The following is a 60,948-nucleotide window of genomic DNA, read 5'->3' on the forward strand; positions in this document are numbered from 1 at the left end:
GCCGTTTCTGGGACGGGCGAGAGAGTCGCAGAGATTCTGGGGCGGCGCCATCTTCAGCTCCAGACAACCAGCCACCTTCCCGTCAAGAGCCACAGAGCTTCTGAGGCGGCGCCAACCTCAGCTCCAGACGGCCGGCCTCCCTCCGGACAAGAGCCACAGAGCTTATGAGGCGGCGACATCTTCGACTCCAGACAACTGGCCACCTTCCTGGCCAAAGCAACACAGCTTCTGGGAAAGATCCTGTTTTGGGCCTTCACCTTCAGCCAGGAGGAGGTCCAAACACCAGATAACTGTACATCTTCCCTGAGAGAGGAGAGCTTGCCTACAGAGACTGCTCTGACCACTGAAACTCAGAGAAGAGAGCTTGTCTCCCACGCCTGCTGATAGAGGGTAACAAAATCAACAGAGGAACAATCTCTTAACAAAGACAACTATAACAACTAACTCCAGAGATTGCCAGATGGCGAAAGGTAAACGTAAGAATCCTACTAACAGAAGCCAGGACCACTCACCATCATCAGAACCCAGAACGCCCACTTCGCCCAATCCAGGACACCCTAACACACCTGAAAAGGTAGACCTGGATTTAAAAGCATATCTCATGATGATGGTAGAGGACATAAAGAAGGAATTCAATAACTCACTTAAAGAAATACAGGAGAACACTGCTAAAGAGTTACAAGTCCTTAAAGAAAAACAGGAAAACACTGCTAAAGAGTTACAAGTCCTTAAAGAAAAACAGGAAAACACAACCAAACAGGTAGAAGTCCTTATAGAAAAACAGGAAAACACATCCAAACAGGTGATGGAAATGAACAAAACCATACTAGACCTAAAAAGGGAAGTAGACACAATAAAGAAAACCCAAAGTGAGGCGACGCTGGAGATAGAAACCCTAGGAAAGAAATCTGGAACCATAGATGCCAGCATCAGCAACAGAATACAAGAGATGGAAGAGAGAATCTCAGGTGCAGAAGACTCCATAGAGAACATCGGCACAACAATCAAAGAAAATGGAAAATGCAAAAAGATCCTAACTCAAAACATCCAGGAAATCCAGGACACAATGAGAAGACCAAACCTACGGATAATAGGAGTGGATGAGAATGAAGATTTTCAACTCAAAGGACCAGCAAACATCTTCAACAAAATTATTGAAGAAAACTTCCCAAATCTAAAGAAAGAGATGCCCATGAACATACAAGAAGCCTACAGAACTCCAAATAGACTGGACCAGAAAAGAAATTCCTCCCGACACATAATAATCAGAACACCAAATGCACTAAATAAAGATAGAATACTAAAAGCAGTAAGGGAAAAAGGTCAAGTAACATATAAAGGCAAGCCTATCAGAATTACACCAGATTTTTCACCAGAGACTATGAAAGCCAGAAGAGCCTGGACAGATGTTATACAGACACTAAGAGAACACAAATGCCAGCCCAGGCTACTATACCCAGCCAAACTCTCAATTACCATAGATGGAGAAACCAAAGTATTCCACGACAAAACTAAATTCACCCATTATCTCTCCACGAATCCAGCCCTTCAAAGGATAATAACAGAAAAAAACCAATACAAGGACGGGAACCACGCCCTAGAAAAAACAAGAAGATAATCCCTCAACAAACCTAAAAGAAGACAACCACAAAACAGAATGCCAACTTTAACAACAAAAATAACAGGAAGCAACAATTACCTTTCCTTAATATCTCTTAATATCAATGGACTCAATTCCCCAATAAAAAGACATAGACTAACAGACTGGCTACACAAACAGGACCCAACATTCTGCTGCTTACAGGAAACCCATCTCAGGGAAAAAGACAGACACTACCTCAGAGTGAAAGGCTGGAAAACAATTTTCCAAGCAAATGGTCTGAAGAAACAGGCTGGAGTAGCCATTCTAATATCGGATAAAATCGACTTCCAACCCAAAGTCATCAAAAAAGACAAGGAGGGACACTTCATACTCATCAAAGGTAAAATCCTCCAAGAGGAACTCTCAATTCTGAATATCTACGCTCCAAATGCAAGGGCAGCCACATTCATTAAAGACACTTTAGTAAAGCTCAAAGCACACATTGCACCTCACACAATAATAGTGGGAGACCTCAACACACCACTTTCATCAATGGACAGATCGTGGAAACAGAAACTAAACAGGGACACAGTGAAACTAACAGAAGTTATGAAACAAATGGACCTGACAGATATCTACAGAATATTTAATCCTAAAACAAAAGGATATACCTTCTTCTCAGCACCTCACGGGACCTTCTCCAAAATTGACCATATAATTGGTCACAAAATAAGCCTCAACAGATACAAAAATATTGAAATTGTCCCATGTATCCTATCAGACCACCATGGCCTAAGACTGATCTTCAATAACAACATTAAGAATGGAAAGCCAACATTCACGTGGAAACTGAACAACACTCTTCTCAATGATACCTTGGTCAAGGAAGGAATAAAGAAAGAAATTAAAGACTTTTTAGAGTTTAATGAAAATGAAGCCACAACGTACCCAAACCTTTGGGACACAATGAAAGCATTTCTAAGAGGGAAACTCATAGCTCTGAGTACCTCCAAGAAGAAACGGGAGAGAGCACATACTAGCAGCTTGACAACACATCTAAAAGCTCTAGAAAAAAAGGAAGCAAATTCACCCAAGAGGAGTAGACGGCAGGAAATAATCAAACTCAGGGGTGAAATCAACCAAGTGGAAACAAGAAGAACTATTCAAAGAATTAACCAAACGAGGAGTTGGTTCTTTGAGAAAATCAACAAGATAGATAAACCCTTAGCTAGACTCAATAGAGGGCAAAGGGACAAAATCCTAATCAACAAAATCAGAAATGAAAAGGGAGACATAACAACAGATCCTGAAGAAATCCAAAACACCATCAGATCCTTCTACAAAAGCTTATACTCAACAAAACTGGAAAACCTGGACGAAATGGACAAATTTCTGGACAGATACCAGGTACCAAAGTTGAATCAGGATCAAGCTGACCTTCTAAACAGTCCCATATCCCCTAAAGAAATAGAAGCAGTTATTAATAGTCTCCCAGCCAAAAAAAGCCCAGGACCAGATGGGTTTAGTGCAGAGTTCTATCAGACCTTCAAAGAAGATCTAATTCCAGTTCTGCACAAACTATTTCACAAGATAGAAGTAGAAGGTACTCTACCCAACTCATTTTATGAAGCCACTATTACTCTGATACCTAAACCACAGAAAGATCCAACAAAGATAGAGAACTTCAGACCAATTTCTCTTATGAATATCGATGCAAAAATCCTTAATAAAATTCTCGCTAACCGAATCCAAGAACACATTAAAGAAATCATCCATCCTGACCAAGTAGGTTTTATTCCAGGGATGCAGGGATGGTTTAATATACGAAAATCCATCAATGTAATCCATTATATAAACAAACTCAAAGACAAAAACCACATGATCATCTCGTTAGATGCAGAAAAAGCATTTGACAAGATCCAACACCCATTCATGATAAAAGTTTTGGAAAGATCAGGAATTCAAGGCCCATACCTAAACATAATAAAAGCAATCTACAGCAAACCAGTAGCCAACATCAAAGTAAATGGAGAGAAGCTGGAAGCAATCCCACTAAAATCAGGGACTAGACAAGGCTGCCCACTTTCTCCCTACCTTTTCAACATAGTACTTGAAGTATTAGCCAGAGCAATTCGACAACAAAAGGAGATCAAGGGGATACAAATTGGAAAAGAGGAAGTCAAAATATCACTTTTTGCAGATGATATGATAGTATATATAAGTGACCCTAAAAATTCCACCAGAGAATTCCTAAACCTGATAAACAGCTTTGGTGAAGTAGCTGGATATAAAATTAACTCAAACAAGTCAATGGCCTTTCTCTACACAAAGAATAAACAGGCTGAGAAAGAAATTAGGGAAACAACACCCTTCTCAATAGTCACAAATAATATAAAATATCTCGGCGTGACTCTAACTAAGGAAGTAAAAGATCTGTATGATAAAAACTTCAAGTCTCTGAAGAAAGAAATTAAAGAAGATCTCAGAAGATGGAAAGATCTCCCATGCTCATGGATTGGCAGGATCAACATTGTAAAAATGGCTATCTTGCCAAAAGCAATCTACAGATTCAATGCAATCCCCATCAAAATTCCAACTCAATTCTTCAACGAATTAGAAGGAGCAATTTGCAAATTCATCTGGAATAACAAAAAACCTAGGATAGCAAAAACTCTTCTCAAGGATAAAAGAACCTCTGGTGGAATCACCATGCCTGACCTAAAGCTTTACTACAGGGCAATTGTGATAAAAACTGCATGGTACTGGTATAGAGACAGACAAGTAGACCAATGGAATAGAATTGAAGACCCAGAAATGAACCCACACACCTATGGTCACTTGATCTTCGACAAGGGAGCTAAAACCATCCAGTGGAAGAAAGACAGCATTTTCAACAATTGGTGCTGGCACAACTGGTTGTTATCATGTAGAAGAATGCGAATCGATCCATACTTATCTCCTTGTACTAAGGTCAAATCTAAGTGGATCAAGGAACTTCACATAAAACCAGAGACACTGAAACTTATAGAGGAGAAAGTGGGGAAAAGCCTTGAAGATATGGGTACAGGGGAAAGATTCCTGAACAGAACAGCAATGGCTTGCTCTGTAAGATCGAGAATTGACAAATGGGACCTAATGAAACTCCAAAGTTTCTGCAAGGCAAACGACACCGTCAATAGGACAAAAAGACCACCAACAGATTGGGAAAGGATCTTTACCTATCCTAAATCAGATAGGGGACTAATATCCAACATATATAAAGAACTCAAGAAGGTGGACTTCAGAAAATCAAATAACCCCATTAAAAAATGGGGCTCAGAGCTGAACAAAGAATTCTCACCTGAGGAATACCGAATGGCAGAGAAGCACCTGAAAAAATGCTCAACATCCTTAATCATCAGGGAAATGCAAATCAAAACAACCCTGAGATTCCACCTCACACCAGTCAGAATGGCTAAGATCAAAAATTCAGGTGACAGCAGATGCTGGCGTGGATGTGGAGAAAGAGGAACACTCCTCCATTGTTGGTGGGATTGCAGGCTTGTACAACCACTCTGGAGATCAGTCTGGCGGTTCCTCAGAAAACTGGATATAGTACTACCGGAGGATCCAGCAATACCTCTCCTGGGCATATATCCAGAAGATGCCCCAACTGGTAAGAAGGACACATGCTCCACTATGTTCATAGCAGCCTTATTCATAATAGCCAGAAGCTGGAAGGAACCCAGATGCCCCTCAACAGAGGAATGGATACAGAAGATGTGGTACATCTACACAATGGAGTACTACTCAGCTATTAAAAAGAATGAATTTATGAAATTCCTGGCCAAATGGATGGACCTGGAGGGCATCATCCTGAGTGAGGTAACACATTCACAAAGGAACTCACACAATATGTACTCACTGATAAGTGGATATTAGCCCAAAACCTAAGATACCCAAGATATAAGATACAATTTCCTAAACACATGAAACTCAAGAAAAATGAAGACTGAAGTGTGAACACTATGCCCCTCCTTAGAAGTGGGAACAAAACACCCTTGGAAGGAGTTACAGAGACAAAGTTTGGAGCTGAGATAAAAGGATGGACCATGTAGACACTACCATATCCGGGGATCCATCCCATAATCAGCTTCCAAATGCTGACACCATTGCATACACTAGCAAGATTATGCTGAAAGGACCCTGTTATAGCTGTCTCTTGTCAGAGTATGCCTGGGCCTAGCAAACATAGAAGTGGATGCTCACAGTCGGCTATTGGATGGATCACATGGCCCCCAATGAAGGAGCTAGAGAAAGTACCAAAGAAGCTAAAGGGATCTGCAACCCTATAGGTGGAACAACATTATGAACTAACCAGTACCCCGGAGCTCTTGACTCTAGCTGCATATGCATCAAAAGATGCCTAGTCGGCCATCACTGGAAAGAGAGGCCCATTGGACACGCAAACTTTATATGCCCCAGTACAGGGGAACGCCAGGGCCATAAAAGGGGAGTGGGTGGGTAGGGGAGAGGGGGTGGGTGGCTATGGGGGACTTTTGGTTATAGCATTGCAAATGTAAATGAGCGAAATACCTAATAAAAAATGGAAAAAAAAACAGATTAATTTTTAAAAGAAGCAAAGGACTAAGCCTGCCCCTTTGCACTTCTCTCAGATCATAAGACGATTAAAAGGGAAAGATGAAAAGGACTCTCATCTACTTATTCTCAATTATTTTTGGTTGTTTGATGATCCCTGACTGAGATGTGTGTTCTTCTTAATTAGCTGGGAATGCCACTGAACCACCATGGATGTTCTCCATGATGTCACGAGGTGGTGGCCACTAGCAGCTGCAGCCTGACAACACTGGACAGGGTGCCCCAGGATCTCTTCAGCAGCTTCAGGAAGCTCTCGGCTAAGATCAGTTCTCGCATGTTAGCAATTTGTGTTACATATGTGCTCAGCTCTCTCTCTCTCTCTCTCTCTCTCTCTCTCTCTCTCTCTCTCTCTCTCTCTCTCTCTCTCTCATTGTTTGAGTCCCCTTGATTAGGCAGGACACCTATTTTAATTTTTGAAAATAATATAAAATATTAAAATCACCCCTCCTAATTAACAAAAAACTAGCATTGGACGGAATCAAATGAACAAATATTCTAACCACTGAGTGCTTTTATGAGTGTTTGCAGAACTCTGTACAAGCTGCAGCCCTGAGCTGATTCTGGAGCTCAATTGGTAAAGTGCCTAGTGTGCTGAAAGCACAGGTTAGACCCCAGCCCTGAATAAACAGGACATGGTGGCAATCACCTGTAATTCCACAAGTTGAAAAGTATTCTCCACTACACAGTGAACTTGAGGCCGGCCTAGTATACAGGAGATCCAGTCTCAAAGAAAAAAAAAATTCAGGCTCATGTAAACAAACTCTGTCATGATAATCTTAACACTGTAAGAGGCAGTTTAAGCTGGGCAGTGGTGGTGCATGCCTTTAATCCCAGCACTTGGGAGGCAGAGGCAGGCAGATTTCTGAGTTCGAGGCCAGCTGGGTTTACAAAGTGAGTTCCAGGACAGCCAGGGCTACACACAGAAACCTGGTCTCGGGGGGAAAAAAAAGAAGAAAAGAAAAGAAAACACAGAATAAAATTGCCCCTCACTCCCATAGGGTTTCTCTGTGTTTTCTATAGCCATGACTCGCGGGAGGGCCTTTTTTTGGCATAAGTAAAAATCAATATACATGAAGTTGCCACCCATTATGTTATTTGTTCATTTATTCAACTTTTTTATTTGAATCATGGGGTCTTAGAACTAAATCAAACACATCTTTCCAGAAAAAAACCCTTCAGATGTTTGCTGACTGCTAACATATTGTTTTCTAGCGTTTTCTCTGGATATTCTAGCTGAGCTAAATACTTCTTTCCTTCTCCAGCGAGGATGGTCTTCAATGTATGGTTTCCAGAATAAGCTCAGAGTCTAGTAATGTGCTTCTGATGTTGGTTTTGAATTGAAGCCCATGCTCTGCATACAGCCGAGTAAGTTCAGAGTGTGAATGTCTGCATCCTCTTCCAGTTTCTACACACTTCGGTTAGGGGACCCTTAGACCAGATTAGCCTTTTGGGGGTCAACTGCATCAGCTCTGAATATTTTTTTTATAATATTCTATCTAGTTGACTTCTAACTTAACATTAGAAGTCATCTATCCTTGCATTTGACTATGAATATTGCTGGATTTTCCAATAATTTTTTGTAATGACTAATAACTCACGTCTTTCTTTAAACATGTCTGTTGTGTCCTGGCAGGATTTCCCAGTGGTTAAAGATGTTTGTCTGATGACGTGAGTTGGAGTCATGGAACCCACCTAAAGATGAAGAGAGAAAACTGACAGCAAAGTTGTCCTTTGACCACCATTATCGTACGTGTGCCTATACACACACTCATACACACACCATAATAATAAATGAAGTTTAAAGGTTTCTCTTGAATAAACATAGAATTAATTCAATGACTGTTTTAAAGGTGTCACTAGCTAGCAAATACCACACTATACTATACAACATATGAAAATTCCAATATCAAAGTCCTACATTGGGGCTGGAGAGATGTCTCAGTCAGTAAGTGCCTATTGTAAAATCATGAGGTCCTGAGTTCAGATCTCCAGCACCCATGTAACAGCTGGGTGTAGTCTTGTAGTCTTCAACCCCCCACACTATTGACGGGAGACAAGTGCATCTTTGAAGCTCACCAACAAGTGAATCTAGTTGAATACATGAACTCCAGGTTTGATAAGAGCCATGCTATGATGGTTGTCTTAGTTATCAACTTCACTACACCTGAAATAAACTGAAAACCAAGCAGCTAGGCAGAGCTATGTGGGATATTTATTGATTAAATTTTTGAGGTGGTGAGACACCTCCTGCCGCTTAAATCTAGACAGCACCTTCTGGTAGCAGCCTACATAAAAGGACACTGAAAAAGGAAACTCTTGGGTTTTGCCTGCTGGCCCTCACACTCCTGGCAAGTTCACCTGTCCATTCCTGAGGTACTTCTTCCGGGTTCTGTAGACTGAAGCCTGGCAGCTCTCTAGGACTTCCCTGGGACTCCAGCACTAGATTGGGACAGTTTAGACATCCAGACTTGTGGACTGAACAACTACTAGGTCTTTGGCCTTTCCATCAGAAGACAGCCATGGTTAGACTATTTGGACTCCAGCCTATAAGCCATTCTCATAAATCATATATACAGTATATACCTATAAAATTCATATGTGTGTATATTTCTATCAGTTCTGTTCTTTTAGAGAACTCTAATGCAGATGCTGTCTCCAAATATAAGGTTTAAATTGATCAAGGAAGACATCCAATGTTGACCTCTGGCCCTTACACATGCACACACACACACGGACACAAACATAAACCTCCCCACATACATACTAAGCCCGCGGAGATTAGTTTCTCCTTCTCTAGCATCTGCTATGTTTAAACCATCCAGCTGGAGGAGTGAAGTCTATCAACCATCAGAAGAAGGGATTACTAGACCCACAAACTCAGCTCACATGATAGCTCCATTCACCTCCCGCCAAACCGTTGGAAATGTTGCGCAAGAGCAGGGATGGGCTACCACGCAAAGTCAGCACCACCTCAGCAAAGCAGAGAGCTTTAGAAGACGGTGGCCACGCACAAGCCTGGTCCAAAGGAAACCTGACACTGGAAACAGTCAAGGAATTCTGCTGCCCTGGCAGTTACACCCCATCCAGCAGCCTGGAACAAGAACACTTATTTAAGGAACAAGCATGCCTTTCAGGAGAGTGTAGTGAGCCCGACCTTAAAGTAGGGGCCTCGAAGATTATGCTCCTATTTTTGTTGCTTGTGTTTGAGATGTGCTTCAGAGCCTTCCTTAATTGGTCTTTGGTTACTCTGTCTTCTTTCCTAACAGCAACAATGTTGAGTGCACAAAGGAACTGTAGCTGGGGAGTTTCATTCACCTTGATTTTTGCACAGTTGATATTCAACTTCCAGCTCAGCCTTAACATCTAAACTTCCAAGAAAATGTCACAGTGAGTCCTTCTGACAAAGAGGTCCTGGTTACTAGGTAACATGGAGCACCTGAAATATGAACATCTTTTCAAGTCAGTATGTGATTTTCCAGGTCATCCAATTATAGCTCCTCTTCCCCTCTTCCACCTCTTCTTCCTCTTCCTCCTCCTGCCTCTTGTTTTTTTTTTTCTGTTTCTTTTCTTTTCTTTGTACTCCTGCCTCTTCTTTTTTTTTTTTTTTTAAGATTTATTTATTATTATACATGAGTACACTGTAGCTGTCTTCCAGTAGAGGGCGTCATATCTCATTATGGGTGGTTGTGAGCCACCATGTGGTTGCTGGGATTTGAACTCTGGACCTTTGGAAGAGCAGTCAGTGTTCTTACCGGCTGAGCCATCTCTCCAGCCCCTCCTGCCTCCTCTTATTGTAGACTGAGTCACACTATGTTGCTACACTTGACCTCCTTGTCCTCCTACCCCACTCCCTCCATGCTGGAATTATTGGTGTGCGTGCCAGGTTATTCATGGATCTTTTCCTTTCTGTCAACAATTCTAATGGAGGACTGGGGAAGTAGAGTTAGGGAGATTAAAGGTAGTCAGGTGTGGTGATGTATAGCTGTAATCCCAGCCCTGGGGAGACAACATCAGGAGGATGAGGAGTTCAAGGTCTGCCTGGGCTACCTGAGGTCTTGTCCCAAACAAACAAAAAGAACAAAGCTGATACTTCGTCTTTAGAGAACATTTCCACTACTAAATAAGGAATGGCGCTCTAACTCTGCTTTGTGAGCACCTGAAAAGATACAGGAGATAATTCACCTTCTGAGGTTAAACCTCTGACCATGATTTTTCCAGAGAGAAAGTTAAGTGGCTAAGCTTGGCTCCCCAGCCTCCACGGTGAATAGGGTGACACAGAGCACCACCACCAAGAGGGACACTTGTGTGACAGAGGGGGAGTTCGGGTTGGGGAGAAGGACATACGCCAAGGTCATGGGAGCCCAAGGGCATCTTCCAGCACGACTTTGTTGTTGTTTGTTTGTTTGTTTGTTTGTTTGTTTTGAGACAGGGTGTCTCAGAATAACCCTGGCTGTCCTGGAACTCACTTTGTAGACCACGCTGGCCTCAAACTCAGAAATCTGCCTGCCTCTGCCTCCCAAGTGCTGGGATTAAAGGCACGCGCCACCACTGCATGGCGTCCAGCACTACTATGAAATTAAGGACGAAAGGAAGGAGAAGACTCTTGAACCTACACACTTGAATTAGCTCCATGGGGGGATAATACGGCATCCTTTGCAATTCTAGCTTTGCCGGGGCAAGGCTATTTGGCATTCAAGTCCAGCCCTGGAGGAGTGGGAGGAGGCCTGCAGCCGCCAGCTGGTGGACTGTCTCACTCCTGGAGCCCCGGACTGTGCTGCAGGAAGCACACAGATGGCAGCTGGCTCTGCAGACAGTGAACCCAGTGTCTTCCTACTACAGTGACTCTACAGAGCTCGCAGCCCGCCCCGTGGAGGGCCTCTTGTTTGGCACCCACTTTGCCCAACGTAAACACCACTGCAGGCAAACGTTTACAAGTGTGTCTTCACATCCTGCCTGCCCCTGCTTAAACTTATTTTGGGTCAGCTACTTCTTAAAGCCCTCTCCTCGCAGGGAGGAAAATTCTGACATCTCCTCTCGGCTACTTCTGGAAACTTGAAACTTTCACTTGGTTTTTGTTTTTGTTTTGAGACAAGAGTCTTGCCCTGTACCTCATGCTGGCCTCAAATTCAAGGCAATCCTCCTGCCTCAGCCCCCCTGAGTGTTGGAACTACAAGCATGTGGTTACCGTGCCTGGCTGGGAAAAAAAGCAACATTTTTTTTTTTAAATCTTTTTTTTTTTTTTAAAGATTTATTTATTTATTATATGTAAGTACACTGTAGCATAGCTGTCTTCAGACACTCCAGAAGAGGGAGTCAGATCTTGATCTTGTTACAGATGGTTGTGAGCCACCATGTGGTTGCTGGGATTTGAACTCCGGACCTTTGGAAGAGCAGTCGGTGCTCTTTCCCACTGAGCCATCTCACCAGCCCGCAACATTTTTTCCCCAGTAAAATACACAAATATTTATTTGAAAATATTAGTATTTTTAAATGCTCTCTGAGTCACAAAGGTGATGGGACACTGGTGACCTTAGTATTGAGGACTCAGTGTTTTGGCAGGTTTTATTTATGAATCTAGGAAAACAGTAACTAGAAATGGCCAAATAGATAGATAGACTGTTGTACACTTTACAAAAAGAAGCTCTCTCTCTCTCTCTCTCTCTCTCTCTCTCTCTCTCTCTCTCTCTCTCTCTCTCTCTTCTTAAATTTCAGGCCAGAATGCAGCATGGAAAAGTTAGGCTCTAAGCAGACCCCTTCGGGAAGTTTTGGATGACGGTAAAAAATGGGGTGTTGTCCTAACTTGAGCCTGATGAATATTTTCCTATGAAGACTGGAGTGTTCACTGAGCTTGAAGGATTAGCCTTTTATTAAATTATGAAACAGTTGGCACACACGCCCTCTTGGCAAGTACTCTACTCCAGGCTTGCTGACTGAAGGAAGGGTTTGGGACGCACTCACCAGCTGCCTGAGCATCTTGCTGTGGGTAACTAATACTCAAAAGCTGACGAAGCACTTGGGCTATACCTGATAGCCGTCTGCAAGCTGAAGTCCCTACTGCATTGCTCCCTCATATGATCCAAGGTATTCATGGGGTCATTTGCCACTATCCGATTCATTGGGGGTTGCCCTTAAACGGGAAAACAAAAAACTACTCAACTTTTCTGATTTAGAAACGACACCAAGTCTCTTAATACCTTATGGTGAGAAGATTTAAAGATTTAAAATGGCTTTTATTGTTCTAGTTATAAGAACAATATAATAATTCACTCTTGTGAATAATTCATTTTAATTTGGCATTGATTCATTCTGCACGATTATTGCCTACATAAAAGCATTTTTTGCTTTGGACAAAGGGATGATAAAAAGGCTTATATAATAATAATATAAGTTATGATTTCTGTCTCATGAAACAAAGCAAGTCAGGCCTAAACTTGATATTAAAAAACAAAAACAAAAACAAAAACCCTAGCCTTGGAGTCCACCCCACCACCTCTTCTTGAGTTCTTCCTTCCTCATGTAGCTCACTTCCACCCTGTGACTCAGACACAGAGAGCAGAGAACAGAGAGATGCTTTTTGAACTTCAATTTCAAAAGAACCATGTTTTTAAAAGCTCTTAATCATATCCACCAAATTCCTTTCTTATTGTGAGTTTTCCAAATTATCTTTTTTCCCCTGTTTCTACTGGTCTCTGAGTCAACATGGAACTCTTGTGAATAATTCATTTTAATTTGGCATTGATTCATTCTGCACGATTATTGCCTACATAAAAGCCTTTTTTGCTTTGGACAAAGGGATGATAAAAAGAGGTTGTTTTGTTTTGTTTTTTTGGGGGGCTTTGTATGAGTGAAAAACATAAGGTTATAAGTATTTCAAACCTCAAGCCCTAGAAGAGGGCAAAAGTCAAGGGGGAATCTAGATTGTCCACCAGTGAACCACTGGATAGTGTTTCAAATGTAACTTTATTTTTTAAAAAAAGATTATTTATTTATTTAATGTATGTGAGTACGCTGTAGTTGTCTTCAGACACAACAGAAGAGGGCGTCAGATCACATTGCAGATGCTGGGAATTGAACTCAGGACCTTTGGAAGAGCAGTGAGTGCTCTTAACCACTGAGCCATCTGTCTAGCTCCCCAAATGTAACTTTCTTATAACTAGAACAATAAAAGCCATTTTAAATCTTTTTTTTTAAATGATAAAAAGGCCAGTATTTGCTATTAAGAACCTTCTCCGAGGTCTATGTGGTCCCTAGGAATCTCAATTACTAGATCATCAGAAAGGGACAGGGGAAGCTTTGTAACTAGCTGTCTGTCTGAGATTTCACTTTACAATCCAAGAGCTCTGTGTTCAACATCTCTCAACTAAAAGGAGACACCATAGGTACAACAAAGGGGTAAGTAGGAGAGATGACACAGTTAGCCAGCTTGAAAGGCTCCCAAATTACCTGGTGTCCCAAAGCATTAGGATGTGTGTGGCAAGTCCTGTGGGCTCGCTCCTCTAGGGAAGGAGCCACAGCCAAAACACAGCAGCACACTAGTCCCAACAAAGGGTATCTGTTTAGCATGCTAAAGAAAAAGAAATCACCCCTAAATACAAACAGTCTGTGAAAGGCTGTCTGTCATCTTCCAATGAAATTTAAAAAATAATCAAGTTCTTCTATGATCCACTCCTGGCCCAGGTCCAGTCACTGTGTGACCTCGGAGGAATCTCTTTTGAAGTTTTCTGTATCTGTAAAACCTGGATAATAACACTATTCGTCCCAGGTGGCTGGAAATGTGTGAATTCATTAGTTCAAGCTGGAAAGGTCTTTGATAATGCTAAGTGTTGAATATTACTGTCATAGGTGCAGGTGGAAGCAATGTTATAGAACACTGCTATAATTAGAAAGACCTAGAAACTGGTGCCAAACCCCTCCGAGTTACATTTTGGAAGGGGATCCTCTGTGCCATTTTCTCCCTGGGACTCAGTCAGCTTTTTTGTTATGACTGAATACTTAATTCCCTCTTTTATCTCCCTTGAAAGGTTGGAGCTTGTCTTGGACTTGCCTCTGGTGGAGTGTAGTTTTTTACTGGGTGGATGTGCTTTTCCAGCCAAGGTTTAAAATGAAGAGCCGGCATGCATCAGAACACAGAGTACACGTAGCCTTAGGTTTGCAATGACGGTTAATTGATATGAGTCATGAGAGTATGAAATCCCGGTGCCCAGATGCCAGATATCTCAAAAAAAGCAGATAAGTTCTTGATGTGTAAGATAGAGTAGCTTCTTTCAGAGATAAGGGCTTTGTGTTGTCCCTCAAACAAAACGCAAAAGGTCGTGTGAAACCAAAGTACATAAAAGAGATTAAAAATGGAGCCGTGGTTTAAGAGAGGAGCTGTGATGAAAGGGAGTTTTTCTGATCCCTGAACGGACCCTGATGCATGTGGCCTGAGCCCAAGGCTCCTTGACCACTGTTACCAGATAATCCCTAAAGCGCATTTTGTCATCAAACCATCAAGTATTTTAGATGTCAGTGACATTAAAGACCCAGGCTGCCTCAGGGCTCCTGTCAATAGTGTTTACCCAGACTCGGTTTCATTTTATATGCTCTCTTCCATCCTCTGTCTTCTGACATTTCAAGTCATGGCAAGGGCCACATAGCACGTTGTTACACTATTTCCTCTGTCCGCACCGTCTCCATTGCAGATCCCATCATCACAGCAGTATTTCCGGAGTGCCTACAGGATGCACGTGCCGTGTTACATCATTGCAGCCTCGAAATGCTAAAATGCATAAAAACAAATCTCATTATGTTTTCCAATGAAAACCACTAGGCAGAGACATGTAAAGAAACTCTGTATACTTCCCTCCACCCCAAATATGGCAGACAGCAAACCCAAAACATCCTGACTGTAATCTTGGCTAGCAAATAAACCTGACGCTGCGTGCTGTATTTCTTGGGATAGCTTGTGTGTTTACTTGTCTCCCTGTATCGACGTGTCAGTTCTTCAAGGGCAGGAGCTCTGCTAATGTCTATGACTCATTTCTATAACTTTGCATATGGACTGACACACAGTAGGTGTTTAATGACTGGCATGTGAGCAAAACAGCAGCATGCTTTCGCAAAAGGATGAAACGACTCCCCATATATTTATTCAGAAGAGTAAGATAGTAGATGCATTAGAATGAAGGTCAAATAAAGTTTAATGTGGTGTAAATGTACTGCAATTGCCAGTGGAAAATACTAACCTTTAGCCTTCAGGATGAAGCTATTCCTATGGTCAAAGCTAAATTTCAGTGAGAAAGAGGGCTTTGGAAAGAGAATGCAGCAATTCTGCTTCTGCCAGTTATCTTAGGAAATAATTCAAAAGCAAAATGAACAAACAAAACCTTTGTGTGCAAATGTCACAACACTGTGTACTGCAACAGACTGGAAACAGCCTAAATATTCTGAAAATAGGTTGGTTAAAAACTATGGGACTGGGGGTTGGTGAGTTGGCTCAGCGGTTAAGAGCACTGACTGCTCCTGAGTTCAAATCCCAGCAACCACATGGTGGATCACATCCATCTGTAATGAGATCTGACTCCCTCTTTTGGAGTGTCTGAAGACAGCTACAGCGTACACACATAAAATAAATGAATAAATAAATAAATAAATAAATAAATCTTTAAAGAAAAACAACAACCAAAAAACCCTATGGGATTAAAATTAGCTGATGTTTTTATACTACTTTCAAATTTTTGTGTGAAGACATTTTAACAACATGAGGATGTACTTAGAATACAATATTAAGCAAAGGAAACAAAACAAAACAAAACAAAACAAAACACAGTTCTCATCTACCAAGATTTCTAAGCCGTTGGTAACAAAATAGGAGAAAAACAAGGCCAAGGAATTTATGGTTAATGAGTAGTATTAGTGCGTGTGTGTGTGTGTGTGTGTGTGTGTGTGTGTGTGTGTGTGTGTGTGTGCACTCTCCCTCCCCCTCCCTCTTGTCCATCACTGTCTCCTTCTGATGCTAGATATCAAAGCAGGGTCTTACTTGGAAGCAGGAAAGCACTGAGCTAACCTCCAATCTACTCTTTCCCTATTTCCCCTGAACAGCTCTGCATTAATTTTTTTTTAACTACTGAATTATTTTCTTATCAAATAAAAAAGTAAACAATTTTATGGGAATTTCTTTCAGCTTTATTTCTTATGAGCTCACAAAGAATAAAATTTTATTATGGCATTTTTCAAGCAAACTTGTTTTTGTTTTTTCTCTCCCTACCCCCATAAAAATAAACTTTTTTTTTTAAATAAAACTATTATTTAAGGACAACCATCTGAAGCCATAAAGCAGCTAGATTAAATATTAAGTTGAGGAAACTTCAAAGGTGAAGATTCTGAGCTTGCTTCTTTCATCATTGATTGTTGTTGCAGAAGTATGCTGGGCCACACACAAAACCTTTCTTACAGCAGGGCAGTGGAGGCACACGCCTTTAATCCCAACACTCTGGAGGCAGAGGCAGGTGGGTTTCTGAGTTCAAGGCCAGCCTGGTCTACAGAGCAAATTTTAGGACATCTAGGACTACACAGAGAAAGCCTGTCTCAGAAAAACCAAACCAAACCAAACCAAACTCTTCTTTCATGTGCCAGGAGTTGGGGCAATGTATGTATTCAAACAAAAGTATATGTTATATCTGTGTGGCCCTTGCTTTGTCTTACAGTGGTCTGTCCTAATATTGACTATGGTAAGTTTAGATGGCGAGATAGGTATGTGGGCTCATGAACATATTATCAACATATCTTATTGCTTACATTTTTATTTTGTTGTTGAAGTTAGACTCTACATATCTTATCCCACACATTTTTACTAAGTCTTACCCAGTTCTTACAAGGTTTTCAAGACTGTCTCACTGTCCATACCTGACACAGAAGAAAATAATGATTTGAGGGCTGCAGAAATGGCTCAGTGGTTTTAAGAGATTGCTGCTCCTCTAAAGGATATGAGTTCAGATTCTCACTCCTATACCACATGCTCCACAACTGCCCACAACTCCAGCTCCGAGGGTTCCATGCCTGCTTCTGGATTGCAAAGACCTACACAACGGTGGTAGGTATACACACATGGAGAAACACCCACACACACGTGAATACAAATAAAAGTGCACATTCAAAATGAAAAGGAGTAAACTAGGGTTCAGAAATGTGATCCTTCCTAGTTCAGGTCTTCCACAGGTAAGAATTATTTGTCCTGATAGAGTTAGACAATTTATCTTCTTTAAAAAATAAGGATGCAACAAAATAACGTTTAAAAATGTTCAAGAATACCAAGCCTGGTGGCACATGGCTGTCACCTTAGTACTGATGAGGTAGAGGCAGGAAGACAGAACAAGAGCCTGTCTCTAAACAAACAAACAAAAAGGAAAGCAAATAAACAAACAAAAATAATAGAAACTCAAAAATAACAATGAAAACTATTCTTGACTTTCTGATTTAAATGATCCTATAGCTTAGTCATTAGGAAAAATAAAAACTCTTTCTAAAAATGTTTCATATTAGCTTTTCATCAGTTATTTCTATGTCGTTTGATGACTACTACCCTGCACAGTAACGTCAGAAGACAGAATGCTGTCTTATGGTGCCATGAACATGATAAGCCTCTTTTAAATCTGTTTAAATCTGCAATAAAAATAAACAAATATAGACAAGACATGTAGAGATAGAAAGTTGTAATTTCATTTAACCAAAGTGTCATTAGTATGTCTTGAAGCCGAGCCAGGGAGCAGGGAAAGAGAGATTGGGGCGGGGAGGGGGGGGGGAGGGGGGAGGGGGGGCAGGGGGTGGTGTCTTTCTTTCCAGTGAATCCTGGAACTGTTGCTCATTGAAAGAATATGTCCATTAACATACATGAAGTGGCAGGTTCAATCCCAGAGCCACAGAGAATAAGCAAATAAATAACTCTACACATAAGAACTGTGGGGGTAGTTATTTAAATTAAATTAAATAAGTAAGTAAGTAAATGAGAAGCCTGTGTGACATGTGGCAGCTTATGCATGCAATCCTAATCAGGAGGGTCATGAGCTTGAGGCCAGTCTGGGCTATATAGAAAGAGCCTGTTTCTAAAAAATAAAAATTAAAAAAAAAACACTGAAATAAGTAAATTTTAAGACTAAATGTCTCTTTTGTGGTACATGTAAACTGAAAAGAGATTTAACCATTTTTTCCTTTTAAAACTGGCAAACTAACTTAGCATGTTATTGTAAACTGAAGTTGCCTTAAAAAGCACCCACCTATGAAGATTCAGCTAGCCGACTGACTGATTTAAACTTCATGAGCATGAAGAGTTGGGATGGTGATGATCAAGAGGCAAATTCTCTTAGACCATCCTAACAGCCGTTGACCACCAAGCTCTGGTCAGAAAGCATCTGAACTCTATGGCAGTGATGTGTTTGCTTCACAGTGACCTGCCTACCTGATGCTCCCACCAGTGTGTTTGGGAAATGCATTGATTCCTGATGTCGTCGTCTTAGTGGTCGCCATCATTGTTGTTGTTGTTGTTCTCATCATCGCCATTGTTCTGCGACTACAAGACTCTAAGTTTCCAGGCCATTGTCATGCATTCATGGCTGAGAGCCAACTATCTCTCATTCACTTTGACCCAAAAGCCCTGATCTACATTGACATGAGAAGAGTAGTCCTGAGGTTCCCTACAATCTCAGGATTATCCCATACGTTTAATTGTGCTAGGAGAAAAAAAAGTAAACATTGCCCCTATAGACTGAGATTCTCTAAGTCAAACATATGTTTATATAAAATTTCCCACTGAGCCTGTGATAGACCTCAGATAATGGCTACATCACCCCACATCTCTTGCTCCCTGCTTACCTGCCTTCCTCCCTCTTCTTTTCTTATCCTCTTCCTTCCTTCCTTCCTTCCTTCCTTCCTTCCTTCCTTCCTTCCTTCCTTCCTTCCTTCCTTCCTTCCTTCCTCAGTCTCTCTCTCTCTCTTTTTCTCTCTCTCTTTCTTTCTTCCTTTATTGAAGCTATATCTCATTATGGAGCCTAGACTAACCTTGAACTTCAGGCCTTCTGAGTTCCGGAACTATAGGCAAGTACCTCTGCATCCCTAACAGTATGGCTTAATAGGGGTTTAGATTAGATTTCTTTTTTCAAATGAGCCAATATCTGTGTGATTGCAATGATTATAATGCTAGTAAATGGGAAGATGAGACAGGGGGATTGTTGTTAACCGTTTGAGGCTGACTGGACAACATACCACGTTGGAGGCTAGCCTGGACCATATCTCAAAAAACAAAACATAACAGACACAAGCCAAACTGTTAAACATGTATACATACATATACTTCATTACATAGTGTCTTCCAAACCAGTTGATACTTCCTTATGATTGGCAGTCTATTTTTTTTTTCTTATTTTGCTGGTAGAAAAATATAAGTAAACACAGCGTGCATGTGGTTGAGAAAAATACGACTTCACACAGGACCAAGAGAAGTGCATCCTTCTCCATGTGCAGTTACCTGAGGGAGCCACAGGCTTGGATATGTACATATTTTCCCACACATATAGATCTGTACACTGCCCTTTTAAAAAACATAAACAAGGGCCTGGTTGATTTTCTTTAGTCCTGATAAGAAATGCTAAAAACTAATGGGCAGTGGAGGCTCACACCTTTAATTCCAGCACTTGGGAGGCATAAGCAAGTGGATCTCTTGAGTTCTAAGTCAACCTGGTCTAGAGAGTGAGTTCCAGAGCAGCCAGGGTTACACAGAGAAACCTTGTGTCAGAGAACATATACGTGTGTGTGTGTGTGTGTGTGTGTGTGTATGTTTGTATGTTACATATACATAACATGTGCTTGTGCTTGTGCATTTGTGTGTGTGTGTGTGTGTGTGTGTGTGTGTGTGTGTGTGTATGTATGGACACTAATAAGCTCGATTCAACTGAGAGACCCTTTACAAATGAATATACTATTAAACAATTAACAAATACCCACAATTTCAACTTTAACCCTCCAACACACACATAAGTTTGTCTAAATATGTGAGCTCAAACTACCCACACACACATCATGCAAACATAAACACAAACACACAAGAAGTGGTACAGTCTAATAAATGGCTCACTTATGGTGACATTGGACTATTTTACTTCTTTTTCCTAACTTCTGTTTTGTTAGAAGATGGAGTCTAACTACCATCCAGTCTAGCCTCCAACTCTTCGTCTCGGGCTTCAGCCTTCTAAGTTTTGAATTAAGAAGCTTGGCACACTGCACACACCCACCTGAGGAGTTTTAGTGTGTGTGTGGGGGGGTCTTCCTAGTATGCAGGCTTTGGATCAAAGCAGCCCAGTTTCTTTTATGTGCATGCTCCCAAATGACATCTTTGTCCTACGTGCTCTGCCCCCCACCCCCGCCCCACTCCGCTGAAGTAGACTTAACACAAGTGGCCTTCTCACTAAGTCCCATAGACTTTCACCAGCACTCTTTCCCTTAGTCTTTATGACATCTTAATCCTTTTGCTCATCCCTTCTGCACAGACGACTATTCTACGGAGATTTATGTAATACTCTTTCTTAGTCTGCCCTTCCTCTTCTCTGCGGAATTATCTTTTTTTTTTTTTTTTCTTAAAAGCTTTCCCTCTTTTAATCTCCTAATTGGCTAAGTTCTTCAGGCTACTACTTAAGCAAGTATGCTATTCAAATTTGGCTAAAACTCAGTTCTTTATGACTTACTAAAGTGTATCTTATGGAACTTTTTTTTGTTTTGTTTAAGATTTATTTATTTAGTTTATGTATGGGAGTATACTGTAGCTGCACAGATGGTTGTAAGCTTTCATGTGGTTGTTGGGGATGAATTTTTAGGACTCTGCTTGCTCCGGTCAACCCTGCTTGCTCCAGTCAGCCCTGCTCTCTCTGGTCAACTTGTCCACTCAGTCCCAGCTTGCTCCGGCCCAAAGATTCATTTATTATTATATAATAATAATATTATTATATATAATATATATATAATATTATTATTATATATAATATTTATTATTATACATAAGAACACAGTAGCTGACTTCCAACGCACCAGAAGAGGGCATCAGATCTCATTATGGGTGGTTGCTGGGATTTGAACTCAGAACCTTTGGAAGAGTAGTTAGTGCTCTTACCTGCTGAGCCATCTCGCCAGCCCACTATGGAATGTTTTTTATGTTCTAAATTAAAGAAATAAATATTTAGAACCATTCACTATCACCCATAGTGACCCACTAGGAAAAAAAAATGCTTTCTGTTCCTGTGGCCCTGTGTTCTTCAGGCCTAAAAAGTTTGAGTTCTCGAAGGAGGAGCCATTTTGCCAGTGGGCACAGCAAATATCCCATTGAGTTGGAAGTTAAGAGTCCCTCCTGGCTCTATGGAGCTCCTGATACTCTTGCACTAAACAAGGGACTAACTATGTTAGGAGGTGTGAATGACCCAGTTTACCAGGAGGGCATTGGATTCTTTCTTCACACAGAGGTAAAAAAGAGTGTGTCTAGAATGTGGGAACACCTTTAGGGCATCTTGTGTTCCTGTGTCTTCAGAAAACAAGCCCAATCTAGGCAGGAGGGTAAATAACCAAGAACATTTGTCTTAGTCAGGGTGTCTATTCCTGCACAAACATCATGACCAAGAAACAATTTGGGGAGGAAAGGGTTTATTCGGCTTACACTTCCATACTGCTGTTCATCACCAAGGAAGTCAGGACTGGAATTCAAGCACGGCAGGAAGCAGGAGCTGATGCAGAAGCCATGGAGGGATGTTCCTTACTGGCTTGCTTCCCCTGGCTTGCTCAGCCTGCTCTCTTATAGAACCAAGACTACCAGCCCAGAGATGGTCCCATCCACAAGGGGCCTTTCCCTTGAAAATTGAGAAAATGCCTGACAGTTGGATCTCATGGAGGCATTTCCTCAACTGAAGCTCCTTTCTCTGTGATAACTACAGCTGTGTCAAGTTGACACAAAATTAGCCAGTACAAATGTCCAACTCCTTCTGGTAAAGACAACTGAAGTGCATGCTGAGGGTGAGGGAAATGAAAGAAAACGGTGAGTAGGAGGAAGGTAGTTAGTTATACCAGCTAAGGCCACATAACTAGTTGCAGCAATGAGGATTATAATTAACATAAGGGGTTTTGTTCTGTTTGTTAAGAATATGCTTGCGCATGCATTAAATAAATATCCATGGTTTTATTTTAATGTAATCTCAACTGACATATTAGAAGTCAAGTGTATTATCTTTACTATCATATCTAAGTCATGGGATGCTGGAAGATGAAACATTCCAAGGATGTTGCTATGCAAGCTCTTTGTAGCCTAGAAGACCACATTACAAGTTTACAACACTGGTCATTAGAGCTGCAAGATTTGGAATTTTCTTTGCTGGATTTGATTTTGACTTATAATGACTATTTATTGCTAAGGCCTAGGCTTGTTTGTTTGTTTGTTTTTCTCATTTAAACTAGGAATATCTACTTGGTTCTCATCCTCTAGAGAACTCTTATCAACTAGGAACATGGGGTACAGTTGTAGTTGACCTTACCATGGTCTTTACTGTGAGATGGAATGAACATAGTGTGAGAAACAGGTTTGTATCTACCAAAGGTAGTTAACCCTTAGGGGCCCATATTTCCTAAACCTTACCCTGTTTCTTTTGCTTGGATTAGCCAATCACATCACATTGAGAAGTTGAGATCCCACCAATAGGATGAGACCCAATCACTGCCTGTATCAGGGATAAAAGACAAAAGCCGTTCTGGCAAGTGTGTTCACTAGCCTAGTTTGGGTTCCAGTATACCTCTTTTCTTTTTCTTTTTCTTTTTCTCTTTCTTTTTTTTTTTTAAACTTTGTATCTGGCAAAGTTTTCTCATTCTTTTTTTTTTAAAGGTATTTTCTTCATTTACATTTCCAATGCTATCCCAAAGTTCCCCCTTATCCCCACCCCCCCCCCACTCCCCTACCCACCCACTCCCACTTCTTGGCCCTGGCGTTCCCCTGTACTGAGGCATATAAAGTTTGCAAGACCAATGGGCCTCTCTTTCCAATGATGGCCAACTAGGCCATCTTTTACATATGCAGCTAGAGACACGAGCTCAGGGGTACTGGTTAGTTCATATTGTTGTTCCACATATAGGGTTGCAGATCCCTTTAGCTCCTTGGGTACTTTCTCTAGCTCCTCCATTGGGGGCCCTGTGATCCATCCAATAGCTGACTGTGCTGATGTACCTCTTTTAGCAAAAAGAAATCATCTTGCCAAATTACTTTTGGTTTGTTCATGCATTCCTTTGTTCCACACCTAGAATATTCTCAACAATATGGCTCAAGTCTGTCAATACGACATAAATTGAACATGTTAACACTTTCTAATAATTTTTAACAATCAAAGGCAGAACAACAGTGGACAAATTGGGTTTGGGAGAGGTGTAGATCTATTGCAGAGATGTCAGCCTTTGTCCTACAGTCCCTTGAACTCAGCCTGGCAAACAACTATCATCTGCCATCTTGTTCAGTAAGACGAATAGATTTCTATTTGTTTGGACATCTATAATCCTGAAACTGAAGTACTCTGAACTAGAACTTTGGAATGTACATTAGCATCTTTAAGGATCTGAGAAATCTGTTGAGTTTTCTATCTCTTAAATTTGTTCCAGTAGCTTTTTGTACTAGACATGAATGTCTCAAGAAACTTTGATTTCCCTATACCCTTTCTTCTCAGAACTTCATTCCTAGACCAGGAACATCTACAGCTTCTGGAAGCTTGTCAGAAAAATCAAAATTTCTGAGATAGAATTTCTCTTATGTGTTCTAGGCAGCTATACAAGCATGGGCTGGAAAACCAAAATCTTAAGCTCTGCCCTGAATCATAATTTACATGTCTACAAGAGCCCTGGTGATTTGAATGACACTGAAGGAAAAGACCTTGGTAAGCACTGTTTGGAGTCATGGTTCTCAACCTGTGGGTTGCAACCCTTTTGGTAGGAGTTACATATCAGATATCCCGCACACCAGATATTTACATTACGACTCAGAACAGTAACAAAATTGCAGTTATGAAGTACAGAGGAAATAATTTTATGTTTGGGGGGTGGGAGGTCACCACAACACGAGGAAATGTATTAAAGGTTCTCAGCATTAGGCAGGTGGAGAACCACTAGTTTAGAGGATAACATGTCATGACCTTGACATCTTTCAAAAACATCTAGCATTGTTCTTCAGTGCCTCCTTACCATCACCAGCTCTTACTGAACGCTGGCTGACACTGGGCTTTGTATGATGTTGTCTCCCTTGTACAGCTCTATAAACAACCCCGTGAGGCACACTGTTTTATAGATGAAACACATAAGGCTCAGAGAAGTTAGTACCTCTCCAAGGTCACTCTGCTATAGAAAGAAAATTATGGAAGCTGTAAACCAGCTATAACATGTAGAATTAAGGACCTGTAAACTATATCACCTTCGTAGTCTTCATTTTTTTCTATGCATATCCTTGTTTTATGTGTTTTGCATTAGGGTTCCTTCTGCCTGCTATGATTTCCCCTAGTATACCTAGTGTTGGCCTTAGATCAAAAATTCTAAGAAGTCTCTCTGATTGCCACTCCATCTACCACTGCAATCATGTCAGGACCCTGCTTCACGTCATACACCCATCAAAGCACACATCTCTCCTTTCTACTTATCAGCTTCTGAAATATTTTAAACTGGGTGGTGGTGGCATACATTTTTAATCCCTGCACTAGGGAGGCAGAGTCAGGTGAATTTCTGTGAGTTCAAGGCCAGCCTGCTATACACAGAGTTCCAGGACAGCCCCGGTTATACAAAGAAACCCTGTCTTTAAAATTCCCTATCCCAGGAAGGAAAGAAGGAAGGAAGGGAGGGAGGGAGGGAGGGAGGGAGGGAGGAAATATTTACTTGCTGTTTTAGATCCGTGACCAACTCTAGGAATATTTACACTATTAACTTTTAAGACCTTTATAAGTAGTGTCAGTATTTTATGTTTACCTATCAGTTAGTACAATTTATACCAAGTTTAACACATATCACTTTTGCAAGGTTGTCATGTATACAAGTATCTACCATCTACAACTTGGAAACTGTGAAAGTTCTCAACTACACCTTCAGATTCATTAGCTAGAAGTATATCTAATGAGGATCATCAGAAGACCAGTTGCCCCTTCTTCCAAAACATCATCATTTCATCCATGAACTTACTGCGGGTCTCATTGCAGAACACTCACTCTCAAGTACTCCCTTCATGCAGGTGACTTTTTCTATAATTTTTCTTATAACTATCCTTTCTTTTTAGCCAAAGGCCAGAATGAAGGCCAAGGAACTGATGGGTGACCTATTTTACCATATTTCTCTTGTCTTTTCATGTCAGTTGTATGTTATAGTTCTGACTGACAGTGAGGATGCTGGGATCCAAGGGGGTCACTGTATGATGGACTGTCTCAGTGTGTCTGCATACTGTGTTTTGGACAGAAGTGACGAGTCCAGGAGCCAAGGAAAGTACTGCTGTCTGAATATATCTAAAATGAATGACTCGAGGTACAGAATGAAGATAGGCATTTTTGTCACAGTTCTAATAGGTTGAAGATGTCAAATTACTCAGACAAAGTAATCTTACAAAAGTGATTCTCTCTGCACCAGCAGGAGGCTGCCATCTTGCTGCCCTACCTATTATAGACACTGTGGTTAAAAATAAAAACAAAAGCCGGGCGTGGTGGCACACGCCTTTAATCCCAGCACTTGGGAGGCAGAGGCAGGCAGATTTCTGAGTTCGAGGCCAGCCTGGTCTACAAAGTGAGTTCCAGGACAACCAGGACTATACAGAGAAACCCTGTCTCAAAAAACAAACAAACAAAACACAAAAACAAACAAACAAAAACCAACTTACAATTTCATGTTTATGTGGTTGCTGTGCCTTTCTCCCTTAGCTGTGTGGGCTCAAGCTGTATCTTCTGAGCCTGGCCCAGGGTTAGCATGCAAATAGTTTTTGGAAGATCTTTCTTTTATCTTCACTTAAAAAACACCAATCCAGAGTTATTCAAGAAGATCCATTCATTGCCTAGTACCGAACAACTTAGATTTGAGTTTTTGGTTTTTTTCACTAACCTTATAACCAAAACTCAGATACAGAAATTCTCAGCTCAGCAGCAGCAACCTCTCCCAGGGGCTGACCTATGAAGTAAGATGAGGCCTCTGGTTACTTCTCCATTGTCAACCAACATCATGTGTAAAATAAGGCCTATGAAGAAAGGTGGAAACAGCAGAAATATCCTGAGCATGTGAGTAGTGCTTATACCTTTGAAGAGCCTGGACTGCGCTTAACAGTTTAACTCTGTAGCCACAGACTTTAATCCAAAGCCCAACGTGTAATACGTATGTAGCTGATTTGGACAAAACATCATATTTTGCCAGATTTTGTCTCTCTCTCTCTCTCTCTCTGTCAGTCGCGTTATATATGATTTATTGGTTTATTTTGGTTTTTTTGTTTGTTTGTTTTCTTTTCCCTAAACAAGATTTCTCTGTGAAGTCTTTCCTGGCTATCCTGAAATTCGCTCTCTAAACCAAGCCAGCCTTGAACTCAAAGATCCACCTGTGTCTGCCTTCCAAGTGCATGGATTAAAGGCGTGCACTAAACACACCCGGGCATATGTGATTTATTATTACAAATTTAAGCTTGGGTTATTAGTTAATCATGTTAATCAGTCTGTGGTGTTTTCTAGACAGTTCTAACCTCTTCTCATATCAGTATGCACATAGCAATTTGGTAAACATTAACATAATCTGCATTTATTTGGTGGATGTTGTGTATCTGCTGAACTTAAAGTACATTAAGTAATAAAGGCAGTATGAAGAATGAGAAGTCACACACAATTACCATGGCCATGAGTGTGTTATTCAGAATTATATCTTTTTCAAATATTTATTTTCAAGTAAACCAAGATGAATTACAGAAAGGAGATCCCAATGAGGGCAACTAAATAATATTTGGAATAAAATCACTTGGCCTAATTTTCATAACCACAGATTTCAAGGAATACCACCACCCATGCCAGGTGTACCACACAACACCATTATCCGTTTCTGCCCTGTAGGAACCACGGTAGTAAACACCGTTCAGGTTTGCAGAGTGACACCTAGTGGGAGAACAGAAGAAAACAGAGCAATCAGAAGGAAAGTACTCTTGAGAAACTTGCTAAGAAATGATTAGAACTTTTAGATAATGACTTCTGCCATTTTCCCACAAAACTTTCATGTTCTCAAACCTGAGACTTTTCTACAACCAAATGTTATTTAAACAGGTGAGTTTCGGTCCCATAGTATATGTGACGATCCATCCCAAATCACTTGGAGTGTTGAGAATTAAATAACTCAGTTCTTTCAGTTTTCCCTCTACCTCCCCCGCCCTCTCCTTTCTTTTTCATTTTTCTTTTTTTTTTATTGAGTGTTTTTTTTTCTTAAAAAATATTTATTTATTTATTTATTTATTTATTTATTTATTTATTTATTTATTATATGTAAGTTCACTGTAGCTGTCTTCATACACTCCAGAAGAGAGCATCAGATTTCATTATGGATGGTTGTGAGCCACCATGTGATTGCTGGGATTTGAACTCAGGACCTTTGGAAGAGCAGTCGTCGATCTTAACCATCTCACCAGCTCCTATTTTTCTTTTTTTGAAGCGGCAGTTTCTCTGTGTAGCCCTGGCTGTCCTGGAACTCACTCTGTAGACCAGGTTGGCCTCAAACACAGAGATCCTCCTGCCTCTGTCTCCCAAGCTCTGGGATTAAAGGCCTGTGACACCACTGCTTAGCTTAGTATTTCAGTTCTTAGTAGCTTTTAAACAAAAAGGAGAAGGAAAAAAAAAAAAAGCAAAGAAAAACTTCTTTGTAAACTTCACCTACATCCTCCCAGTTGAGCAGTGTTTATTTACCTTGTGGTTGGCCAGGAAGCCATGATTAGCAAAATAAGACTGGGGGGAGGGGCTCTGCTGCAGCTTCCTGGGTAGTTGGTGCATCCAAGTTCTCTAATCTACAGCCAAGATGTGTGAGGAGAGCATTGGGGGCTGTTTCTAGGAATTCGGCAGGAATTTGACATTGGGCTAGGACTAGGAAGTAGGCTCCAGGTCAATACAGCTGAGGAAAGTATTGCATTCCTTGTATTTTGGTCATTGTGATAAACCCCTAGATGCAGGGACCACAGGACTTTGTTTATTGCCTTGTTTGATTACTTTGATTGTTGCCTTGTTAATCGATTACTTTGTTTATGCCTCAGGACTGAGCTTACTCTTTGTATGTACCTAGATTGTTATAAAAGCAGACTGGAAAAAACAAACCTGCTTTAGCTTCAGCACCTGCTGGAGTCGTCATTCATGTTATACTGTTGTCTAATTGTCTTTTTCTTTCCCATCTTTCCACCTCCACCCTGTTGAGGTGACTGAGCTGGCCTGGTCAGATGTGGCTTTCACTAGTCAGATCGCTTCTTTGAACTGTTACCATATCAAATATTTCCATCTTCAAGAGCAAACAGGACCCAAACCTCCTTTTAAAACTCCCCCAGCTATCATCAAATAATCTATTGTCTGGGTTGCCAAGTTAATTTTTTTACATATATGGCACCAATCTAGATAGGTTTGTTAGAGTATCATAAAACTCAAATATTTCCTTCTTCCTCCTTTGGAGTACACTCATCTGTCCTTGGCATACAAAAACTTCTATGTTACAGTTTGTTCTAATTTTCCTGATATAATATTAATCACTGGTTTTTTGGTTTTGTTTTGTTTTGTTTTTTGGTTTTTCAAGACAGGGTTTTTCTGTGTAGCCCTGGCTGTCCTGGAACTCACTCTGTAGACCAGGCTGGCCTGGAACTCAGAAATCCGCCTGCCTCTGCCTCCCAAGTGCTGGGATTAAAGGCGTGCGCCACCACTCCCAGCCACTGTATATTTATTTATTGCTATAATGAATGAAAACATATCAGCCTGAAGGCTGTGAAAAGAATATTCAGAAGCAGTTCTGGGGGAAAAAAAACAACTCTGGAAAAAATATTGAGTCAGAAAAGCCTATAATTCATTCATAAATGCAAAGTAGTAGGCGTGGGCCATCACTAAGCTTCTGATTTACTTTTATTGGTCACCCTGGCAGCCATCCTAATTTGAATGGTTAGGACTAATTGGAGCCATGCGTCCTAAATCTGCAAGGCTTCAGTATTCATTGTGTTTTCAAAGTACCATGAGAAGTAACATTTAAAAAGAAAAACCTCTTTATAAATAAATACTTGGGCATATCTTTATATAGAGGACGTCTGCCATATGAACTTTCATATTTGGACTGATTTGGAGCCTATTGAGAAATGGACCATAAGGCCCACGACTTAGCATTCAGGGATGGGTGTGTCAGTAGCCTTCAGTTTCTAGCCTGGGCTTGACACTGCTTAGTGGAGACTGATACTCGGAGGTAACGAAGCAGCTTGTAGCTTGCAGGTGTGGGGCATAGCAGGTAGGGGAAATCACACTTGCATTAAACAGGAGGCCCACAAGGCAGCAATGAGTGTTTTCGTTATTTTTCTACTGGTTATGACTAAATGCCATACAAAAACAACTTACGGGAGGAAGGACTTATGTTGGCAAATGATTCAGGGGTTGGAGCCTTTCCCGGTGGAAAAGGCACAGGGCACAGGCAGGGAGGGCAGCTGTGACTAGGCTCCTACCTATTGTGGGGCTGGACTATACATACACAAACCTGTGGGGGGCGCTGCAATTCCAGCCTCAGTAGCGAGAGACACTCACAAGTGCCAACAAGTCACGTAGATTAGATGTGACACAGAAGACCAGAGTACAGACGAGGCTTCTGGAATAATTTATTTTCTCTCTAGGTTGACCAGTAGTCCGTGGGTGCCTCCTGCTACTGAATTGTTTTGTTCTCCTCAACCCCTATTTCTAAAGTCAGCTCTTAACATTTATTTGCCTTCCTTAATGTGTGTACAACTGCCATTCGGGCACAGAACAATCAACCAAAAATCAACCAAATGGACAAAGTACACACGTCAGAACTCAGTAATGTTAACGGTTATGTCTTCCAGTCTATTCAAAAGCAGACATTAGTGAATGTTCACAGATGACATTGTTATCTGTAGGTAAGTCTTAAATAATGCTTACTTAGAACTTTTTTTTTTAAGAACAAGAAAGCCACAAGGGAAGATTATCACTTTGTTTCAAGTTTTCACAGTAGGAAAAAGTGATTTTCCTTCTCTTCCTTTCACATTGTGTGTGTGTGTGTGTGTGTGTGTGTGTGTGTGTGTGTGTGTGCACTCTGTTTTCCTAATAACTGGCCAAATGTTAAATAGACTCATCTTTTGGAAAAGTAAAACCCAGGGGGAAATCTGCTATTTTTGTTTGTTTGTTTGTTTTCGAGACATGGTTTCTCTGTATAGCCCTGGATGTCCTGGAACTCACTTTGTAGACCAGGCTGGCCTCGAACTCAGAAATCTGCCTGCCTCTGCCTCCCAAGTGCTGGAATTAAAGGATTCCACCACGCCCGGCTAAATCTGCTATTTTTACACTTGTATAAATTTACTGTAACTGATGGTAATATCTTAAACTCACTGAATCTGAATTGAATATACCACTCTAAAGTCAGCCAGGCATGGATGCTTCTGCCTATAATTCTGCCAACCTGGGCTACATGAGTTTCTGTCTCAAAAGCTGGGAGGTGGGGACAGGACAGAGAATAATAATAAAAAAAGAAGCATATCTCAGGTTCATACAATGAAGAAATTTGTATCAGAAGCCAGGGTGTGTGTACTCCATAGTAGAGTGCTTGCCTATGATCCACAAGGCTCAGGATTTGAGCCTCAGAACCCAGTCCCCCAGCTTCTCCACACTCAAAAGAATGAGCTCGATGATAAACAGCAGCTGGGGTAGGATTAAGTTTCAAGACTATTGTAGCAATCTTCCCTAGATTGGAAAGGCTTATATTCAATGAACTAATAAAAGTTAATATGGGAGCTGGCAAGATGGCTCAGTGGTTAAGAGCACTGCCTGCTCTTTCGAAGGTCTTAAGTTCAAATCCCAGCAACCACATGGTGGCTCACAACCACCAGTAATGAGATCTGACACCTTTTTCTGGTACATCTGAAGACAGCTACAGTGTTACTTATGTATATTAATTAATAAATCTTTGGGCTGGAACAATCAGGGACTGAGAGAGTGGAGTTGACTGGAGCGATCAGGGGTCCTAAAAATTCAATTCCCAACAACCACATGAAGGCTCACAACCATTTGTACAGCTTCAGTGTACTCAAATACATAAAATAAAAATAAATACATTTTTAAAAAAGTTAATATGGAATAAAAGGAGCATTAAAATTACAGCAGTAACAGTGGTTATCTTGTAAGATATAGGGCAGTGAAAAGAGCTAGCTGAGTGTCACAAATTCCTTCCTCCCTTTTTCCTTTTCTCTTTCTTTCTCTTTAACATTTAACTTTATTATAATATTTTTTTAACTTTACTGTATGCATGCTCTCTACTTCCTCCCGTCAACTAGTGGTGTTCTGCTTATAACAAAAACATCCTCGTAAAAGTAGCATTCTGAGGGCTGGAGAGATGTCTCAGCAGTTAAGAGCACTGGCTGCTCTCTCCCAAAGACTCAGGTTCAATTCCCAGCACCCACATGGCAGCTCACACCTGTCTGTAACTAGTTCCAGAGCTTCTGACAACCTAACACGGATATATGTGCAGTCCAAACACCAATGTACATAAAATAAAAATAAATTTAAAAAGAAGTAGAAGGCTAGAGAGATGACTCAGGGGTTAAGAGCATTGACTGCTGTTCCAGAGGTCCTGAGTTCAAATCCCAGCAACCACATGGTGTCTCACAACCATCTGAAATGAGATCTGATGCTCTCTTCTGGTGTGTCTAAAGACAGCAACAGTGTACTCACATACATAAAATAAATAAATAATTTTTTAAAAAGTAAAAGTTTGATTTATTTCCATGACATGTTATTGGAGAATTTGGTTTGTTGTTTGTTTCTTTTTCTTTCATGTAATTGTTTGTTTGTTTGTTTGTCTGTTTGTTTTCAAGACAGGATCTTGCTAAGTGGCTCAGGCTAGCCTTGAATTTGGTATGTGAACCAGACAGGTGTTGAGTTTGGGGTGATGCTCCTGTCTCTGCCTCCAAGTGCTGGAGTTACAGAAACGCCAGACACACCCAGCTTTTCTGCCGTACTGGTCAGGCTTCACTAACATAACTCAATGAGCAAGTCCTCAGAAGCACCTTCAAAAGCTGAAGAGTTCTAGAAAGGAGGATTACTTAACAGTATCACAGAGGTCGACATTACATCACTCATTATAGCTAAGGCCCGTCAGTGAGGTATCATTAGTGCCATTACAACTGGGTCCGCAAAGTGTCCAACCTGTTAAACCACCAGCCAGACTGCTCTTCCTCAGCACAGTTTCCTTGGTAATTGTCGTTATCTCTGTCCCACGTGCTGAACTTCATCCTTTGGTGACTAGCCCACCACTGTACTTCAGGATGAAAAGTTCCTGACAGGGAATCTCCAGCTGTGCCAGAATATTCTCCAATATTTAGTTCATAAAAAGACTAAAGGAAAAAAGGAGTCATTTTTTACTATCAGTGGGAAACGTTTTGAAAACACGTTCAGTAAACAAAACAGGTTATATTGCATATTTTTATTTCTACAGACTTTGGGGCTTAGTTGCATATTTTCAACATTAACTCAAGACATTGTCTATATAAAATTTTTAGTACCTTTTTATCACCAACTTTAAAACTTTGGTATTGTGCGAAGCTGCTGTTTTTCTCAAAATCTGTCAGGTCGATTTTTAAAGTGTAGTCTCCTAAAACAAAACAAAACAAAAAGCCAATAGAAACAGTAAGAAACTGTAGTTCTGTTTGTTTGGCTTTTAAATACATGTTATGATACTGACTAGTCTTAAAAATAAATGGTGGGTTTGTTTTACTTCAGCCAAGAATCAGTTTTCAAAGAATAAACAGTGACACTACTGTGATACAACGTGAATGTGTTATTGTTTATTTTACTTGAAAACAATGACAGCAAAATAGTAAAGTGGAAAAAAGTCTACTAAGTAAAGAATACAAACAAAATAATAGTATGATTCACTTTGTTTAAAAAAAAAACAGAGATGGTATTTTTAGTTAATAGATTAAGAAATCTAGCCTGGTATTGTTGGCATACACCCTTAATACCAGCACAGGCAGAGACATTGAGTTTGAAGCCAGCCTGGTCTATAGAGTGAGTTCCAGGACAGCCAGGGCTACGCAGAGAAGCCCTGTCTTGAAATAGTCAAAAGAGGAAGAGGGAAGGTAATAAATGAATCTTTGGTCCAGAGAAAGCAGGGACTGAACGAGCAGAGTTGACCTGAGGTATCAGGGATGACCAGAATGAGCAGAGGTCCTAAAAAAAAAAAAATCAATTCCCAACAACCACAGCTACAGTGTACTCATATACATAGAATAAATCTTAAAAAATATTAATCTATGAAAGAGATAGAATTGCATGATAAACATTACATATTTGGCACACACACACACCTCTTAAAACTAGGATAATTTATAGTTTGAGGGAAAGGAAGCCTTTTGTAGATTTAGAGAGCACGGATCACGGGGGAAGGTATGACCTATCAGGACTGTACAACCTCTTCAGCTACCACTCTCATATCTCCAATATCCTTGTCATCAGAAACCCACTGATGACCTCGAATATAATAGACTTCAGCAGTTGCCTGAGCTGGGCTGGAACAGTAAGCCTGTGTGCTGCCAGTGTGAACACACTGAGCACTGTTCCTAGATGGGGCTGACTGCAGCCTCAAGCTATAAGCAAGGTGAGGAGGAGGATGGATGGAGGCCAAAGAATATAAAAAATAAGTACCAATGAGTTGTTATCAAACATAAAGCTGTATACAAATATCGGACTCTGTAGTAACGCAAGTGAGTGTGTATGGGAGAATTGTATAGGGGTTCACAATTTACATGAAATTATCTATTTTATGCTTTCTGTTATGGTCTAGGAGTTGCTTCACAAACCATAAGAACACTAATCTCAGTTAGACAGGGATGGTTTATTGAACACACACCCTGATACTGGTCAGACCAGGGATGTAGCTCAGGATACCTGAACTGTGACATCAAACATTTCCCAGAGCAGGCTTATAAAGGAAGAAAACACACACACACACACACACACACACACACACACACACACACACACACACGCACACACAATACTAATGAGACCATACGCCGGGTGCTAGCAGTTCTGCCTTGGTGGTCAGCTCTGACTCAAACCTAACAGTTCCTGTTGACCCTTGATTTGATGGGTCTTACACAAAGCTTTGTAGAACTTCTTAAGATTAGCAAACTTCATACAGAACATTCAGAACAAAACAGGGCATGTGGTCAGCGTGTCCTTGCTCTGAGCCGAGTCACTTCTCTGTGTCAGTGACTGGCAGGCACGGGACAAAATGGCTACAGCTATGCTGGGGTAGTCGGGTCAGACCACACCATTTTCAAGACTTCTTCTTTTTATATCTATATGTAGGTGTCTGTGTGAGTAATGCCACATGTGCGTGTGCCTTCAGAGGCCAGAATTGAACACTGAATTCCCTGGAGTTGGAGTTACGGGCAGTCATGGCCTACCTGATGTGGGTGCTGGGTGAAACAATGTAAACTGTTGAGCTCTGAGTTTTCTCTAGCCCCAAAAGTACTACTGTCTTTCAGTGGCTTATTACAAGGTATTATTGTGGTGATAAATTTTACACACACACACACACACACACTCAAGTCTTTAAAAGTGTTTTTGACAACACATTTCCATTCAAGGACTAGAAAATATACACTAGAAAACTGAATATTCCCTACCAACCTAGTTTCACTTTTCTATTTTAAGCAATATCTTACAAATGGGATTATGGCTCAGCAAGAATCATTACATCTAAAAAAAAAAATGACTGATACAGAGTTTTTTTCTATTGCCTATGATCTAGTGGGAAATACTGCATGGGTTTAGTTTCATAGTACTGGGGACTGAGTCTAAGATGTGCCTCTTGCACGCCAGCACAAACCTTACCTTGAATAGTTAGCAAGTTAATGTTTTTGTTACCCAGCCAGTATTCGCCATTGTTTTGGACAAAGTTTCCAAAGCCATTTTCATAGTCATTCCAACCCCTGAAAAGTTTACACTGAATGTTAGTTTTAGCAAAATACAGACAGACACCTGCAGTGCTTAAGTATCCTCATACTCTCTCATCTCCAGTATTCTCTTGAGTAGCTTACTCATTCTCAGGTACTCAAAAATGAGAATGTTTCTGTCACATGAATAAATCTGAGACATAAGAAGGCTTAACTCGGGCTAGAGAAATAGCTCAGAGGTTAAGAGCACAGACTGCTCTTCCAGAGGACCTGAGTTCAAATCCCAGCAACCACATGTTAGCTCACAACCATCTATAATGGGATTTGATGTCCTCTTCTGGTGTGTCTAAAGACAGCTACAGGGTACTCATATACATAAAATAAATAAATAAAAAAGAAGGTTTAACTCACAAATATCACATATGCTATGCCAAAATAATTACTTGTTAAAAGCAATTATCTGTTGGCCAGGCAATGATAGTGCACGCCTTTAATCCTGGCACCTGGGAGACACAGGCAGGTGGATCTCTGAATTGGAGGCCAGTCCAGTCTGCAGACTAAGTTCCAGGACAACCAGGACTATACAGAGAAACCATGTCTCAATAAAACAAACCAAACAAAACCAAAAGAAAGAAATAAACAAGAAAAAAAAGACAAAACCCAAAACAAAATGAAAAGCAGAAAAGCACAGCCTCCCCTGCCCCAAAGCCCCCAAAACAAAAAGCAGTTACCTGTTAAAGTTCTCACTGCCATCAGATCGTCTCTGAATTACAGTCCATCCCCCTCCATCAGACATGTCACAATAAACAGAGAATTCTGCCAGGCTCTGAAGAGGTTTGATTTTGTAAAATCCACTCTGCTTAAATCCGTCATTGTAAATCTCTGAACAATCTGTTTACAAAAACAAGATAATATAACATTTATTATGTCTTTATTCCTGAGATTCAGTATCACTGGAGACAGATAAAAGCAAATGAATGCGTGAGTAGTTCTTAAAGTGCTGTCCTGGGCATCTTCTAGTGGATATTCAGAAAATCCTGTTTTCTTTGCTATGATTTAATTACCATTGACTTCTTGATCATGAGTTTGGAATGATAAGGGGGGAATGAATGAAATAAGGAGCATTTATTATTTTTGGAGAAAGTAGGTTAAAAACAAACCACTTATGGGGCTGGAGGGATGGCTCAGTGGTTAAGAGAACTGGCTCTTCTTCCAGAGGTCCTGAGTTCAATTCCCACAAGCACATGGTGGCTCACGACCATCTATCATGTGGTCTGATGCCCTCTTCTGACATGCAGGTGTACATGCAGATAAAGCATTCATAGACATAAATAACAAATACATTTTTTTAAAAAGTCATGTGTATTCAGCTTCTGCCTTGTACTTAAGTGGGACAGCACAGTGAAACTTAGCTGCCCAGTGAACTAAACCATGAAAATATAAATGTGACAGCATACAAATATTACAATATGAAATATTTTGGCTTAAAGTCTTATTGAATATTTGGGACTGAACACCAAACAGTAATACTGTTATGTTTTTTAGAATCTTTCGGTTTCACTACATTTCTTTTAAATAACTCACATATTCTTGGATGTTTTTGTTAAAAAAAAAAACTGCAAGCTTTTACGCTTCCTTTCATTCTTGCCTTTTTCTTTGCCATGGTATTTCTTTGTCTTTTGAAGTTAAATAGCTACTAGTTAGTTACCAAAGAGTAATAATTAGTTTTGTTTTGTTTTGAAGTCACTTAAGGTAGGACAAGCTAATACCCACTGGGGCGCATGCTAGGCCACTGGTTCTCAACCTGTGGGTCGCAACCCTTTTGGTAACTCTCCAAAATTATCTATATTATAATTCATATCAGTAGCAAGACTACAGTTATGAAGTAGCAATAAAAATACTTTTAGGGCTGGGGTCACCACCTGTGAGGAACTGTATTAAAAGGTTGCAGCATTAGGAAGGTTGAGAGGCACTGTTCTAGGCTGATTTGAGTAGATTTGGAAAGTATGAGTATGTGTTATGTAGGTGCCCCAGCAGCTTGCACAAGATTGGAGCAGAGCCCACTACAAAAAAAGTGGTCTCAAGAATAGCCAGGCACAGACTTCTGAAAACTTCTGAAAGTAATCACATAAAATCTCTTCTATATCTTACGTTTATCCTTTTGTTACTTTCCTCTTTAAAAATTGTCTTATGACTGAATTACATAAGTCTTATAGAGTGTTTTAAAATTCTTTAGTTCGTTGTTTTGATGCTACATTGTCAGCAATATGAAACATATCGTATTAAGAGTGGGCAGTGGGACTCAGGAAAGAAAATAAATAGACTTCACAAGGCTGACTTCAATCATTGTATACCGTTGGTAAACTCTTGATCTTTGGAGTGATTTAGGCTTTGTTCATGCATTTCTTTTCAAGATTCAGAAACACAAGTATTCTTTATATGCGCTGGATTATAAAAGGGGTCCTGTTAGGTAACTAAACAAGGAGAAGATGCCCAAGTACAGTCCACTCAATGGTATTTAAAAGCTTATGTCTTGCGGTCAAGTATATCCTAAAAGACTTTCATTAAAAGCATATTTTCCCTGGGCTAGGAAAGAGCTCCTTGTTTATAGTTGATCTCCTATCAAAAGAGCTGAGTAGCAAAGACTCACAAAGTTCAAACTCTTTTCCAGGAAAATATGAAAATGATTAACTTGCTTTAGAAAATTTTCACGAATACTGGGATTTCTGCCAACACTTTCTGTTTGTAGCTGGAGTTATAAGCTGTTGTGAGTTGCCTGACATTGGCTTTGGGAAGCAAACTTAGGTCCTTTCCAAGAACAGTACGTGCTCTTAAGCACTGAGCCGTCTTCCCAGCCCTTTATAGGGCTTTTAAAAAGGCATGATTTTTAAAGGCTCAAGTGCCACAAGAAAAAGGCCCATGAGAGCTTCTCTCTGATAAACACTGCATTACTCTGGCTGTAGAGAAATAGTTTCCCCTATGTGCAGAAAGCAAGCCACTTAAGGAAGACTGTGTTTAAGCTTCAGTAAGTAACATCCCAGCTTAGCAAGAGTATCTTTTTCTTCTTGTTGCTGTGGCTGAAGCTCAAGGTTGAAAACTTATGACTGAAAAAGACTCTCCCCTGCCCCCAATCACGTTGATGTTTTGGTTTGTTTGTTTGTTTGTTTGTTTGTTTGTGAGAGTGCATGACTGTTCCAGGCTATCCTATTTTTACTAGTCCAGTTAACTCTAACTTCCCTACCTGAATTAGTTTCCATAGCACTGGGATTACAGATGTGTACCATCACTCCTGGAATACCTTGCATTCTGAATTTTCTTTTCAAATGTTAGCAACAGGGGTCACCTACTAGTCTACAGAGAATTCTGGGACATGCCAGAACTAGCCTTACCATAGTTAGCCTCATTCCCAGATGACAGAGGAAGAAAAGTGACAATGAAAAAAGATACTGGCCCACAGGGGATTACAATGCTCTTGTGACACAGAGTGAATGGGATGTTACCTCTAAGAGCAGGGAGGACAGTAGATGGTAATGTCCATGCATATATGGCTTTATTGTTTTAGGCTAAATGTTATATTAGAAATCTTAACTCACGCAATCCTGACAACAAATAAAAAGTTCCCATTTTATGAGGAGGGAACATGAAAAACAGAGGTGGTTAAGTAATTTGTCCAGGGGCCATAGACAGTCAAGGAGACTTTGAACTGGGTGTCTAAAGGTACACCTTAGCCACTACCCATACTGCCTCAGGAAGCTGCCATGGAAACTGGAAGCTTCCGTAGAAGCCATTGTAGAGCATCCCAAGTCATTAACCAAAAAGACATGTTGCAGTTGTCACCCCCGAATGTGAGTTTGATACAATAAATTTTAATTCATAAGTCATTAGCCCCCACATGTTTAAAAAAAAGATAGTTTAATTATATGCTGTGAACATATGTGATTTATACATTATTTGCAAAAATTACTAGGTTGGATGTAATTAGATGTTTGCTGGCATATGATGAATTATAGTTCAGAGAAGTAACTAATTTACTAACAGTATAGTGTCTTATAAATAAAAACAAAGACAAATAATTTATGCAAATCATATGCATGAACAGACTGCTTAAAATTTAAGGACACCAGAGTATAAACTTTGTTATATTATAGTACATTTCAAGTTTGTTTTTAATTAATTATTTTTTAAAGTTTGATTTAATGTGTATGGGTATGTATATATGTGTACCATGTACATGTCTGGTGCCTATGGAGGCCAATGGAGAGTGCCCTAGAATTGGAACTATGGTGTGAGCCACCATGTGAGTGTTGGGGATTGAACCCACATCCTCTGTGTAAGAAAGTACTTTTAATTACTGAATCATCTTTCCAGCCCCTATATTACATTTTTATTAAAATTTGTACTATATATTGTGTGTTAGTTTTTGCAATTATACTAAAAACCAAAGGATAATCAAACCATATCTATATTTCTGATGTTATTTCCTCTTTTCTTTCATGCCTGGACCACATATGAAGACCATTAAATCCAAATATACATATATATATATATATATATATATATATATATATATATATATATATATATATTTTGGTGTTTTTGAGACAGGGTTTCTCTGTGTAGTCCTGGCTGTCCTGGAACTCACTTTGTAGACCAGGCTGGCCTCGAACTCAGAAATCCACCTGCCTCTGCCTCCCGAGTGCTGGGATTAAAGGCGTGCGCCACCACGCCCGGCTTTCAAATATATTGAGTTATAGATTTATTTTAGGTGTTATATCCAGAAACAGTCACCTAGAATAACTATTATTCATTTTATCACCATAACACACACACACACACACACACACACACCCTACCATATAAAACATATTGACTTTACTCCTGTTTGCACAGTCAATCTTGCTCTGACCTTGACATTTTAATTTTCCAGGAACTGACTTCTTGCTTTATTTCTTAGTGCCTATTGTTTCTCAGATCTGCTCCCGAGCACTCTAAAGACAGAGACTGAATTTCTTTAGCACCTAAGCCTCAGTCTTTCCTTGACTGGCTACCCAGTACCTATAACCATTGAGTGCGTGTGTGTTTGTATATATATACATATATGCATATGTGCATATATGCATATATACATATATACGTGTATATATATGTGTGTGTATATATATGTGTGTGTGTGTATATATGTGTGTGTATATATATATGAAATATCTTTTGTAATATTTCATATATATACATATATATATACATATATATATATATAGTGTAATTTGATCCTATGTGCCACAGCTTCCCATGTTTTCCCCTTCCATCTCAGCCATAGAATGAAATTTAATGAGAAGTCTGACCTGATCCTTAAACATTTCATCCACATCCAGCAGCAAATTTACAATTATTTTTTGACCTGCAGTGATGCTTCATTAATTAGCCTGGCATAGAGTGCAGGCAGTGTTTGTAGACAACTCCGCATAGGTCACTTATATTTGTACACATTTTTTTTCTACAGAGTTTATATTCTAGCCTATGTTTAAAGCATACTTGTTGCAAGATTTCCCCTGCCCAATCACATTAGGGCAGTGGGAGGCCTGTGATTGGACAGGAAAAGGAAGACAGACCTAGGAGTTGGGGAGACAGATAGAGAGGTCTCAGGAGGAGAAGGAAGGAGGAGAAGCCAACATGGAGGCAGACAGACAAGAAGAAGATGCTGATCCCGTGTGGTTTTAAACAGCCACAAGTAGCTAAGATTTTTCACAAGGTTAGAAATATTGTGATAAAGCTTTTATCATTATCAATTGACTCTGAAATTATTGTATTAGCATCTTGTAAAGTGTGATTTTATTATATAAACCTGATTGGATAATTAAGCTTAAAGAGTCATGTTTCTACTGGGTAATTAGGTGTTGAGATGGCTGATCATGGGGTGTGTGGGGAGTTGTGTGGAAGTGAGAGGTACTCGGGACCTCCCCAGAGAGATGGCCCAGCAGGGGCTGGAGTAAACAGTGGGACTGGGATCATGAAGAGCATAATGTTGTGGCCTGCCAGTATCAATTTGGGGTTGGAGAATTGAGGAGTCGATTTTTTAGTATTTCCCGCAACACATACTTGTATGGCAGACAGCTAGATATTGAGATAACATCTCCTCCTGGGCAGACATTGCTCTCTTTGCTGCACACTTGTAGAATCCAAAATAAGTTCAAGACCACCCAGCCCCTTCCCCTGTGAAGGGACTTCCCAAACTGTATAGTTTTAGTGGTCAAAATGGCTAAGCCTGCAGCTGCCAAAACAAGATTAGCTGTTCTCAGAGAAATGGCTATAACAAAAATAACAGTTCTCAGAGAAATTTCCCTACCCCGCCCCACACTGATTTCTGAGAAAAACCACAAACCGCCCTGACCTTGTCGCTAGAATTCCCTGTGACGTTAATAGCTGACCCATAAGTTCAAAATGTACTGCTGCTTTGCTGATAACCCACCATAAGGGCAGGCAAAGTGAGTCACTAGGACAAAAGTAGTCACTGTGCAAACCAACCAATGCCTGAAAAGGTTACTTGCTATACCAATTAGAATAAGCCAGCTACCCTGTTGCCTAAATCTGCCTCTTACAAGGTATAAAAAGTGTGTTCTTTCTTTGTTCAGGGTCTTTCCTCTTGCCTGTGTGCTGAGGAGGGTCCCCAACATGTTGGAATAATTAAAAACCTCTTGGGTTTGCAGCGATGGCAATCTCTGTGGTCTTTGTGAGTGAGGGTCTTTTGACAGACTCCAATACACTAAAATAAAGATACCATCTACCTTGGAGGCTAAGGTTAGACATCTTTAACCCTCTATAAAATACTGGAGTTTCTTCATTCCAGAATGTCCGGTTGTGACATAGCCTCATAAACTGCTCACATGAGACCTTGGGATTTGAGAAGAAGGGATATTAATATAAACATAGAACTTATATCTCTGACCCATTAGCTGTAGCTCTCTGCAAGATCCATACAGGCAAGCTCGTTAGTTTGCAAACAGAGTGAATTCTCAGGCCCCTCCTAGTTTTTGATAAGCATCAGCACTTTAGAAGGTCATCAGCCCCTCTGAATGACTGGCCATGGCAGATAATCACTGTCTTCTAAGAATATTTACAGAATCTGATTCCTTGAAGATGTGGCCCGACCCTTCCTTTACTGTCTTAACTTAGATTCTTTGTAGTTTCTTAGAATGTAATTTCTGTGTTTTTGCTCATGGAACTTCTTCAAACTATCCCTTTGTGTTTCCTGGGTCCCTTTAGCCTGAAATATCCTCAGTTCTGTTATATGTTCTAGAGCCCCAGCTATCGTTCTGTGGTGTCTATCCTACTGCAAGTCAATGGCTCAGACCTTCTCTGATCTTTAAAGAGGAATCGAGAATGCTGGGCGGTGGTGTCACATGCCTTTAATCCCAGCACTTGGGAGGCAGAAGCAGGCAGATTTCTGAGTTCAAAGTCAGCCTGGTCTACAGAGTGAGTTCCAGGACAGCCAGGGCTACACAGAGAAACCCTGTCTCAAAAAAAAAAAGAAAGAAAGAAAGAAAGAAAGAAAGGAAGGAAGGAAGGAAGGAAGGAAGGAAGGAAGGAAGGAAGAAAGAAAGAAAGAAAGAAAGAAAGAACTTTAAAAAAAAGAAGGAGGAGGAGGAGAAGGAGGAGGAAGAGAAGGGAGAGGAGGAGAAGGAGGAGAAGAAGAATCTGGGTAAACATGAGCATGTTCCTGACACCGATGCTCTATAGTTCTCACGACTCTAAATCCCACATGTGGTTTAAATGTAAAATGTCCCATAGACCCATGCATTTAAACACTTGGTCCTCAGATGGTGGCCCTGTTTTCAAAGACTGTGGAACTTGCAGGAGGTATAGCTCTGCTGGAGAAAATGGGTCCTTAGGGACAGGTTTGATGTTTAATGCCCCTCCCTACTACTCTTCACTTTCTGCCTGCTGCTACAGATGCAGTGTGACCAGCGGTGTGGCCTTGTCGCCATGCTTTCCCTGCCATGATGAAATGTATCTCCTCAAACTGTAGACCAAAATAAATCCCTTCTTCCTTAAATTGTTTCTAGACAGTTATTTTCCTCAGTGGTGAAAGTACTCCCCCAAATGGGGAGGTTTTATTTCTGTAAGACTGACATGTCTCTGACATCTATTTTTGAATATAGTCAGACAAATTTCTCAGTTTTTATTTGTTCATCGATTCCCATTTCTTCCATCAGTAAACATGAAGGGCAACCATGTTTCAGAACGCTGATAGTCAATGGTGGTGGTGGTGGTGGGATGGATAAAATACATTTGACTGGGGTTAGAGAGATGTTTCAGACATTAATAGTTTTGGCTGCTCTTCAAAGGCAGATGCCCAGCACCAATGCGGAAGCTCACAACTGTCTGTAACTCCAGTTCCAGGGGATCTGACTCTCTCTTCTGGCCTCCATGGGCAGCAAACATGCAAACAATACACAGGCATACACATTCAGCCAAAACATCCATACATATAAGATGGTAATAAACATCTTTAAATGCATTGGATATCCTTCCAAATCCTACACCAGTTACTTGATCAAGCTAGACTTGATATTCATAAGCAGAGATACTAAAACACATAATGTAGTGGCGGACAGAGAAGACTGAAGAAAGAGCTCTAGACACTCTCCTCTTTGCTTCTAACCATTATCATTTACTCTTACAGAATCCATTCCTATGTCCAGGAAATCAAAGGGATATTATTCTCTGGGGAATAGCGATGGGGGCAGTGGTGTTTATACTGTGCTCAAAGTTCAATATCATTTCATTTATAGGAGATAAATTTTGCTTAATCAAAAGGAAAAAAATGTCAAACCATTAAATGTACATATTTAAAACCTACTCTTATTTTCCTTAAAAATTAGTTGTTTTCTTTTCCCATCATTTCATTCTATTCATTTATTTTTCAGAGGAAAGGACCAGGTATGGTAGCACACTCCTGTGTTCTAGCTACTCGGGAAGTTGAGGTAGAAGGGCTGCTTTCACTCGGAAGTTCAGCCCTAGACTAGACAACACAGAGAGACCCAGTTCAAATAATCAGAATGAAAAACTACATACACGTGAAAGGAGGAAAAACATAAATAAAAACAAAGTTTGAATATAAACATTCTCAACTATAATCTGACACTTATAGGTGAATATTTTATAATATGTTGTCCTGCTTTCTTATTAAGATACAGGAATTATCAGATACTTACTATTCATATCATAAACTCTATGACACATTCTAGAGAGATTAGGGTAAAATATAAAAGAAGACATTTTAAATTGATGAAGTGAGTCATGTTGCTAATCATTGGAATAGGCATAGCTTTCTAGCAAAATGTGAACTCAGTTGAGGGTGGTAAGAGGCAAACCTGAAATCCCAGCTGTCTTAGTTAGGGTTTCATTGCTGTGAAGAGACACCATGACCAAGGCAACTCTTATGAAGGAAAACATTTCATTGGGGCTGGCTTACAGTTTCAGAGGTTTAGTCCATTATCATCATAGTGGGAAGCATGGCAATGTGCAGGCAGACATGGTGCTGGAGATGGAGCTGAAGAGTTCTACATCTTAATCCAAAGGCAGCCAGAAGGGGTCTTGTCTTTTCCAGGCAGCCAGGAGGAGGGTCTCCTCTGCACTGGGCAGAGCTCGAGCATTAGCAGACCTCCAAGCCCACCCCTACAGTGACTCACTTCCTCTAACAAGGCCACACCTCTTAATAGTATCACTTCCCTTGGGCCAAGCATATTCAAACCACCACACCAGCACTTCCTGCCCAGGCAGAAAGACCGTTAAGTACCAGGCCAGCCTGAGCTATCTAGTGAGATCCTGAGTTGAAAACAAAACAAAACAAAACAAAAAAACAAAACAAAAAAAAACAAAGCTGAACAAAGAAAAAGCCCAAAGTCACTGAATGTTTAGCATCATCATTAGCTATGAATGTTCGACACAAAGGTTGAAACATTTAAGAAAAAGCCGGTTCTGACCTGCATACTGCTTCTTGCCTCCAAGGTCAATGAAACTGTTCTCCGATCCTTTATCCAGAAACTGGACTTCCTTCTCATGCAAGAGCTGTGCAATCATGGTCTGTTGTTGTTTGACCCGGGTCTCAAGCTGGTGCACCTGAGCCCTGAGCCTCACCTGCTCCCGCAAGCAGTTCTCACTCTCGAGGGCCTGAAAGGCAATGTGCATCTCATGGTCTTGGAATAGAAATGTTGCTAACAATCTAGATAACCCTTGATGCAGTGTTGTCTCCCACTCCTATCTCAGAATGCTATTTCAACCAGGGAGCCATTTTATTTATCCAATAACTTTGAATAAGTTACTCCTTTGTCTTTTGGGACTTATAGATGGAGACACAAGTTCATTGATATCACCTTCCGATAATCTTAGTAGTATATGCCAATGATGTTCAATATTGGCCCAAAACCAATGCTAATTATTATAGCCAGTTTTGAATGCCTGATATCATGTGAAGAGGAAATAACACAGGCAGCTTAAAAACATTTCACTGATTTGTTGTGGGTCCTGATTTTTTTTTTTTATTTTTAAGTGTTTAAATGTTACTATGTGCCACATGTCTCCACAGAACTCTCTCATTCCTTCTACCCTTAGGTTTTAGTAGTGGCAAGATAACAATAGGTTCTCTGGAAATTAAAAAGAAACTCCATTTCAGAGCAGGCTGTACTGAGATGACAGTCTGCACAAGAGGCTTACCCAACCTTCCCTTCCCATCATCAGAGCAATGGCGACCAGGACGAAGCTGTAAATCTTTCCCATTCTTCCCACTGAGAGAACTACAAGAAAAAAGAATTCCTCATGAGACCAGATTAAGTTCCAGAGCACCTGAGGGTTAGCCAGAAATGTATCCTCTATTTACCGTCCAGCCTTCTGACACACAGAACGATGGGAGTCAACCCCATCGAAGCTTAGAAATAACTGAACCTGCTCAATAACACAGACACACAAAAGGGTTCAGTTTCATCAAGGCCTCAAGTGCGCCGAGTCAAGAGAGTCTCTCCTTATACAGAGAGACCTGGGACCATATTTTGGCCCAGCCTGAGGAAATTTTGAGATAATATTCTTAGTTTATTTGGACATGCAGGTGCTAAATGAATACCAGATAACGATGTGAAATACTAGTCTTTTAAGAGGAGAATTATTTTTATATTTAGAAGAAGAAAGTTGTTAAGAGGAGGCTGGTGTGCACTGTTCTTTTTTCTTTTTCTCTTGGTATTGTTTGTTTTGTGGTTGTTTGTTTTTCTAAGACAGGTTCTCACTATGTAGTCTCCTGGTTAGGCTAGAACTTCCTATGTATGCCAGGCTGGCCTTGAACTCACAGAGACTTACCTGTCTCTGTACCTACCTCCCAAGCGCTGCACACTGTCTTGATATCTTAATATGTAGGCAAGAAATCATAGTAATATAAGATCTTTAGTCCTGCATTATTAAATTTGTGGGAGAAAGCTAACGTAACAGCTGCTGTTTCTTTTCCCTCTCACTCCTCTCCCCTCCTTCCCCTTCTTCTCCGAGGTCTCATTATGCAGCCCAGGCTAACATCAAGTTCAAGACCCTTCTGCTTCTGTATAGAATACCCACCTGGCTTCCATTCACCAAGGTTGCCTTTTTGAAGGCTGAAGATCAAAGCCCAGGGGCCTTGTGCACTCTAGGCAACTTTTTCTCTGCTAAGCTATACCTCAAGCTCTTTAAATCAATCCCGAAGCCATGACCCCGGTTGAAAATATTTGCTCATACTCAATAGCTTCTGGCTGCCACTGCAATGCTGAGTTTTTCATAAACTTTCGAAGCGAATGACAAAAAAATATTGTTCGCACAGTTTTAGTCTTTATACACAATGCTGGAATAAAAGTATTTATTGATAGAACATATGACTGCTAATGTTTTTCACCAATTACCTTATCTACCTTTTTGTGGCAATATAAAGGGTTCCTAAATTGTGTTATTCGCTGGGACCTGCAGGGAGGGTGGGAGACATGTAGATGACAACACAGATATGAAACAGAATGGGACACTTCAATGTCCAAAGATTAAATTCTATGTCTACAGGTGGTAGTATTAAGACTTTAGAGTTTTGTTGCATTCTATTCTGTTTGTTGTTGTTTTGTATTTATTTAGACAAGACTCTCTCTAGCCCAGACTGGTCTGGACTCCCTGTGCTTCCCAGGCTAACCTTGAACTTGGGGCTACCTCTTACTAAACTAATACTACAGATGTGAGCTACTAGACTGTCTTGAAGGCTTCCAGGTGATTCCAATGAGTAGCAAAATTTGAGCATGGTGGTTTTACTTTTAAACAATTATTCAAGCCCACACCTACAAATAAGGAAGGTCTCGGGTCCCCTGGCATCAGTAAAAAGTAGTCCTAGAATGTCAAGGGCAGTGATCAATGGAATACATTTAAGGACCCACATAGAAGTCCAGCTTCCCGCAGACACCTGAGTTTTGATAAAGAGGCCAACAATACACATTTGAGAAAAGACACCATCTTAAAAAAAAAAAAAAGGTACAAGTCAAACTGCATCACCAAGTGTAGAGGAATCAAATTGGATCCTTATCTCTCACTCTGAACAAAACTCAATTCCAAAGGAATCAAGGACCCCAATGTAAGACATAATACCCTGAATCTCAAAGAGGTCACTGGCACAGGAAATAACTTTCTGAGTAGGATCCCAGAAGTGGAGGAATTAGGAGCCCCATGAAACTAAAAAGCCGTGGCAAAGAGCATGATCATTTGAGTGAAAAGGCCGTCTACAGTATAGGGCAAATCTTTACCTGTTTTACATCTGACAGAAGATTACTATCTGGAGCATACAAAGAACTCAAAAAACACCAAGGAAACAAACGACCCAACTTAAAAAAAAAGAAAAAAGAAAAAAAGAAACATGGAACTAAACAGAATTCTCAGAGGTAAGTTATAAATCTAGATGAGAAACATTTTTTATTTCAACAGAATATATTTATTTGTTTAATTTTTAAATATAGCAAAGGATAAGGAGTTACAGAGACAAAGTTTGGAGCTGAGATGAAAGGATGGACCATGTAGAGACTGTCATATCCAGGGATCCACCCCATAATCAGCATCCAAACGCTGACACCATTGCATACACTAGCAAGATTTTATCGAAAGGACCCAGATGTAGCTGTCTCTTGTGAGACTATGCCGGGGCCTAGCAAACACAGAAGTGGATGCTCACAGTCAGCTAATGGAGGGATCATAGGGCTCCCAATGGAGGAGCTAGAGAAAGTAGCCAAGGAGCTAAAGGGATCTGCAACCCTATAGGTGGAACAACATTATGAACTAACCAGTACCCCGGAGCTCTTGACTCTAGCTGCATATATATCAAAAGATGGCCTAGTCGGCCATCACTGGAAAGAGAGGCCCATTGGACTTGCAAACTTTATATGCCCCAGTACAGGGGAACACCAGGGCCAAAAAGGGGGAGTGGGTGGGCAGGGGAGTGGGGGTGGGTGGATATGGGGGACTTTTGGTATAGCATTGGAAATGTAAATGAGTTAAATACCTAATAAAAAATGGAAAAAAAATATAGCAAAGGATAAAAATCTCAATTTAATACCCAACACTTTATTTGACGATCTTAAAAGCATTGAATTCTCAACAGCTGTACATCCAGAGAAACATTTTTGTTTTAATGTTCAACATGCTTGGCCGTTAGGGATAGACTAATTAAAACTACTTTGAGGTTTCATCTTATCCCAGTCAGAATGGCCAAGTTAAAGAAGAAGAAAACCAGCGGCTAGCATGGATACGGGGAAAGAGGGACTATTATCCACCACTGGTGGGTAGAGGGAGAATTTTGGTTTTTTTAAAAACCCATTCATGTTATGCAAATATGTTTTTGTTTTAATCCCAGGTGTGGGGTATGGGATGCTTCAGATTGTCCACAGCAGCTAACTATGATTCGTCTTGTGGTCTGGCATGGGTGTGATACTGCCAGCTGAAGATATTTTATGTTTGGAATTCCAGGAACTCTTGCGAGGCTAGAAAAATGCCCTAGCTCCAAGAGGCTGCGGCAGCTACTGGTCTCTGCTGCTGCTGTTTGCCCGTCTTTCTTGTTGGCTGGATGACTGCCTGTTTCTAGTTGTAGATATCCTGATGATGGAAGATTGGTTTTCCTCCAAGGAACTTGATGCCACTACTCATCAGGAAGTAGTCTAAAGAGACCTGTTCTCCTTTCCCCTCTAGCCTTCTTTTTTGCCTACCCGGGATTGGGCGGTTGGAAGGGGTTGGGGTAGAGAAGAGTGGTAGGTAAAAGAACCTAATAAAGTAGCCAAAAAGTATGGTTACAGGTAGGAGTATAACTGGTCCAGCCACTATGTAAAGGTTCCTCAAAGAGCTAGAAGTAGATCTACCATGAGATCCAGCTGAATCACTCTGGATCAGATACCCCAAAGACTATAGTTTGCTGTTACGGTATGAGTACACCACGGTCATTGCTGTTCTATTCATGGTAGCCAGGAAATGGAAGTGGCCCCAATATCCAACTATGATGAATGGATAATGAAAACCTAGTAGTACACTGACAAGAGTCCTACCCACGAGAGTCACATTCTACCACTGAACTGCACCCCCACCTTCTTAAAATGATTTATATCAAATAAGAAAGCCTGTCTGAGAGCAGATATTTGAAGGTAATTTCAATGCATACCTTTATAATAATTTGAAAATATAATGATTTCTAATTCAAAATACCTAAAGCAAAAATACTATAAAAGAAATACAACTAGGCATAGTGAATGATAAGGATCAGGATGATGTTATATAAACTAGATGTACCAAATAAGGATGGTTTACTAACATGAATAATGAAGACTAGATTGTCAGTGCAGCTGTGTCCAATCGGAGAATGTTGTATTGATTTTATAATCTCCATCAGGGATTTCTACCCTGCCTTTGATCATTCATTCAGTTCCCAGATAATATATATTCATAATTATTTATATTTTAAATATATTTTACATTTATAATAAGTCTTAAAAGCACTAGAGCTGGGCAGGTATCTAGCCTCTATGTCTATTTCCCTGCAAACAACCCTGAGATATGTCTTGCCATATTTCACCTTGGCCAGTCTTACCCTACTCTGTTTTTAATTCTGTAGGCTGAAATGGAAAGTTCTACTGTGAATCCCCATCTAACTCATTTGAAATACAAGGAGACTAGAAACTAATTAAATTCTAAATCTCTCCTCCAAGTTGCAAGCAACTCTGCTTTATTGTCAGTCATCTCAATCTCTTTCGAAAGCCAAAGGCTACTTTCTGAGTCCTGGTGTCTGCCATTCGCTGTCATGAAAGAGTCACCATTATTACAGTCCAGTCAGCAGTACAGATAATAACTTACCTCAAGTCAAAATGAATCAGGACTTAGCTAGGCTCAGTCCATCCACACAGAGCCTCCCAGGAACTTCTAACTGAAGTCAGAATTACAAACGGTTTTCCCCATTATTTGATTAGAGGCAGGCAAAGTTGACTCTGGCTCTAATCCAGAAACAACATGAGGAAATCAGTTTTACTGGAAGGAATAAAAAACAAAAAACAAACAAACAAAAAAAACCAAAAAAAACCAAAAAACCAAAAACAAAAAAAAACAACTGGAGGGCAAGCTCCAATACTTTTTTTTTTTGTCTTGTTTTGTTTTGTTTTGTTTTGTTTTTTGAGACAGGGTTTCTCTGTGTAGCCCTGGCTGTCCTGGAACTCACTTTGTAGTCCAGGCTGGCCTCGAACTCAGAAATCTGCCTGCCTCTGCCTCCCAAGTGCTGGGATTAAAGGGGTGTGCCACCACCACTGGCCCCAATACTCTTATATTCTCAATTTCTCCTCCGTGCAGGACATTTTATTGGATTACATATCTTTATGTCAGCCTTTTATAGTTGTGTTCATCCAGAGAATTTTATACTTCATCCTAAAAGTCAAAGCCATCTGAAACTTTGCCTTACAGATAGATAGTAAAGTTAAGAAACTGCCAGCTGCAAAGGAGGAAACTAAAGTATCATTTCAACTAAGACAGGGACAGAGGCTGCGTTTTTCTTAGGTATGAAAACACCACCACCACAAGCTTATAACGGACGCAATGGACCCATCAGTTTACTTGATCCTTTTTTATTATGATTTTTCTTTATTCTTGAGAACTTCAGATATGAAAACATGAAATATGACCATATCCACATCCCATTCTCCTCCAAGTTTCCCCATGTCGTCTTCCCAACTTCACCTTTTTTTTTTTTTTTTTTGATACCACCCTAAATTCCCATCAGGGCAGCACATGTGTGCATGAATCTGGGACTGTCCATTAGTAACAGCGTTCTCTGATATGTAAGATTGTGCCCCTTCCTGTAAGCATTAGCCATGCTCTTACTAGCTGTTCTTTTTGCTTTTAAAGCCTCTGGAGCCGCTTTTATTGTGTAAAAGGTAACTTTTTCAGTTCCACTAATCTTGTGTAACCATCTCAGACTGGAAACCAGGTGATCGCTTCTCGTCGATTTTGATGTAACGCAAGCAGTTGTTTGCCATCTGTTCTGTTGCCCCTATTTCTTAACTCAGATTCCGGTAAAAAGTAGAGTGTTTCCCTTCTGTCCTAGGTGAGTCACTGAGCAGAGAGCTTTGCCTGTATTTGACCTTCCCATTAAACACTTTCTGACGATTGACTTAGAAAATTTGGAAGTTCTTATAGAAAAGTTAGTCCCAATGGCTTAAAAAATTAACAATAATAAGGCAATGACATTTAGGCTGAAGTGATCTACACACACAGGAGGGATGAAGTTATGGCATTTGAAATAGTAGAGAATTCAAACCGCTGATATTAAAAGGAAAGCGTGGAATTTTAAAGCTAATGTGACAATGACCACTGTGGTGAGGTTAGTATTTTGAATGTATCTTTCTTGTATCTTTATTGCTTTCTCCACACTCAAAAAAAAAAAAAAATTGACAAGCTCTACTGTCACAGGCGTCTGCAGAGGACACAATAGTAACTAACAACAAGAACTGCCGCATTCGCTACAAGTTCTACAAGCCAAATAGTAAGAACAGGGTTTCCTTTGCCTTTCGGTGATGCTGAGTTTTAAACCTATGGTGTAGCACATAATGAGAATCTGCTTTACCCATGGGCTATACACCCGCTGCCAAAGCTGTTAGAGCTGCATTGACTCAGCCCCCAACACCCTACTCAGCTATCAGCTGTCTCCTTTTCAGTGGGGAAATGGGCACAGAAGTTTAAGCAACTTGCCCAAGGTCACACAGCTAGCAAGAGATGGAGCCAGAACTCAAAGGCAATCTGGCTCTGAATTTGTGATCCTCACAATGAAAACTAGGTTATGCTGTCAAAGACTTGGTTCAAAAGCACTGTCCTAAAAGAAACTCAGGAAAAGCTAACAAGACAGTAAGAACAAAATGTTTGGTCGATGTGCTGTGGAGGCATGCCCCAAAATGCCATTTGTAGGGATTTGATTTTGGGGTGGGGGTGCAGAATAGTATAGAGGAACGGTCATAAAGATAAGAGGTGGGCTCTCTACTGTGGCATTAGTCACAAGTTGGGCCAGCCAATAGATGGGCATTTCCTCAACTTCGGCCCCATCTGTATCTCTATACATCTTATAGGCAGGACAAATTATGGGTCAAAGGTTTTGTGGGTGAGTTGGTGTCCCCCTCCCTCCATTGGAAGTCTTGCCTGGTTACTAGAGGTAGCCATTTCAGATTCCTTATCTCCAATTTCTAGGAGTTTTTGCTAGGGCCATCCTTATAAGTTCCTGGGAACTCTGGACAAAGATAGGGGAGATGGAGGAAGGAGAGTGGAGGGGGAAGAGAGGGACTGGAAGGAGAAGGGGGAGGGGAAGCTGGGATCGGTATGTAAAATAAATAAATTAATTAATAATAATTTTTAAATGATCAGAATTGTTGAAATAAATTTTATGAAAACCCTAGCAGCAAGTTCGCTACCCGCCCCAATAGTCTAGGTTCCCAAATGAAAGGCACACACAGCCTTTATATTTTAATGTACCTTAGTCAGCTCAAAAGGTAGGCCAGACTGTCTAACTTCCACTACCTCCCGCCAATAATTCCGAGTTACTACTTACTAAATTCTGTGTTCTATCTTGGCTGCCCTGGACCCAGCTGGGCAGCCCTCTGGGCCGTGCTCTCCTGGCTTTTTCACCTCGCGGCTATGCCTCTCTGTCCTGCACTAATCTCAGGCATGGTGTCTCTCCTCTCCTCCACACTCTCCCAACGTAGGACCTCCTTCTTTCCTCTCCTCCAAATCCCAAGTCGAGGATTCCTCAAATCCTTCCCACTTCTGTCTGCCCTGCCCAGCTATTGGCTATTGGCGTCTTTATTTACCAATCAGAACCAACTCAGGGCAGGTTCCTAGCAGACACTCTCTCACACAAACCGAACGTAATTAGCATTCGTAATACCAGCAGCTACACAGAAACTCTTGAGTATGGTGGCGTAAGCCTGTACTAACAGCGCTCGGGAGGCTGAGGCAGAAGATTGCAGGTCCAAGGTTGGCCTTGGGTACTTACTCTCTCTATATATATTGGAAGGAGGGGGAATCGTGGAGAGAGTAAAGGGGAGAGTAGGGAGGGAGGAAGTTGGTAGTATAACTAAACTATTAAGGCTATAAAGCATGGTACAAGACCTTGGGTCCACTTAACTCCTCATCTCAACGCACCTCATACACACACACATACACACACACACACACACACACACACACACACACACACACACACACACACACACACACACACACAAATAAAAGGAGCAGGTTGGTCCCAGTGTTGAAGCAATAGACCAGAAACAGGAAGGTCGGGATTCACACCCGAACACATGAGCGTTGTGTATTAATACACTCACATGTAGCTCAGGCTGGCCTGGAACTCCAGATCCCCCTGCCTCGGCCCTTTCACTTCCCAGGGTGCTGGGATTACAGACATTCCAAGCCACACTTAATGCATTCCAGGCAAGCCCTCTACCAACTGAGCTGTCTCTTCAGGCCCAATGCCTAATGGGTTTTTGTTTTGTTTCTTAAATTTTATTTATTTTTATACGTGGGTGTTTGGTCTGAATTTATTTTTGTGCACCACATGTGTGCTTAGTGCCCACAGAGGGCAGAAGAAGGTGTTAGATTCCCTGAGACTTGATTTATAGAAGCTTGTATGCTACCATATAGATGCTGGGAACAAACCTTCGTCTTCCGGAAGTACGGTCAGTGATCTCATCTGATGAGCAACTCCAGTCCTGCCAATGCATGTTGTTGTTGTTGATGCTGTTGTTGTTGTTTTGAGACAGGCTCTCACTATGTAGTCTTGGCTGTCCTGGAACTCACGATGTTGACCAGGCTGGTCTCAAACTCACAGAGATTCATTGTCTACTTCTTTCAAGTGCTGGTATTAAAGGTGTTCATATAACATATTATTGTTTCTATATTTTATATTACATATTAATATTACATATTAATATATCATTAGTGTATATTTACACACATTAATATAGAAAAAAAGAGAATTGCTTTCTAACTTGTTTGGGCATTTTACCTAGAAATCCTGTTCATTGTGGGCTGTGACTCTGATAAAAATCCAAATGAGGAGACTTGGAGAACAGGAGGGCATTAGGTAAGTGTGGGGTTTTTTGTTGTTGTTGTTTTGTTTTGTTTTTAAGATTTATTTATTTATTATATGTAAGTACATTGTAGTTGTCTTCAGACATTCCATTACGGATGGTTGTGAGCCACCATGTGGTTGCTGGGATTTGAACTCAGGACCTTTGGAAGAGTAGTCAGTGCTCTTAACCACTGAGCCATCTCACCAGCCCAGGGTGTGGGGCAGAGGGCTTTGTTTTTAAGAAACGGTCAGATTCACTGTTTTTCTCTGGTCCAAGAACGTTTTCATTAGGTAGAAGACACAGCCCTTCAAGACCTCGTTTCTCTGCCTCTGGGGTGGGTCAGCTTAGCAGTGACAGATAAATCCCTTTTTTCTCTTTTCAGAACCCCTCACCCAGAGAACTCCTCATTGTACACATCACACCCAGGGCAGCTGTCATCGATCCCGCCGGGCCATGCATCGTGCCTGCCGGACTGGAGGCCTGCCTGGTATGTGATATTTGAGCAAATCCCAGTGTGAAGGTTTTGTTTCAGGCTGCCCATTTCCTGCCAGCTCCAACTACCACGGTGACAGGTCGGCTCTCAGCCACATCATCAAGCAGACTCAGGTAACCTATTGATTGTCTGTTTATCGATTAGTGCATCTCCCTAGTACATGGTTCTCTTTTAAAAATTCTACCAATTCATTTTAGTTAGCACAGCAAATAACGAGCTTCAATGCAATATTTTCATGGTATTTTGCTCATATCCGTCTCCCATCCTTCTCTCCCACCCCTTCCGCTTCCTGTTGTCTCCATTCTTCCTCCCAAAGCATCTCTCTTCTGCTTTCATGTCCTGGGTGTGTATCTAAAGCTAAAGTCTGTGTGTGAGGAAAAACAAGGGCAGCATTCTTCTTTCTATTCCCCTCATTACTCTCTTGCCTCCTCATCATGGACGTCTCTTTATATCGTTAGGTCTGCTGTATTGAGTTTGCAATATATATTCCATATAGGAGTAGAAACTTGTAGCTTTGGTATCTTGAGTCTGGCTTGTTTTACTTAACATGATGGTTTCCAGCTCATTTTTCTGCAACTTGCATAATTTTATTATTCTTTACTACTGAATGAAGCAGATAAAAACAAACAAACAAACAAACAGAATACAAGTGCTTTTTAAGAAGAGGGTTCAAAAACCACAAAAATATCGAGGATGACAGTCAAGGTAGAAACTAAGACTGGGAAAATACTGTATGTGGTCCAACTTCAAGACTTCTTTTTCCTCAGCAGCAGTTTCTACCTTGTCATACACTGCTCACCCTTTGCCCCTCTTATTTTATTATTAAGAGATGTTAGATGATCAGGGAAGCATCTTCATTTAAGGCTACCAGGGACACTGGAAGGAATAAGACATGATCAGAAAAATAAAAACATGCATGATACAGAATGAGACCAGGACCGGAGAGATGGTTCAGTCCACTAAGTGCTTGCCCTACACCCACAAAGTACCAGAGTGTAAACTCCAAAACCCAAGTATATATTTAAAAAAAAAACAAAATAGAACCCAGTACAGGCATAGTGGCACATAAAAAAAAAAAGCCATCAGGGCATGGTGACATGCAGTTGTAATCCTAGCACTGGAGAGGCAGGAGCAGGTGGATCCCTGAGGCTTGCTGGATAGTCAGTTTAGCCTACATGGCCAGATTCAGCACCTTCAATGACCCAGTCTCACATAAAAACAGAGAGGGGGAGGAAAGAGAGAGAGAGAGAGAGAGAGAGAGAGAGAGAGAGAGAGAGAGAGAGAGAGAGAGAGAGAGAGAAGAAGAAGAAGAAGAAGAAGAAGAAGAAGAAGAAGAAGAAGAAGAAGAAGAAGAAGAAGAAGAAGAAGAAGAAAAATCTTCCTTGTTCTCCTTGTAGGCTATACAAGAAGAATGTAAAAGATAATAATAATGATGATAATGATAAACATTTGTCAGGTTTCCAAGAACTATAACTTCCATACAACCCGTGTCCTCTCCAGTGTTCTAATTAAGCTACAATGAAATAAATGATTGCTTGGCACTCTAGTTTCTCACTTATTTGAACTTTGCCTTTTACCTCTGATTATACAGCCAAGAGTATATTAACTATCTAACAGGAAAACATTTAAACATCTTTTCTCATTCCACTCTTTCTTACAAAAGCTGGGGTGGGGGTGGGGGAAAGCTTCAACCAAGGAATATATGTTTGTTTTTCTTTCTCGGTATAAAAGACTTGGGAACTGTGTATATTTTATGCTTCCAAACAGCACCATCTTTCGCCTCCTAAGATCACATGCCATTATTTTTTTCCCCCACCAAGTAAAGGTTAAATTCTAATCAAAAACATATTTTTTGAAGACACAGGAAACGTAAAAAGAAATTCAGCTTTCCAGTGTAGAAATTCTGTGGGGAGAAAAAGAAAACAAGAACACATGGTAGGCAAAACCACATTCTAAAATATGCTTTTGAAAATAAAATAAAGTGGGGCAGTGGTGGCGCACGCCTTTAATCCCAGCACTTGGGAGGCAGAGACAGGTGGATTTCTGAGTTTGAGGCCAGCCTGGTCTACAGAGTGAGTTCCAGGACAGCCAGGGTTACACAGAGAAATCCTGTCTCGAAAAAAACAAAAACAAAACAAATAATAATAATAAATAATGGATTATCAAATACTTTCACACTTGCCATATGTTAGGAAATGGCCCAAAAGAAGAAAACCAAACAAGCCCAAACTGTTCTGTACCCGCTTTGAGTTTAATTGTCTATTAATCATTCTTAATCTTTGTATTAGTGATAGTTTGGGTTTAAACCGTTTTTGGCTGCTGGTTCTTCTGTGGTGGTTGTCTTGGCTGTGGCACCCCAGGCATCTCTCTCCTGGCTGCTGTAACATCCTCTGCCCATTCTTCCCTGTTGTGCCAACCAAAATGAACCCAGATGTTGCCAAGTGGGCCCCTAAGGGTCCAAGCAGCCTTCAGCTGAAAACCACTATCTTATGCTCTTCTCTATTTTTAAGAAAATGTCTATGTATGTGTATATATGTTTGTATGTGAGAGAAAGAGACACAGAGGCAGAGAGGCAGGAGCAGGGATGGGGCAGAGAAGGGCTGTAGAAACAAAGAAGATGGGAGACAATTCATGGGGTACACTTTTATGGTTGGGGTAGCTCACTCACTCCTTTGATTCCACTACTCAGGAGGCAGAAGTAGGTGGGTCTCTGTGAGTTCAAAGCCAGCCTGGTCTACATAGTGAAGTCTAGACAAGTCAGGAATAAGCAGTTAGACTCTGTTCCAAAAACAAAATGAAGTTCTCATTTCAAAAGGTTGTTTGCCCTTAAGTGGCCTTACCAATAACTAGACCATCTGGAAACACTGACATCTGGAGTAAAAATATATTAAATTTGTTGCAGAGACACTAGACAAATAACAGATCCAATTAAAGACTGACACAGACAAGCAAAAATGTAGCACGTAAGGGTGACTCCAAAAGGAGTTCTTGGACTTTGTCTGTAGTGTGCAATAGATGTACACATACACACTTATAAACTTTTGGCTGGGCATGGTGGTGCAAGCCTTTGATCAAAGCACTCAGGAGGCAGAGGCAGACAGATCTCTGTGAGTTCAAGGCCACCCTGGTCTACATAGTGAGTTCCAGACAAGTCAGGGGATACACAGACTGTTTCAAAAACAAAAATGAGGTTCTCATTTCAAAAGGTTATGTTTGCACTTAAGTGACTTTACCAATAACTAGAACTCTCTAAAAAATAGAGGCTACTGACAGAAGCCATCTAGGAAAGGCTATGGCAAGCAAGTGAGTTTCCTTGTGATAGTTCACCATGTTGCATGGCTGTGATGGGTGCACTCTGGAGAGGCACAGCCTGGAGACTTTGTCCCAGGATTGCTTCTCACTGCTGATGTGCCTTTCCTGACACTATTACATGATTCTTGGGAATCAGCCCACCCTGTTGGGCAAATTTCCTGCAGATCAACTTGAAAATGAACTTTCATGAATTAATGCTGTTTAGATGCATTACTGACTTTATAGCATTCCTGATTTGATTAAAGTAATTTTAGGAAAAAAAATTAAAGGAGCTAGTTTGAGTTGTTTTGCCAGAAAGATGTAATAAAGTTAGAATTAGGAATAGAATGTGCCCCCTCCTCATAGAATAGTAAGTAAAGGCTGCATAATAAGGAATACAATGAGCTTTCATAAATTGCACTCAGAAGAGAAATAGGCTTGAGACAGAATTGTGACTAAGGAAAAACATTTATTCTATGTCAGGTCCAAAGATGAGGCCACAGGTGTGCACTATGATAAAGCAAGGCCATGGGAAATTATTGCTTTAAACTTTTAATGAGCTTATGGAATGAAACACTGCTTTGAACTTTATACTGACATCCTTCTGTAACTCCCCTTTTGTGTAACATTTTTTATCTATGAGGTAATTTTATAAAGAACTTTTGTCTAAGAATGTATAAAAAGACTGAGAGAAAAAAATAAAAGTGTGGTTGTTGGGCCTCTGCTTCATCCACTAAATGTGTATATGTCTGTCTGTCTATATGTGTGTACACACATATGTATGTAGGTACATGTGTATGTATATAAGTATGCATGTGCACTTGTGAAACTGGTAAAAATAGGTGGTTAGGCCCAACCGGAGCACATGTGTTTGTGTGTGTGAGCATGCGTGCCTGCACATGCGACACTGCTTGACTTCTTTCTTCTTTGTCTTTTCTCTCTGGCTCACAAAGAGTTAAGGAACCCTGAGCCTCTAACCTAGCCAGTGAGGGGCTCTCAAGCCAAAGAGAAAAGAGCCCAAAGAACTAAGCTTTATTTTCTTAACCCCCTGCTGCTATCAGCAGGTGTTAAATTGCCAGAAGACAACAACTTCTAACCCCGGAGAGAGAAAGCTGAATTGCCAGAAGCCAGCAATGTTTGGCCACAGAATAATAAGAGTTTAATCACTAGAAGCAATCAGCTTCTGGCCCCCAGAAGAGTAAGAGACAGTATCAGCCTTTGGTCTTCCTCTGAAGCTGGGTCCCATCTCAATACCTGACCCTGCTGGGGCTGGCTCACAGGGTAGGCTACCTACTGCACATGTGCACGACCAAGAGTATACACGAAATGAATGACTCCTCTAGAATGGGAGTGGTTTTCGTTGTAGTTTGTTTTGTTTTATTTTATTATTTTTACTTTATTATTTTATTTTATTTTATTTTTTAACTTTTTCTGTAGAGGCACTAAGGGAAAATTCTAGAATACTCATAATTCAAATCATTTTGTGTCTGCCATCAGCAATGAGAGCTTCTCAAATATTACGGTCCAGTTATGGAGATAACCACTCAGACTGTTTTTGTTACAAGCTGACAGACACCATCTTGACATCTGGAGTAAAAAATAGATTTGTTGGAGACACACTAGAGAAATAGCAGGTCCAATTAAAGACTGATATAGACGAGCAAAAATGTAACATGGAAGGATGACTCTAAAAAGAGTTCTTGGACTTTTAATTGTGCAGTACCCTGAAAATGTGTGCATTTCAGTGGAAATTTACCCTCTGTATTCTTCCATGTAAACTTCCGGTCTTAAGAAGAGAAAAATCAATCCAATTAACCCAGTAACCTGTATGCCAGTGTAAACTTGACATCCAGAGCCATCAGAGCTCTGTATATAAGCTATCTATATATCACCTATACAGAGACATCAGAGCTATCCTCCTGAACTTTTGTTAGTTTTGACTGGTTGAGGAATCACTGTGTGTAAGATTGTCTCCTCCATATGAGTTTCCTTCAATGCATCCAGAAAACTTAAAGAAAAGATTAAGAGGAATCTAGCTGATTAAATAGAAGATGGCTTGGTTCAGTAACCAGGTGTAACAAACATACTCTCTCATCTCGCATGCCTGCACTTGACACTGGAGCAACCACATGGCGTCCTCTTTTGTTACGGT

The 60,948-nt window shown here is 40.6% G+C and overlaps 1 protein-coding gene and 2 long non-coding RNA genes across 9 annotated transcripts in view; 2 read left to right on the top strand and 1 right to left on the bottom strand.

Annotated features, from left to right (window-relative positions):
* Gm39167 overlaps positions 1-8,658 on the top strand; it is an 18,933-nt gene extending 10,275 nt beyond the window's left edge. The window contains exons 3-4 of one of the 4 annotated variants that reach the window (XR_870397.1): positions 7,483-7,585; positions 7,854-8,658. This is a non-coding gene — a long non-coding RNA (predicted gene, 39167). Of the gene's footprint in view, positions 1-6,347; positions 6,491-7,482; positions 7,586-7,853 lie in introns of those variants that run through there. The other 3 variants (XR_870396.1, XR_870398.1, XR_870395.2) reach the window with 3 other exon arrangements.
* An 18,449-nt stretch (positions 8,659-27,107) lies between these two features.
* Fgl1 (fibrinogen-like protein 1) lies at positions 27,108-53,652 on the bottom strand. 3 transcript variants are annotated; one of them, XM_011242187.1, is made up of 8 exons: positions 53,488-53,652; positions 46,101-46,180; positions 45,371-45,557; positions 36,119-36,278; positions 35,326-35,423; positions 32,988-33,076; positions 32,632-32,819; positions 27,108-27,354 (listed from the first exon to the last, which is right to left on the bottom strand). In XM_011242187.1, the coding sequence occupies exons 2-8, from the start codon at positions 46,161-46,163 to the stop codon at positions 27,195-27,197; spliced, it is 945 nt and encodes a 314-aa protein (XP_011240489.1). In that variant the 5' UTR covers positions 46,164-46,180; positions 53,488-53,652; the 3' UTR covers positions 27,108-27,194. The 3 variants fall into 3 exon arrangements, with proteins under 3 accessions (XP_011240489.1, NP_663569.2, XP_011240490.1); NM_145594.2 differs by lacking the exon at positions 53,488-53,652 and adding an exon at positions 50,760-50,830; XM_011242188.3 differs by lacking the exons at positions 32,632-32,819; positions 53,488-53,652 and adding an exon at positions 50,760-50,868 and having other exon boundaries at positions 27,110-27,354.
* A 157-nt stretch (positions 53,653-53,809) lies between these two features.
* Gm16348 (predicted gene 16348) lies at positions 53,810-56,568 on the top strand. Of its 2 annotated transcripts, none has more exons than NR_166596.1 (3): positions 53,810-53,923; positions 54,950-55,023; positions 55,395-56,568. It is a non-coding gene; the product is annotated as a predicted gene 16348 (long non-coding RNA). The 2 variants fall into 2 exon arrangements; NR_166597.1 differs by having other exon boundaries at positions 53,810-53,912.
* Positions 56,569-60,948: the final 4,380 nt, after the last annotated feature.

The sequence above is a fragment of the Mus musculus genome, chromosome 8 (genome assembly GCF_000001635.26).
Source record: "Mus musculus strain C57BL/6J chromosome 8, GRCm38.p6 C57BL/6J".
Lineage (NCBI taxonomy): Eukaryota > Metazoa > Chordata > Mammalia > Rodentia > Muridae > Mus > Mus musculus.

What these genes read in the sequence shown, in the direction of transcription:
- Fgl1 (XM_011242187.1), bottom strand. Translation starts at nt 46,163, where the DNA reads ATGGGAAAGATTTACAGCTTCGTCCTGGTCGCCATTGCTCTGATGATG. An exon ending in AGGCAAGAAGCAGTATGCAG is followed by an intron (nt 36,279 to 45,370) that starts GTCAGAACCGGC and finishes TTTTGTAAACAG; the next exon opens with ATTGTTCAGAGATTTACAAT. An exon ending in TTAAAGTTGGTGATAAAAAG is followed by an intron (nt 32,820 to 32,987) that starts GTACTAAAAATT and finishes TTTTTCCTTTAG; the next exon opens with TCTTTTTATGAACTAAATAT.